Source organism: Symphalangus syndactylus, chromosome 14, assembly GCF_028878055.3.
Source record: "Symphalangus syndactylus isolate Jambi chromosome 14, NHGRI_mSymSyn1-v2.1_pri, whole genome shotgun sequence".
NCBI lineage: Eukaryota > Metazoa > Chordata > Mammalia > Primates > Hylobatidae > Symphalangus > Symphalangus syndactylus.
The window spans coordinates 25,948,113-26,020,201 of record NC_072436.2 but is presented as its reverse complement, the minus strand read 5'-3'; the positions used below and the strand labels follow the sequence as shown (position 1 = coordinate 26,020,201).

At 43.1% G+C, this 72,089-nt stretch overlaps 2 protein-coding genes across 16 annotated transcripts in view; one reads left to right on the top strand and one right to left on the bottom strand.

Moving 5' to 3' along the window:
• Nucleotides 1-23,255: 23,255 nt before the first annotated feature.
• On the bottom strand, nucleotides 23,256-53,224 carry SEMA4F (ssemaphorin 4F). Of its 6 annotated transcripts, none has more exons than XM_055240636.1 (14): nucleotides 52,946-53,220; nucleotides 50,757-50,908; nucleotides 49,814-49,873; nucleotides 49,486-49,584; nucleotides 44,612-44,705; nucleotides 31,736-31,855; nucleotides 31,484-31,635; nucleotides 30,642-30,820; nucleotides 30,283-30,430; nucleotides 29,934-30,156; nucleotides 29,676-29,785; nucleotides 29,407-29,567; nucleotides 25,966-26,024; nucleotides 23,256-25,701 (listed from the first exon to the last, which is right to left on the bottom strand). In XM_055240636.1, the coding sequence occupies exons 1-14, from the start codon at nucleotides 53,088-53,090 to the stop codon at nucleotides 25,091-25,093; spliced, it is 2,313 nt and encodes a 770-aa protein (XP_055096611.1). In that variant the 5' UTR covers nucleotides 53,091-53,220; the 3' UTR covers nucleotides 23,256-25,090. The 6 variants fall into 6 exon arrangements, with proteins under 6 accessions (XP_055096611.1, XP_055096613.1, XP_055096614.1 ...); XM_055240638.2 differs by having other exon boundaries at nucleotides 31,484-31,629; nucleotides 52,946-53,193; XM_055240639.1 differs by lacking the exon at nucleotides 49,486-49,584.
• Nucleotides 53,225-58,785: 5,561 nt separating this feature from the next.
• Nucleotides 58,786-72,089, top strand: part of M1AP (meiosis 1 associated protein) — a 92,842-nt gene continuing 79,538 nt past the window's right edge. For 3 of the 10 annotated variants that reach the window (XM_063616583.1, XM_055240652.2, XM_055240645.2), the window contains exons 1-2: nucleotides 59,064-59,857; nucleotides 66,906-67,197. In XM_063616583.1, coding sequence (XP_063472653.1) covers nucleotides 66,958-67,197 — 240 coding nt within the window. In that variant the 5' untranslated portion in view covers nucleotides 59,064-59,857; nucleotides 66,906-66,957. The other 7 variants (XM_055240646.2, XM_055240650.1, XM_055240648.2 and 4 more) reach the window with 7 other exon arrangements.

The window sequence follows — 72,089 nt, the reverse complement described above, 5'->3', positions numbered from 1 at the left end:
GGAGGACCCTTATATCGGCAGCTCCTGGTGGTTAACTCAGGGCAATCTGTGGCCCCCTTGGATTTTCATGCTACAAAGATTTGGAAGTAGAAGGTGTTACTGAGTCTGCAGGGGTTGGTTCCTACTGAGTCCAAAACCTGAGCTTGACCTGAAAGACTTGTTCCCTCTCCAGCCAATTTGGCCAGGTCATGTGGGGATCCACTGAAGCTATTGTGATTGTTTTTCTGTGCCTGTTACAGCATCTCCCCATAACAGCCTCTTCCTGGAATAGGCCAAGATTAGTGTTTCATTCTGGCGCATTGCAACACAAGCTGCTTCCCAGCAGCTAACGGGAGGGGAGGAAGGATGGAAGAAAACTTGCTTCACTATTTCCCGGCTAAGTTCCACACCCTTCAGGAGACTTTTCCAGACCACTCATGCCAACAAGTCCTTGGGCTGCATCCCTTCCTGCTCCCCAGCTTCTCTTACCTTTTAGAACATTGCTCGTCTCCATGTACATCATAATGCCTTGTTCTATCACCAAAATTGGCATGTGAATGCTGTCTTATTTCCCTAACCAAAATGTGCATTTCTGGAGGGCTGGGACTATATTTTAAGATTTTTTTGTATCATCCCCCAGCTCAGAAGATGACGTTAGGGTCCCAGATCACTCTACTTAAAAACTCCAAATGAGTCATCTCCTTTCCTCCAACCCGTAGTATTATTTATTTTGTTCAATATATGACCCCCAATAGAAGATTAGCTTCAGAAATGTAGGGATTTTCACCTGTTTTGCTCACTGATTTTTCTTCAGCATTTAGAGCAGTGCCTAACATATAGTAAATGCTCAATAAATACATGCTGAATTAAAGGATTAATTCAGGAAGAATTATGAAGTGAACCACCAGTATCTATGGCAAAATGACCATTTTCCATTTCAACTTTTCAATGAGTATTTTACATGTTTCTCTTTATGCATTTCAGGATAATTTCTTTAGGCTCCCAAATCAATTTCCTTTTTTACTTTATTTCTAGCTCAGAATATCCTAAGATAAAGCACTACTACCAGTAGTTAACTGAGCTTTTACTATGCATCAGTGACTATACATATTCTCATTTAATCAACACCCCCTCCCCTAGGTTGATCTATGAATCTTCTGGAAAGTAAATAACTTTCCTAGTCTCACAAGCAGTAAGTGGCAGAGCTAGGGCATGAACCCAGGCCATTGATCATCAATCTGCTTTCCTGCCTGAATGGAATCCAGGTTTCTAGGATTCCCCTTGATCTTCCTTCCCTTGCAGTCCTCAGGCCCTAATGAGATGAGATCAGCCTTTTGATAAGAGACCAGGTCTGGAGATGCCCAGGAAGAGTTCAAAGTCCACTACTAACCAAAGAACTAACATAGAGTAAGTTTATGGAAGAAAAAGAAAGTAAAACAACAATTTCTGATTGACAAAGTTGCTTCGTTGCTTCATTAGATGCTGATGAGCAATTTTAGCTGTACCATAAACATGAACTGAATGGAGATGACTGCAGATAGAACAGGTTTCAGGGCAGAGGAAGGAGTTAAGTTTTGGTCGTCTTGAATTTGAGATGTCACTTCAACACTCAAGAGCAGATGTTCAGTAAACAGTTGTCAATAGTCTGAAGTTCAAGCAAGAAGGCTAGAGATATAAATTGGGAGTAGACATCATCATGGGAGCTTGTTAAAAGCAAATGCCTCAGGGCTGCCAAACTTATCTCTTGGCTGTCATATCCCTAATCCTGATGATTGTGTTAAATGTTTTTGAGAGGCTCGGAAGAGCCATGGAGAGATTTCAGTGTTCCCCAAATTGCTGCAGCTGAGGCATTATGAAGCTCAAGTTTACCACAATGCCCTTCTCATCGGGGTCCCACTGGAACTCCATGAGTGTATGTGTGATCAATTGCAATTGCTCAATGGCTGGAATGGTTGACCTCTGGGATTACCTTTTTCCTGGGCTTCCAGGCTGCCCAAGACACTTGTAAATGGACACATTCTTTTTAGATAGGTTAAAGCCATACTCCAGGCCTGGGATCCAGCTTGCTTCTTTTCAGTGACTTTGCATATCTCTGAACTGAAACAAGTGACACAGATTTCATAGTGTGATGTGAGGATCCTCCAATTTCACTTCTTTTCATACTCTAGGCACAGCATGTACCACTTCACCAACTACTCAGTCAATGTGCATCTCACCCCTGCCCCCAGCTGTGAAGATAGAAGCTACAAACGAGAGGTGCTGAGGTTGGGGGAGGGACTCATGGAGCATGGCGAGAGCTCAGAGCAACTGACATGGGGTATCTGAAAAGTACTGACTGAATGAAAAGATTTTTTTAGCAGCATTGCAAACACAGCTGAAGTTGGAAACCATAAATTTGTTCTGGAACCAGTCAACCTGGCTATGGAATTTTCTATAGCTGAGTTCAACTATAGAAACTGAGTTCAACTACAGAAAATAAATGGTAGGGCTGATTCAGGACTGGGAGATGGCCTGACACTGACAGGTGTGCAGGGAGAGCAAGGTGGGATTCATTGATGAGAATATAGCTGAAATAGCTAGTGGGTCCCAGGCTGGGTAAGGAAGGAAGGGAAACCCAGAAGGAACCGATAAACAGTGTCCCATCTCTGCCGGTGAACCAGCGATCACCTCAATAGGATGGAGTGTGGGGGAATCCAGGAAAGGCAAGGCCAGAACAATGGAGACCCCCATGCCCGGTCCAGCTCAGTAACCTCAACAGCCCCATCCTCTCCCACAAGCAAGGCAGCTGGGGTGCTACACATTCCCCTCTGGCTAAGCCATACCCCACCCATCAGAGATCCCCAAATATCAGGGGCTACTGAAGGCTGAGTGTCCCAGGAATGCATCAGAACCTCCAGCTGAATCTCTCCAATTTCATGTTTTACTAGAATGGCACTGGGGTATCTCACAGCATCAAATGAATAACTGAAGAATTAAGCCTCAAGAAAGCAGGAACCAGGAATTCTCCAGAGACCTCAAGCACAAGAACCAGGAACTGAAACACCATTAGAACTGTCTCTTCACCTTCCTTCTGTCCTTTGTTCTGCATGTTACCTCCTTCACTTTCTTTTACTAAAAAAAGTTAAGAACATGGTCTCTGGAATCAATGCCTGAGATTTGAATCCTAGCTCTGCTCTTCCAACTGAATGACCTTGAGCAAGTTACTTACCCTCTCTGTGCCTCAGTTTTTTTATGGAGATAACACTAGTGCCTACTTTGTATGATTGCTTGAGGAATAAATGATTTAATACTTCTAAAGTGGCCGGGCGCAGTGGCTCACGCTTGTAATCCCAGCACTTTGGGAGGCCGAGGCGGGCAGATCACGAGGTCAGGAGATCAAGACCACAGTGAAACCCCGTCTCTACTAAAAATACAAAAAATTAGCCGGGCGTGGTGGCGGGCGCCTGTAGTCCCAGCTACTCGGAGAGGCTGAGGCAGGAGAATGGCATGAACCTGGGAGGCGGAGCTTGCATTGAGCCGAGACTGCGCCACTGCACTCCAGCCTGGGCGACAGAGCGAGACTCCATCTCAAAAAAAAGAAAAAAAAAAAAAAAAAAAACTTCTAAAGCACTTGGAAGAATCCCTCCCACACCCCCAGGCTCTGCCTTATCTAAGAGAAGAGTTTGGACAACAAGAGTATTAATCAGCAATCTAGCCTGCAAGGCTGAAGATAATAAACTGAGGTCCCATTCAGGCCAATGGTTGGATCCAATGCCATGCACGGGGTAGGGGGCAACAGGAGCCATGGTGCTACTCAGGGTCAGGCAGGAGACGTATCATTTAGTGAGGAGCGGGGGAATCTATTCCAACATGTGGTCTTTATTCTCAGACCCTTACTCTACCATTGCTCCCTTTACTGGCAACAGATGACCTCATCTACTACGTCAAGGCAAAACTAGGCATCTTGCCCTCCACCCTACCCCTACATTCTTTCAGGGATGTCTGCTCTGAAGCCCATCCACATTGCCTTTCCTCCCCCTCTGTGAATAACCTGTTCTCTCTGAAGACTATTTAAGATTATTTAAGAATAATTCCCTCCACTGTCCTTTCATGCCCCCAACGCTCTTCCTCAAGACCACATCAGCTGTGGTGTTCTTCCCACTCACCGCATATCTTCCTCCCACTCTCCGCATATCTTCCACCTCGTCCTCCTCCTGGCTCCTTCCATTAGCATTGAAACAAGCTCAGGTCTCTCCCACCCTAATGACAAGTGGCACTCCTTTGACTCCCCTTCCCAGCTAGCATCTCAAAAAGTTGTCTCACTCCCTGCCTCCACTTCTCCCCTCCCATTCTCTCCTCAGCCCTATGTTCTCTAGTTCTCATTCTCACTTCTCCTGAGAAGCTGACAAATGCCTGGGCCTCTGCTATATTAGACATCACTGATATCCCTATTTTGAACACCCTCCTCCCTGAGTTTCTATGGTAACACTCTCTTGGTCATTCCCCTGCCTCTCCGACCGTTCCTTCTCCATGTCTCTTGTGTGCTCCTCCATCTTCCCCCAGGTTCCATCCTCTCTTAATCTTACAGTTTCCATAGGTGACCTCAACTTCCTTCAACCACCCCTAACATGAGCTAATGATTCTCAAGTCTATACCCATTATCTTAGTCCTCCCTCTGAATATCAGATTATTTATCCAACAGCCTATGTGGCATCTTCACTTGGAGGTCCCCCTGAGGCATTGCAAACTCAGCATGTGGGTGTAGGGGATAGTTCCTGAAGCCATGTCATGTGAAGAATGGCTGAAAACCTAGGAGGTATCTGATCCACAGAGGTGACTCAGATGGATTATAGCAGTAAAGTGGGCCATAGTCTGGGTCTGCTGGGAAAGGTGCTGGAGATATTCTGTGTGTACCCCAAGGGGTGACATGAGGACCAATGATTGGAAAATTGGAAAAGACAGATTGCAGCTAAACCTCAAGAAGACCCTTTGGAAGTCAGAGTAGCTCAAAGGTAAACTTGGCTACCTTGTAAGTTAACTCAGTTATTGACAGCATTCAAGTACCAGGCTTTAAACTCCCTCAATAAGACAGGGCACAGTGGCTCACACCTGTAGTCCCAACACTTTGGGGAGGCCAAGGCGAGAGGATCACATGAGGCCAGGAGTTTGGGACTAGGCTGGGCAATATGATGAGACACCATCTCTACAAAAAGAAAAAAAAGAAAAAAAAATTCCCTCAAACTTCAGGAGTCTGTGATTCTGTGAGAAAGCAAAATGGAGCTTATGCAGATTTGACCAAATACTGTGAAACCTGGTACTACTGCTGCTTATTAATTGGGCATTGGTTTGCTGGTGGGGGCTCTGACCCTCTGAAGTGGAAATAACAACAGGGATGTTTTAGGATACCTGAGAGAAGAAAAGAAATTGAATACGCTCTCAAGTAGGAACGACTGACAGTCAAAGGAAAACTCACTATGGCATGACTTTCTTGAAGGTATTTGTACTTAGTTATATTTGTAAGGAACCTCTCAGTGGATATGGATTTGGCATGACTCATACTGCAGTAGGGCCTTTGTGCTAAGGTTCTCTTTCAACAAACCTAACCAGACATCCTTTGAGGCAGGGCCCCCTGAATCTGGGTGGAGTAAAATGGCCTGGCAACCAGGCTGGGAAGGACTTTTGTGACTGAGTTTACAGATACCTCTGCCTTCTAAGTAGAGGACAGAAGATAAGAATTGCTGTCTGGAAAAGGATAGCTCCCACTTACAGCCAGCTCCATGCACATCTACAAGACAATGTACCCCAACTCTATGACAGCTCCATCCTATCCCATCCCATAATATGTATCATACTTATATTTTCTTGCTTATGTGGTTCCTACAACCTCTGCTTCCTTTCTCCCCATTTAAAAACTTCTTATGAACAGATTTCTCTGACTTGCATCTAGCTTTTTCATACCTGGATTTTCCAGCTCTGTCTAGTCCATTCAGATTGATGATTTAACTGGATTGTTTCCCATAGCATCACTCTTAGACCTAGGACCTATGTTTTAGAGGGTTCTTCTTTGGGGAAATCTATGGTCTCTAAGGGATGTGCCCATCTGGAGTCCAAACTTCCTTCTGGACCATCTTGCAGGTACCTGGGACCCTGGAATTTCCTGTCCAAACAGTCCTGATCCTGATTCCAGGGCCTGGACAAGCATCTTCTCTGGGTCTGGAGAGGGGACCTTGCTGCCTGTGAGAGAACTCCCAGGCCTGAGGGGTGGCTGAGGCCAGTGCACAGGGCTTTTTGAGATGCAGGATGGAGCCAGGGCCAGGAAGAGAAGGGGGAAGACTGGGGGCTGGGATCCTCTGTTTGTACTCCTGCCCTGGCCCTGCTAATCCTAGAGGTTGCAGGTATGAAGATGAATGAGGTCCAGTCCCTGGCCCAGTGGACCATCAAGAACACAAGTAAACTAGGGATCAAAGTTGAACTAAAGATTGTTTCTTTCTTCTGTCTAAAGCCTGGAGCCTGGAGCGGCCTTCAATGTGCTGCTCTCTACTCCCTCTGAATGACCTGCACCTCCCCAGCAGGAGGCAACCCCACCTCAAAGTGTTGCCCTCTCAAAATGCTCTCCAGTTCATCAAGACCCCAATCTTACAACTGGGGCTCATCTCAGAAGAGAAGACGGCAGTAAGAGGGTGCTATCTCTTCCCTCTGTGCCTCAGCTTCTTCATCTGTCAAGTGAAAGTCATATCTGCCCCCTCACTTCCCCAGGATTACTCTGAGGATAAAATTAGAATTGATCACCTGACTGCCCAACATTCAAGGCTATTCTAAGCAACAGCCTCTCAAAGAGATATGCAAGAAAGAGCTAATCTGGGGTGACAGACACTGATACTCTGGACTATACATTGAGCTCTAGCCATGCCAAGTTCTTGAGTCAATGCTGGTTTTCCATGTCACCCAGCATGACTCAGGTCTAATGCCCCCCAGTATGTACTCAAGAGATGAAAGAATTTAATCTTAGTCCAAGAAGACTATAACCTGGGAAGACAGATCTCCAGCAAGGGCTAACTCTAGCTGTGGGGAGACAGGCACACTTCTACTCTGTTCATGGAAATGCAAAATGGTACAGGCCTTTGGGAAAGTATTTTGGTAATATTCATCAAAAGTACACATGCAATTACTCTTTGACCTTGCAAATCCATTTCTGGGAATCCACAGATATACATTCTTATGAGATGACATATGTACAAAGTTAGTTATGACGCCACAAGTTGTAACAGCAAAAGATTAGAAATAACCCCAGGGTGCATAAATAGAGATTAGTTAAATATACTGTGATTCAGCCTTACAACACAATACCTTAAAACAGAACAAGGACACTTTCTATGCACTTATGTGGAAGGATCTCCTTGATATATTGTTTATGTAAAAAATAATGGAAATAAGAATGCATTTTAACATTTTGATTTTTTTTCTTTTCTAAAAATATTTTTTATTTCCATAGGTTTTTGGGGAACAGGTGGTATTTGATTACATGAGTAAGTTCTTTAGTGGTGATTTGTGAGATTTTGGTGCACCCATCACCTGAGCAGTGTACACTGAACCCAATTTGTAGTTTTTTTTAATCCCTCACCGCCTTCCCACATTTTTATATTTGATTGTATTTTCACAAAGAAACACTATAAGGGTACAGAAGAAATTAATAAGAAAGGCAGAGCCGGGCGCGGTGGCTCATGCCTGTAATCCCGGCACTTTGGGAGGCCGAGGTGGGTGGATCACGTGAGGTCAGGAGTTTGAGACCAGCCTGGCCAACATGATGAAGCCCCGTCTCTACTAAATTTATTTTTTTTATTTTTTTTTTTTTGCACACAAAACAATAAACATTTTCTAAAAGTACATACAAACAAAAAGATGCATATCAAACATATTAGGAAGGTTGCACATGGGAAGATGGGGAATAGAAATGGGGGGGTGGGAATTAAAGAAAATAAATGAGAGAGGGACTTTGTATGGATCAATGATAATAACTCAATCCTCTATTTGACAAAGAAGAAGGAGAAGGAAGAGGAAGAAAAAAGAAGTGGGATAAAGGATCAGAAAGGGAGGAAAATAGAAAAAATTAGAGTATGACTCCAGGGTAGACCTGTTTTGTTGTCACTGGGTTGGTTGGTTGGTTTGTCAGTTGTATTTTTCATATGTTTCGCCATGTTGGCCAGACTGGTCTCAAACTCCTAGCCTCAAGTGATCAACCCAACTCGGCCTCCCAGAGTGCTGGGACTACAGGTGTGAGCCACCACGTCCAGCCCCCACATTGCTTCTGGCCTCTGTGGTAGACCTCCCAGACGGCGGCCGGGTAGAGGCGCTCCCCACATCCCAGACGGGGTGGCCGGGCAGAGGTGCTCCTCACTTCCCAGATGGGGCGGCCGGGCAGAGACACTCCTCACTTCCTAGACGGGGTGGTGGCCAGGCAGAGGGGCTCCTCACTTCCCAGACGGGGTGGCCGGGCAGAGGCGCTCCTCACATCCCAGATGATGGGTGGCTGGGCAGAGGCGCTCCTCACTTCCCAGACGGGGCGGCCGGGCAGAGGCGCTCCTCACTTCCCAGACGGGGCAGCCGCGCAGAGGCACTCCTCACTTCCCAGACGGGGCGGCCAGGCAGAGGCGCTCCTCACTTCCCAGACGGGACGGCCCGGCAGAGGCGCTCCTCACTTCTTCCCAGACGGGGCGGCTGGGCAGAGGCGCTCCTCACTTCCTAGACGGGGTGGCGGCCAGGCAGAGGGGCTCCTTACTTCCCGGACGGGGCGACCGGGCAGAGGCGCTCCTCACATCCCAGACGATGGGTGGCCGGGCAGAGGTGCTCCTCACTTCCCAGACGGGGCGGCCGGGCAGAGGCGCTCCTCACATCCCAGAAGGGGCGGCAGGGCAGAGGCGCTCCTCACTTCCCAGACGGGGCGGCCGCGCGGAGGCGCTCCTCACTTCCCAGACGGGGTGGCCGGGCAGAGGTGCTCCTCACTTCCCAGAACCCCGTCTCTACTAAAAGTGCAAAAAAAATTAGCTGGGCGTGGTGGCAGGCACCTGTAGTCCCAGCTACTTGGGAGACCGAGGCATCAGGATCGCTTGAACCTGGGTGGTGGAGGTTGCAGTAAGCCAAGATCATACCACTGCACTCCAGCCTGGGTGAAAGAGTGAGACTCCGTCTCAACTTAAAAAAAAAAAGGGGGGGGGGGCAGGAGAGATGTTTTTCAGTATACAAACTTTTATATATATATTTTTAAATTGTGAATATTTTAACTTTGCAAAAAAGAAATTAATAAAGATTTTTTCAAAATCACTTCAGAATGCCTTCTAAATGGGCAAAGAGTGCTGAACTAGGTGGCAGAGGTTTAGATTTGATTTTGGGTGGGGCCCTGGCTTCCCTGAATTTGCTCAGCTGTGAGACTAGGGTGGCCCTGTATACTCTCAGTCCCTTACAGCCTTGCTCTTCTATAAATAAGGTATTTTCCTGGATCGCACCGTGTGTTATATTACTGCACCCTTCTGTGCCCTTTCGTTGTACAGACACTATCAAGTTTAATGAGTATGTTTGGCACCAACTTCGGGAGAATTCCCAGCATCTCACAATTCATATCTGGTTACTTCCTGCTCTTGGATTATATTTGTCGATTGTCCACGCCATGTACTTCTCTCTCAGGCTTTATTCAGAGGCTTTTAAATTTGCACTTTAACTTGGATTAGTCCTTTTAGAAAGCAATTTGGTCATATAAAAGGTAACTCATTTACTCTTTTGAAAGAGTTTAATACAGCATCCTGTTTCTTGGGGAATTATCCTCTATATGACAAAGTCCAGTTGTTTTATTCATTGATTTGGAATTACTTCTATTGAGGGTTGTAGGGATGAGGGAGTAGGGCTAACAGAAATCCATGGGTAGAGGATATGGAAGACGAGGTGAGCCAACTGCTCTGCTGCATTTGGAGAGAAAAAGGCAAGGCTGAGGACAACAAAAATCCAGACAGGGGAGTGCTCTGTGCAGAACAGAAGCACTGTTGTGCTCTGAGGTTGTGCAAAGGAGATCATTGTGTGAGAAGCATGGAGACAAAGCCTGAAGGCTCAAGGAGGATAGAGGAGCTCTACGAGTATAAGACACCAGCTCTGCAATTGAGTCTACTCCCAGCTACACGGGAGGCAACTCGACTCACATCTGGCTGGGTGTCTGATGCTGGTGTGGACAGTGTTGGTATAACCTGCTGAGACACGCAGAGATCCCAGCACAACAATTTTCCTCTTTTTATTCCTTAAAAACCATTCTTGTTCAAAAACAAAATTTCAAATAATAAAAAAAATTATCATCCCAGCTATCACAGTCCTCAGTATCTACTGAAAGGAGTTGAAAACATATCCACACAAACACCTGCACATGTATGTTTATAACAGCTTCACTCATAATTGCCAAAACCTGGAAGCAACCAAGATGTCCTTTAGGAGGCGAGTGGATAAACTGCAGCACATCAGACAATAGAATATTATTCAGCACTAAAAAGAAACAGGCTACATTAACCAGTCAATGTACATATTGCTTGGCAAGACTAGGCTTCAGCTTGTCCAGCATGAGTCTTGACTTACACTTCTGTATTCCCTGCAGCAACTAGCCCCATGCTTTCCACCTGAAAGATGTTCCACAAGTGTTTGTGAATTTTACCTGATTGGCATCAAAATGAAGATAGCAACACAGAGCTGTTATTTAAAAGAATAAGCCAGAAGCTGAATGGTATTGTTTTTAACTATTAGGACATGTCACCAAGCATCAGTCTTTCCCAACTCATTGTTAGCTGGGAATGACTGGGAATGGGCAGCCTGGGGGAAAAATCCTGGATGGGTGTGGCTAATAAAGAGGATATGGCTGTGGAGCAGACAGACTTGGCTTCAAACCCTGCATTTACTACTTCCTAGCTGGGGACCTTGAGCAAACTGAGCTCTGGGTTCCTCATTTTGTAAGAAGAGTTCAAAAGAGCTCTTGGTGTGGTTGAAATGAGAGTTTAAAATAACATACTCAGAGCACCTGCCAAGGTGTCTGGCCCCAAGCTGCTCAATGTCTAACAATGATTATCACCTTCCTTGCTTCCATCATGTGCTGGAAAATCTAAGTGCATTAAAAAAAAATGAGAGACTGAAGGATGTGAATCGTTATGAGAAAGCATGAATATCACGAAGGAAGCATAAAAGGTATGAAAGAAGCATGCACACACACATGCACACACACGTGCAACAATTCCAGGCTCAACTGTCTTGGCTGCAGATGTTTTATCAAACATAGGAATATATTATAGCCAAGTTGTCTAAACTCTGTTTACCTGAGTCTATCAGAGTTTATCTGTTAGTAATCTATCTCTAAAAGGCTGAAAGCTTCCCGGTTCATTCTAACACAGCAGTCCCATTTCTGAGAATTTACTTTAAAGTATATCCACACACCTACAAAATAATAGATTTATGGGGTTGCTTACTGCAGCAGAAGACTGGAAACACCTCAAATATCTATCACTAGGGAACTGGTTGAATAAATAAACTATGACACAACCACACAAAGGAACACTGTAGCTATAAAAAAAATATGAGGAAACACCCTATGAACTGATAGAGGACAATTTCCTTGATTTACGGTTAAAAAGAGCAGGTGTAGCACAGGTTATAAAGCATGGTACCTTTTCTGCAATATTTTCAAGAGCAGCAACTTCCCCTTCCTGATCTACAAAACCACTAACACAGGTCTGACCTTAGGAACCAACGCAGCTTCAGCACTAGGACATTCACAGGCTAAAGGAGAAAAACTATACCATCATCTTACTGGCTGCTTAGGAAGATATGTGACATAATTCAACATCCATCCTATCCTCTTAAAAGAAAAATATAAAACCCTGTTAGTGTTAGAGGTAATGCAAAGACTCCCTCTGTATTACAAACCTATTAGAAACCAAGAGGAAGTGTGAAAAACAATGGTGAAATACTAAAGGCACTGCTATAAAATCAGGTTCAAGTCAAGAATGAGTTCTATCTGGGCCAGTTCTGGAAGTTCCAGCCAACATGCTGAAATAAGAAAGAGAAGAAAGAAACAAATGTATTATTTTCAAATGATGTGATGTTAATCAATGGAAGGTTAGTTAAAATAAGAAATATCAAGCAATAGAATCCTATGCAGGATGATGATATAGAATAACATTTTATTGTGGAAAAGTACCCAAGATATAGTATCAAATGGAAGAAGCAATTTACAAAATAGTATCATACTATGTTTATTTAAAATATCTATTTATAACCCTATGTTGAATATATACATAGAGAAAAGTCTGAAGGGAAATCCACCAAAATATATTTAGAGATTGTATCTCTGGCCTATAGGTTTTGAAGTGATTCTTATTTTTATGTACTTTTCAGCATGTCCTAAATGCTTTATTACGAGCATATGTATGTAATTTTTTAGATAAATTTCTTTCACCCACAAATACACTTGTGTGTGCACATGCAAAACTCATTTCAAGGTCAGTGGGATGAGCTGCATTTCTCTTAAAGTGGTTAGTGTTTGTGACCTAAGGCCACTTTCCAACTCACTCCCACCTTTGTGAAAAACCAAGCTGGTCTGCTCTGCCTGGTCCCCACCCCTCTGAATGGAAGCCTCAGATCTGTGGGCTCCAAAAAAGCCTGCTCTGGGCTCGATTTCCCAGGTAACCATGGCCCCTGTCCTCAGTACCCATACCCAGTCCTAGCCCTATCCTAGCTGTTTGCAAAGAACTCCCAGCCCTCTGAAGCCTGCCCACCTTGCCTGAGTGAAGAGGGCTCTTCCTTGCGACACATCCAACAGAAGCCTTTGCCTCCCCAGCGGGTGAATTTGGAGATCCCTGTGGCAGTCTGAAGCCTCCAAATGCCAGGCTTCTCAGCCCCACAATAGGGCTGAAGGTCATAGGCAGAGCATACCAGGTCCTGTCACCTCATCCCAGGTCTCTTGGGACCTTAAATGTCCCTCATATGTGTTTCCTCCCTTGGGAGGAAACCTCGTTTCTGTTGGCCACATTTCATGAACGCTGTCTGCCTTTCCCCATCTCATCTTAGGCACATTGCCTGGCACAAGCTGCTGGTATGTGTGGTGCATCTGATCCTTACTTATTCTCCACCCTGCACCCTGAAGTGGTGAGAAGGCCACTCCCAGGTCTCAATTCCTCTGGGGAGAGGACTGGATTTGTTATCTTCCTGTGTCAACTTGAGTCATAATCCAGCAGTCCGCCCCCAGAGCCTGGTACTTCTTTTGCCAGGTACTTGCCCCACACCCCACCAGCTTCCCTCCTGGCCCAGTGCCCACCACACCATCGGAGGGTGGTCAGGCCCGCTCCGTAAGGCTGGACACTGTCACCCCAGACAGGAGCATTCCGATGGCTGCAGCAATGGAGTGACCAAGCCATATATACGTCCAGCGTGACTCAGTAGACTGAGATCAAAGCTGGCCTTGATCATCTTGGGACTCTGAAAAATATTGGCATAATCATCCCTCATCTATCCAGAACCAGCTTCCTATCAGTCAGTGTCTCCATAATTTAGTTATGAACCAGGAATTAATGCACAAACACAAATGCCTTCAAATAGAGTTGCTTTGAACCTGGGAAAACTTTATGTTATACTCATTTCCACCTAGCTTGGTTATTTGATTTCTAACTCCAAAACGTTTTAGGAAAAGCAAACTAGAAAAAGGAAAAGCAGCAGCTATGTGGCAGGCCTCAGGAAATGATTGCCTGATAATTGATAACATGCAAGGTTTGGAAAAGTATGAGACCTCCAAAAGAGGAAGCAAACAGTCCTTTGCATCTGATATTACCACTTAGCACAAAACCTCATGTTTATAACGTAACCCCAAGTCACACACATGCAAACATGAGTCACCTTCAGCAGGCTCCCTGAGGATGCCTAGGTGTTTCCGAACAACTCCCAGACCTCTGAAAGCTGCACACCTTGTCCAAAGTTGAGAGGGCTCCCCCATGTAATGCATTCCCGGAAGCTTTTGCATAATCACAGTACGCGAGCAGCATGGTCAGTTCTCATAATTTGTACTGCAGTTCTCAGAAACTGATGGGAATGTATTTTTACGGTTGATATATTTACAACAGTAAATATATATTCATATATTTAAAGCACAAATCGTGCTTTATTTGCTGCCTATATCCTTGTTTCTTGAATTAGCTAATGGAGGAGAAAGAAACCTTGACCAATTGATTGTTAATGACCTCAGTTTTCTGATGAACTTCGCCTTCCTCATCTCTAAAATGAAGCCAATAATACCTGCCTGAAGCACTTTGGATGACCATGAAAATCTAACAGGATGGCTATGTGAAAGTTCTACAGAAAGGAATAAAGAAGTGTAGTAATTTCTGTTATCTAGATTGGATACTGGATCTAAATTACAGAAGGAAGGAAAACTACAAGTACACATTACTCAAAGGTTAGAGATTAGGCAAATCTTGAAGACAGATAATTGACAGAATTGGGCACAGCTCAGAGCTGACTTCCACCAGCATTAGCAACAGGCTATTCTTGGGGAAAAAGCGACACCTACTGCATCTAACTATACTGCAACGGACCCAGAAAACCAAAAGTCCTCAAACTTGTGTTCAATGTTAGTTGGGCACGAGATCCCTACTTCACTATTGCAAAAATAAAAAATTATAAATAGTCATATCGTATTTCTCCGGAAAAATCACAATCTCTTTTCATTTAAAAATAACTGTTGTTTTTCATATTCAAATGTAATGCATATTAATTATAGATATTTAAAGAAGAACATAAAGATCCTCTAATAACATCATTATCAAACGTGTCTTAGAGCTGCTGCCACTGCCATCTTCATTTCTCTTCATTCTTCCACTTTTTTCCTTCACTTACTCTCCTTCCCCACCTCTTCATCGTCCACCTCCTTCTATCTCAATTCATGCACATTGTAAAAAATAAAAAAAAATAAGATAGTAAATCAAAAGTAAAACCCCTCATCAGGGGTGACCATTGCTAACAGTTTGTTGTGTGCTATGCCACACAATTTTATAACAGTGGAAATACATTATCTATTACAAATGATTATAAGATAGTACTGGTTATCATTGCTGTCCAGCCAAAGATCACTGGGAACACACCTGTAGTCAAGCAAGTTGGGGTTATTACTCTTTGCTGTGGGGGAGAATGCATGACATGGGGAACTGTGGGGTGTTTCAGTAAGAGGGTGTTAGAAAGAACTTATTATGGGACTCAGGCTTGTGCTAGGGGGTTTCCAGAAGGGTTTAAGGAAGCAAGGTAATTCTGTGCGTGGGTATCTTAATAACTCTCATCCGGAAGGAGGGAAGACTGCTGCAAGGCTAAAGCCAGTGAAGAACTGGTAAAGAAGCAGCAGTCATTCCTATTAGCCAGGACAGGGGGCTGCTCGGTCATTTTGTGGTCTGGACAATGTTCCTGTTTTGCCTGTGTTGAGACATGATTATAGAGTGATCTCATTTTTTTCTTCATCATCGGCACTGAGTGTCCTTGTCTGATGTTGGTGTTCTATGAAATTCTTTATGTTCAATAGGAAAACACCGAGGCCTGGCTATGAGTGCCAGGCCAGCTCCTATCTGTCAGGGACCACTTTTCTCTTATCGTTTCCTCCTTTTTTGCTTAACAATGTGGACATTTTTTCATGTCAATACTGAAGCTTATTTAACCAAATTTCTCTTGTTGAATAATTGATTTTTTCCCAACATTTTAGGCTTATAATTAATATAAAAATAAAAATCTTTAGAAGTATGTCTTTGCACACTTATACTGCTATTTTCTTAAAATAAATTTCTAAAAGTATAATTACTGGATCAAATGATATATACACTTTAAAGTTTTCAACAGATATTACCAGAATGCCCTCCATAGAGTGTGTACTAATTTCACTTCCAACAATAGTATAGAATGCCCACTCTCCACAAATCCTTGTTTGGGGAGCACACAAGGTCACCAACCTTTTTTTCTTGTTTTTTTCTGGTTCCATAGACAGAAAAACATCTTATTTTAAAGTGTTTTATTATGTAAAATTTGATACACACAAAAGACAAAATGAGGCATGTATATGTCTCACTAGACTACACTACATTAGACTATCTCAGTAGCTTCAGGGGAGTCTGGTTAGGTGGTACAAATGCTTTGATTGGCATCCCAAACCTGTTTCTCAAGCTGCTAGTTAAGAAGAGAGGTCAGTAGAATGAGGTATCTTTGGGTTCCTCAGATTTGGAACACACCTTAACAATAGCGCCTTTCAAAGTGTGTTGCTGTCTGCTTACTCATCTGCTTATCCTTGAATTACGAGCTTTAAGGGGACAGGGACTATGTCTTATTCACTTTTGTGTCTCCAGAATCTAGCCTAGAAACTGACCTAAATAGACCTAAATTAATATTTCATGAACACCCCCCAATCTATTTTTTTACAATCAATTGATACATAAGTCGTTGGGGGTGATAAATTAGCTATAGATTTTCTATGTAAGAAACATACTTATACATAAAATTCAATTTGCCCAACTACTCTGTTGGAATAATTCCTACAGATTGGAACTGCCCGGGCAAAGTATATACAAGATCTAAATTTTGAGTAAATTTCCCAAAACTGGAGTAAATTTTCCCAGTGTTTAAGAGTTCCCTATTTCCTAAAATTCTATACAAATGTTAGATTTCTGTATTTGTGATCACTGATAATGTAATATTACAAAGAAATTGCTTTTTCATCTATTAATATTAAGCTACATCATCTTCATATCACCTTATTAATCATTTGTGTTATTTCATTTTCCTGTTTCTTTTATTTTCATTTCCCTTGTAATGTTAGTCTCTTTGTTACTGATTTCTAAGAGCTCATTTACAATTAAGAATGTTAACATTTTTTCAAGTATTGCAAATGAAATACCATGTTTTTCTCATTTATTTCACTGTGGTGTTTTCATTTTTGGTTGTACAGAAGTTACGTATTGAAATATGATCATGTTCTGTTTTACATATATGAAATGAACAATGAGTGAAGGAGGAAACACCACTCCACTCTAGGAAGGCAAGACCCAGTTCTTGGAAGTTGATCTCTAATGGGCACTATTTGGGTACTTGGTACACTGCAGGGGTTCCGAGCACAAGCTTTGGAATCCAAGAGACCTAGGTTTTAGTCACAACTCAGCTACAAACTAACTGTATGACCCTGAGCAAGTTATTTCTTCTTCGAGCCTCAGTTTCACTGGCCGACAATGTGGCTAACACCACCAGTCTTTCTGAGATTGAGTTTGATGTAAAAAATGTTTAGCTCAATGCCCACATCATATCTAGCACATGATTATATTTTAGGGCATTATTATTATTATTAAGGGCAACTATGATTAGGGAATTTATGCTTGCAAAGTGGTGTTGTGCCTCCCAGGGATACTTTGATTCTTTCACTCTGAAAGAAAGAGCAGAGAGGACCTACCTGTGGACAACCAGACACAAATTAGGGCCCAAAGCAAAGAAGGGTCCAGGATCGAGTTCGGAACACAGACAGAGAGAGGTCGTTTGAGGTCTAGGAGAAGGACACCCTAAAGCTATCCCTTGAAAACCGTGAGCCTATGAGCAGAGGATCCCAGGGGCTGCCACTTGGTACTGCAGAACCACAGGAGCTGGGAGCTACGTGGCCTCCTATAGGAGTACTGACAAGTGGATGGTGTTGGCCTCTCAGCAGGACCTGCGTTCTTTCCATTACCCAGTGGGTCAGCTCGGCAATGGCCATATTCATTCACTCAATAAATATTGAGCATCTACTATGTGTCAGGCACTGTTCACTGTTCTAAGCACTGGGGATACAACAGTGAACAAAAAAGCCATAGTCCAGGCTTTCATGGAGTTTGCAATCTAACAAGAAGGAAAATAATTAAAATAAGCAAACAAGAAAATACAAACTGATGATATGCTATGCTGAGAATTAAAATAGGAGGATGTGACAGGAAGTAACTGGGAGCTACTTTATACAGAGTAATCAGGGTGGGCCTCTTTATGGAGGCAATGTTTAAGATAAAGCCTGACTGACCAGAAGGACTTGCAAAGATCAGGGGAAACAACTAGTTCCCCCTGTTGGGAACAAGCTTGGTGTATCTAGAAAGCTGAATGAAGGTTGGTGTGGCTGTTGCTCCTGAATGAGGGGAAAGTAAAAATAGTTTAGATAGATGGACATAGGTCCTAACATGTAAGGCTCTGTAAATCAGAACAGAGGATTTGGATTTTATTCTAATTGTAACGGGAAGTGATAGGAAGGTTTTCATTTGGAAGGAACATTATCTTATTTAGTTTTCTTTTCTTCTTCTTTTTTTAAATTATACTTTAAGTTCTAGGGTACATGTTGGTTTGCTACACCCATCAACTAGTCATTTTTACATTAGGTATTTCTCCTAATGTTATTCCACCCTCAGCCCCCCACCCCCCAACAGGCCCCAGTGTGTGATGTTCCCCGCCCTGTGTCCAAGTGTTCTCATTGTTCAATTCCCACCTATGAGTGAGAACATGCAGTGTTTGGTTTTCTGTCCTTGTGATAGTTTGCTCAGAATGATGGTTTCCAGCTTCATCCATGTCTCTGCAAAGGACATTAACTCATCCTTTTTATGGCTGCATAGTATTCCATGGTGTATATGTGCCACATTTTCTTAATCCAGTCTATCACTGATGGACATTTTGGTTGGTTCCAAGTCTTTGCTATTGTGAATAGTGCCACAATAAACATACGTCTGCATGTGTCTTTATAGCAGCATGATTTATAATCCTTTGGGTATATACCCAGTAATGGGATGGCTGGGTCAAATGGTGTTTCTACTTCTAGATCCTTGAGGAATCCCCACACTGTCTTCCACAATGGTTGAACTAATTTACACTCCCACTAACAGTGTAAAAGTGTTCCTATTTCTCGGCCGGGCATGGTGGCTCACGCCTGTAATCCCAGCACTTTGGGAGGCCGAGGCGGGCAGATCACGAGATCAGGAGATCGAGACCATCCTGACTAACACAGTGAAACCCCATCTCTACTAAAAATACAAAAAATTAGCCAGGCGTGGTGATGGGCACCTGTAGTCCCAGCTACTCAGGAGGCTAGGCCAGGAGAATAGTGTGAACCCAGAAGGCAGAGTTTGCAGTGAGCTGAGATCACGCCACTGCACTTCTGCCTGGGTGACAGAGCAAGACTCTGTCTCAAAAAGAAAAAAAAAAAAGCATTCCTATTTCTCCACATCCTCTCCAGCATCTGTTGTTTCCTGACTTTTTAATGATCGCCATTCTAACTGGTGTGAGATGGTATCTCATTGTGGTTTTGATTTGCATTTCTCTGATGACCAGTAATGATGAGCATTTTTTCATGTGTCTGTTGGCTGCATAAATGTCTTCTTTTGAGAAGTGTCTGTTCATATCCTTTGCTCACTTTTTGATGGGGTTATTTTTTTCTTGTAAATTTGTTTAAGTTCTTTGTAGATCCTGGATATTCGCCCTTTGTCAGATGGATAGGTTGCAAAAATTTTCTCTGATCTTATTTAGTTTTCAAAGGTCACTGTCTATATCTAACTCTAAGACAGCTATAGTAAATTATAGTAATTGTGGTTTTTATTTGCCCGGCCAACTTAACCATGTCCCTCGTTCTGACAATTTAATCCTGTCCTCCCTGGGCACGCACTTGACTCAGGCCTGACCAATCATAGTATCCCATTGCCTTGGACACAGTCATTGGTTCAGTGTGGGCATGTGATCTAAGCTGAGCCAATCAGAGTCCTTCCCTGGGATTCCTGGATTGGAGCCAAAGAAGAAGTCTCGTCTCTACCCTACAGAGCTGAGAGAATGTGAAGGAAAGATGGCAACCATCTTTCCTAGTTCTAGGAATATGGCCATTTCCAACAAGCAGAACATGCAGAGATGACAGACTAATGGAAGAAAAATAATCCTGGTGGCATTAACACTGATTCCAGTGGCTAAGGCCTCAGTTCCTGAGGCCCTTCTTGCAATCCTGGGGAATAACTACTCCTTATCTTTTCTACTAAGTGAGACACTAAGTTTCTCTTTTTACTGAACCTTGTCACCATGAGTCCTCTCTAATTCAACAGCCCTTCTTACCCAGGTATTTTTTAAAATATCCAGTCACCATTTCTCTAAGAGGAAACTCACTATACTCCATGGAGACGGAAGAAAGGAGAGGAAGTAGCAGGTGCTCAATAGGAGGGGTGAGTGAGATTATGAGTGCAAAGATTTAGTATATGTTTCCCTTCAATAAAGAAACAAAGAGGATATCAGCAGCTCTTGGTCCTAGCAAAAGGGTCTGAGGCCATAATTTTTGCTTTTGTTTTTCTTTGAGACAAGGTCTCGCTCTATCACCCATGCTGGAGTGCAGTAGCATGATCATGGCTCACTTCACCTTCCACCTCCCAGGCTCACAGGCTTAATCCATCCTCTCGCCTCAGACTCCTAAAGTAGCTGGGACTACAGGCATGCGCCACCATCCCGAGCTAACTTTTCTATTTTTTGAGAGACGGGATTCCGTCATTTTGCCCTGGCTGCTCTGGAACTCCTGGGCTCAAGTGATCTGCCTGCCTTGGCCTCCCAAAGTGCTGAGATTACAAATGTGAGCCACCACGCTGACCCTGTGGCCATACTTTAGGCACAAATGCTTAGTACTGTGGTCTGAGCACAAGGCTATCATAGCCCTTCTCCACCTGCTTGAACTTGCATAGTCACGTGGCTTGCTTTGATCATTCAAACGTGATCATGCATGTTACTTCTAGACAAAAACTTTAGATGCCTACCTATGGTTAGCCAAGTTCCCTTTTCCTTTATCTACAATCATGGAAGCTTGTGTCAAGATGGAGCCTCCCTGAGCCTTGGTTCCTGAGTGACTACCAAGGATAGACATACAGCATGAGTAACAAATGTTTTAAGCCACTAAGAGTGTGGGGTTGTTACTGCATCATGGCAAAGCCTGCCCTGGCTAGTAACACAATAAATACCCAAAGTAGAATAAGAACTTATCTAGCAAAGATCTTAATGACAGCTGTATTACAAACCTTTGTAGAGGTAGCATGTGGACACCTTATTTTGTTGACTGGAATCCTGTAGGTTCATATTCCCTTTTTTCCAAGGACGTTTACCTAGGAATTTACAAGGCAATCTCAATCTATGATGACCTATATTATTATGATGAAACCATAGGCTTTGTCTGGTAAAAAAAAAAAAAAAAAAAAAAAAAGTTAATTTGGTGGATATGTGTGGGGAGAAGTTGCATTAGGGGGATGACTCCTGCAAAAGGTTGAAGGGAGGTCCTCTTTCTTCATTTTGGGCACTTGGTGCTCACTCAACTCCGTCCCATTTACAGCTATTCTGCTCTATCTATAGGTAGGTTCACCACGCATATGCTCCAGACAGATCATTTTAGAAATGCTGATATTGGTATAGTGGGCATGAATTTTTCTCCACAAACTCATAGGTACAAAAACTATCTATTTCTACTTATTTATTTAATCAAGTTAACCCGATTCTAAGCGTCCAGTGATCTGATGGGATATTTGATCTCAGCCATCTTGAGGGTGGTCATCCCTCTCCCAAGAATTCCACATGAATCCAGGGGGCCCATGTGGCTCCCAGCAAAGGGCAGAAAATCCTCTGGTTCTTACGACTGCCGCTGAGAAGCTCCTCATCCAAGCCCATACAGAGGGTGAGCAGCTCCCTCCTTCCACACCAAGCATGGGGACCCTTTCTCAAAATCCTCTATGCCACAGCTGTTTCCAGCAAACACACATTCCATCCCAGAAGAGGTCTGTCACATCTGAGGAAGTGGCATGGAAGCAGGGCATAGGTCTACATCAAAGAAAAAACTCCCATTCCTGTCCTCACCTCGGGGAAGGCCACTTCTGCCTTCTCACTTATGGAGGAAGGAATTGGAGCTTACGTATCAAACACACTTAAGTGTCTCTTGAGAGTGCTGAGGATGGGTGGCACGTCCTCGTGTTTTGGGCTGGCAGGGTTCAGATGAACCCATGTGAGGTGATTAGTGGCCCTTACTTGACAGACATGCAACGTGCCTAATGAAAGCCTGAGGCCTCAGCCTCCCTGATTAGACAGATCCAATCATCCTTCTCAATCATTAATCTTCAGAGAATCCCTGCTGTCTTAAAAATGTACCCAGGTTTGTTTTAATAAGGTATAATAAGACACACAGACACAGAAATGACTGTCATCGAGGAAGTTTATACTCACAGGTCCCTAGAAACAGGAGGCAAAGCACACTATACAGGGGCCACATGGGGAAGCACCAGGGTCAGTCGGGATGCAGAGGGAGCAGGGAAAACGTGGGCAAGAGTGCTTACTGTGGTTTCCATTGGAAGGAATGAGTGAGGCAGGGTAGGTAGACTTAGGATTGGCTAGTTTGAGTAATTTCAGCAGGCTTTGGGGTAAAGAGGCCATCCCTAGTTGTCTGGTGCCTGGCCCTAGGTGATTAGGGCAGGCAGATAGTGGCTCAGAGTATAAGAGCCCTGGTCTCTCTCCTCCTTGAAAAATTCTTCTCTCCCATTCCCCACAGGAAGCCCAGTCCCCTTTGACATCTCCCCACCTTCCTTCCTCCCCCAAAGAGGAACTAGGCCATAACCTCAAGTGAGTGGGGTTGAAAGATAGGCTGAGGGTAAACCAAAGAACACACAGCCTTCCTCCATTCTATACAAAGGGATCTCAGGCCACTAAGGTCAGACAGGTCTGAAGATTATAAAAATCATAGATCTGCCTCCCAAAACCTAGAAACCAGCAGCTAGGAGCTGTCCAGAGGTGACCCAGAACAGGACATCTGTGAAGCAATGACTGTCCTTTACTGAGTGAGGCTTAATATGATTGCGAGTGTCATGGTTTTTTTTTTTTTTTTTTTTTTTTTTTTTGAGACGGAGTCTCGAGTCTCGCTCTGTCGCCCAGGCTGGAGTGCAGTGGCGTGATCTTGGCTCACTGCAAACTCCGCCTCCTGGGTTCACACCATTCTCCTGCCTCAGTCTCCCGAGTAGCTGGGACTACAGGCCCCCGCCACCGCGCCTGGCTAATTTTTTGTATTTTTAGTAGAGACGGGGTTTCACCGTGTTAGCCAGGATGGTCTCGATCTCCTGACCTTGTGAGCCGCCCGCCTTGGCCTCCCAAAGTGCTGGGATTACAGGCATGAGCCACCACGCCCGGCCTACGAATGTCATAGTTATCATATAGTTAAGCTATATGGTTATGGATAGTAAGCCCATTTTTGCAATAACAACATCTATTGGTACAGACAGGTCTTTATTGTTGACATATTTTCTCATTTAATCCTTGCAGCAACCCTGAGGTAGGTTTTATCATCCCCACTTCACAGATGAGTAAACTGATGTCCCTAGGTTAGGTTACTTGCCGAAGATCACGCATTTATTAGTGGCAAAGCCACTGATAATTCCAAACCCAAGGGGACTCTTTTGAGTAGTTTACAGGCTGCTGCCAAGGAAAGTAGAGCAGAAAACTTCAAAGGGGAAGGACTGGATCATTGGAGCTTGAGGGGCTCAAGCACCAGGGATGAACGAGGCACATTCACAGGCCAAGACCGGGACTCAGCAGGAGAAGCCTAGAGCCATGTGCGAGTAGTCAAGCAGGAAGAGGTCTTGACATTTGGTAAGAGTTGACAATGTCATTAAATACACATAGAGCTCAGCTTCCAGGGACTGGAGAAACAAGAAGGCCTCCAGCAGCTACCAGTCCAGGGACTGGCCACAGTCAGTCAGACTCAAAGAGAACTGAGAGGCCACAACAGTCTTCCAGACCCAGCAACCTCTGGCATCTCAGTGGTAACTCCGTTCCAACAAATCACTGTGTTCCAGGCAGGGTAAGGCCAGGGAGAGCTGCCACAGAGTGATGCCATCCTAGCTTGGCCTCAGTGCAGTAACCTCAGGGCAGTGGTCTTTTAACTTTGTTAAGGCCTTGAAAATCTGACAAAAGCCATAAAACCTCCCCACAGAGACATACAGACACACATGTACAAACAACATTTTGCATACAATTTCAGGTAGTCCATGGACCACAGGTAGGGGCGACTCCTGCTTTAGGGCAAGGATGTCACCCTGAGTAGTCACTGATTGCAAGCGTATCTTTATACTGCTCGTATATCCTATGACTGTTCCCCTTCTGTTGTTCCCTAATCATTAGAATGTTGTTAATTTTTAATGAGAGCCAAGGAAATGGGGTACAGCCTACAGTTTAGCCAGAGAAAGCAGCTGTGACATGGCAGTGGTGGCAGCCAGAGGGTAAAAACAAACAAAAGGATGGGGTCATGTGTACTGCTGCCCTTCCCAAGCGGAAGGTCACTTTAGGAGCTTTTCTCTAATCAAATTTAGAGTAAGGTTGTGGGGTAATGGGGAGAGGGGCAGCGTTTCAGTTCCTTTTAGAAAGGAAAGCCATTCCCTCTATGGCTACAGGGTCTAAAGTTCTGCAGGCAATGCCCCCATTCCAATCTTCTTCCTCCCCATCCCTCATAAATATTCCTAAGCATCGGCCCAGTCATTCATGCACATGAGGCCAGGTCTCCTATGAATATCAAGTATTTACAAGTACTCTTTCATGGAAGGAAAACTGAGATGGGGAAGATCTCAGGGCAGAGACTCCATGTTGCAACATGGGGATCATGCACTCCCCACAGATTCAGATAAACTTGAAGAATAAGCAGAACTACCCCAAGGACTCAGTGCACATTTGCCCCCAACCACCTCCAGGGCTCTTCCTTCCGGCCAGGCTCCAACCAGAAAGCAAAGTTATAGCTATGCCCTGTGCCCCATCCCCAAAACTAATGGGCCCAAGATAGGGGGCCAGGGATGAAGGGTTACAGGAGTTCAGATGTTAGGGGGAAGCCCTGATTTGCTGCAGAAAGCAGTTCTGATTTCTCATGGGAATCAGGAATCTGGCCCCAAGCCCATCCAGGCTCAGAGAGAACAGACACTAAAGTCCAATTAATCACTCATACTCAAAGAGAACTCAGAGGCTGGGATGGTCTTCCAGGCCCAGTGTCCCCCAGCATCTCAGTGGTCACTCCGTTCCAGTGATCACTTATACACTGGTGGTCATTTGCCCAGCTCTAGATGGATGTTTCATCACATGTGGCTAGAGGAGCCCCAGTTAGCCGAATGTGGGCTGGGCTTGGGCAAGGATCAAGCAGGAAGGGTGGTGAGAATCCACCAAAGCCACTGCCCCTCTTGGCCAGGGCCAGTGGCATCCGCTCATCTTCAGGAGAGGGGGAGGGAGGGTCTTGGCTGTAACTTGTGGTCCCAGAAGGTGGAGCCCCCAGGTCCAAGCCCACCTTGTCTCTAGCCAGAAGTTCCCTCTGTCGCCGTCGCTGCTGACGCCGACCAATCAGAATAAGAGTCAGGGATGCTGTGAGAACCCCCAAGAAGAAGCCAGCCAGTCCTGCCCCCACTGTGTGGGCCCGGCTTGGAGCATCTTGCTGGCTGCCCCATACCAAGCTGTAAGCTGCTACCACACGGGCTGCCCCACCCTCCTGACATTCACAGGCATAAGCGCCCATGGCCCCTGGAGTCACCACCACCTCCAGTCCATCCCGCCGGGGGGTGAGTGCAGTCACTCCACTGGGCTGGTGCCACACACAGGATGCCCATGCTGAGCTTGGAGAACATGGCAAGACCACATGCGCAGCTGTAGCCACGGGAACTTCAAATACTACTGGACGTTCTGCGAGAGACAGCAAAGGCACAAAAGGAGGTGAGGCTAAAGGCTGGAGGTGTGATGAAGAAAAGTGTGGGGTGACGTCAGATATGAAAAGGGGCTATGGAGACTAAGCTAAAAAGGGGATTCCTAAAGAGGCTACGGCCCGAGGTTCCTGGCTGCCACATCTTCCAGGATCCAAGGTTTAGAATGGTTCCAAAATGAACAACTCTCTAGCCCCTTTCCATCCACTCCACCCACATTTCCCTAATCCATACAGACTATACAGACCTCCAGGCTCTTTAGGACACAAAGAGGAGACATCTGCTGACTCTATGTCTTGGACCAACCTATAAAGAAGAGAATGCTTGGTAAATCCAGTGTCAACATTCCCTTCAACCCTCCTCAGTATTACTGAAGACTCCCTCATTCAATATATCTCCCATCATCCCAGAAATCACTCCAGAAATTATCAGTCAAGTTTCTCCTCATCACCAAATTTTTCCCCAATACCTTTTAATATTACTCATGACATTTCATTTGCCATATCAAATTCCATGCATCTTTCTAGCAGACCATGGATAGCTAAATTTGCACTAGGTCTGTTGTAAAGATGTTTAGTGGGGGTGCTTTAAAAGAAACAGAATCTTCTAAGAAATGAACCTGGTTCTCCACAACCACAAGATTTCTCTAGGAAAAAAAAGGATAAAAACTATAGGGATTTTTCTTTTCTCTTATTTAAGAGAAAGAGCAAACTCCTTTTCTGTAGAAGCTAATCAAAATTCCTTTAGGGTCAGTGAGGTGACTTCTTGTTTCCTAAAAGCTGCTTGTCTCTACAAAGGAACTCTTCAATAGTGGTTGATATATACTGGCCTATGTGTTATTTCAAAGGATCTGGGGTCATCCAGCTGGAAGCTCCAGGCACAGTCCTGGTACTTCCAGGATTTGGGTGGACTATATCTGATGGAGGATAGCAAGATGGACTGCTCACTGCTAAAGTCTCTGGCACCACTCCCAGAGGCAGGGAAGTCAATGAGACCCCTACTACGGTTGTCAGTGAAAAGGTCTGAACCTTTTCAGGTAAAAGGTCTGAACACACAAAGCCTCAATCAAACACAGACTCATCTGAGTATGAACTCCTTCAATATGAATTGAGGTCCCTGAAATGAGCTCCCAAGACTGGTATGAATAGATGGAAGTTTCTTGGGTAAAACCAAGGTTGATTAGTCTAGCTGAGAGTGGGGAACACAGGAAGACCACATGTACAGCTGTTGCCACAGGAACTTCACAGTCTATGTTCTTCTCCCTTGGATGAACTGAGGTATGGGCAATTTACACAAGAACAACCCAGAACACTGGCATAAACACACACCCCACACTCCCCACCACCCCCCTCCACTCATGTATACCTTAAGGGAATCCTTGAGGCTCAAGTATAGAGGATATCTAAGATCAGTGAATTCTTATTTTAATGGAAATTAAAACAATAAAGGACAGAATAAAGCCCTTGCTTTTGTCTTAGATGTTTAAAAGTTCTCCCCCAAAAAACTAAAAGACCAGGTTAAAGTTCTTAACCAAAAATGCAAAGCTGGCCAAGCCTGTCATCCAAGAGTTACTTTATATCCCCAGTTGGCAAAAAGTCAAGAATCTGATCAAGAGATGGCATAAGATTTTACACTTATAATTCAAGACAAATATCAGAAAAACAAAATTAAATGTTATGACTATTCTAATCATATATCTTTCATATAATTTTTCTTTCATATCTAGCCCTACAGATCAGTTACCATTTTAAACATTTCACTCTGTTTTGACATGTGTGAATTAATCTGTTTTATTCCAAAGACACGTACTTTTATCTCTACAGAATTTGTAGCCATGAGGTTTTGTAATATTCTGGGTTCTGTATATACTTGAGGTTCTGTAGTACACAAATATGCTATAAATTAACTGGACTTCAAAATAGGAAATCTCAAGGTCAGTTTGCAAAAACACTTCAGAATCAAGTGATTAAAAATACTCTACTGGAAGATCTCAACAATTAAAAGACACTTAGAAACATATTAGCCAATTACAATTAATAAGCATTATTTGGATACTGACATAAGCTTTTTAAAATATATGCAATTGAAGAAATCAGAACACTGACTGGATATCTGATGACATTAAGAAAGTAAGTTTTTGGTATGATAATGGTAATACGGTTTTTTTTTAAAGCCCTTGTATGTTAGAGATACGGACAGAAAGATTTATGGATGAAGTGAAATGATGTTCAGGATTTGCTTCAAAATAGTTGGGAATGAGTAAACGTACTGATGAGGCAAGATTGACCAGGAGCTGATGGTTGTTGAAGCTGAGGGATGGATGCATGGAAATTCATTATACAATTCTCTCTACCTTTGGATATGATTGAACTTTCCCATAATAAAATGTTTTTAAGAGCCCTGGGCTGGGCGCAGTGGCTCACACCTGTAATACCAGCACTTTGGGAGGCCAAGGCAAGTGGATTGCTTGAGGTCAGGAGTTCCAGACCAGCCTGGCCAACGTAGTGAAACCCCGTCTCTGCTAAAAATAAAAAAATTAGCCGGGCATGGTGGTGGGCACCTGTAATCCCAGCTATTCAGGAGGCTGAGGCAGGAGAATCACTTGAATAAGGGAGGCAGAGGTTGCAGTGAGCCGAGATGGCGTCACTGTACCCCAGCCTGGGCAACAGAGTGAGACTCCATCTCAAAAAAAAAAACAAAAACAAAAAACCCCTTATCTAGTAGAGATATATATTGAAATATTTAAGATGAATATGATATGATGCCAGGGATTTGCTTCAATGTGACATATGCTTTTGAGCTGCTAAATGGAAAATGGCTGGTAGGAGCCCAAAATGGTCAAAAGAAGACCAATTAGGTTATTAGAGTAGTCCAGTTAAGAAGCAATGATGGCTTGGACTAGAGTGGTAGCAGTAGATGTGGACAGAAGATGGTGGACTAAGGACATTTGGGTGCTAGAATCAGTACAAATCATAATACAATGTGGGCAATTTCTGGCTTGAGCAACTAGATGCATGGAGTTCCCTTTACTGGAATGAGGAAAACCAGAGGAGCATGTGGGATAAAGAGGAAACAACAGTGTGTACTTTGACTTGCTAAGTTTGAGTTGCTTATGAAGCATCCAAGGGAATATCAAGTAGACAGCCAGATGGGGAGTTCCACAGCTCAACTAGATATATTTGTGGTTGTCTTAGCACTCAGATGGTATTGAAAGTAAGGAGAATGAAACTGCCTAGAGAGAGCATGAAAGTGTAAAGAGAATGGGTCCAGGACTGAATCCTGAGGAATATCAACATTCAGTAGTTGGATGGGAAAGTAAAGGAGACCAAAGAATGCAGTCATAGAGAGCAAGAGGAAAGCATTTCAAGGAAAGAAGGAGTGGACAACTGTGAAAACACTTCCAAGAGCTCTTGTAAGTTGAAAACTAAGAAGCATCCACTAGAGATGGCACACTGTCAGGTCAAGGCAGGTCCAGCAGAGAGGCAAGGACATTGATGAGGTAGCACTAGATGGACAAACAGATGAGCTAGTATGGACTGACAGAAGGACACACGAGTGATGTAGACACTAACAGACAGAAAAAGAAAACAGCCTCCAGCAGGGCAGCATTAACAGATGAGAAACATAGACATATGGATGGGACAGAGCCCTGGCACAGTAAGCAAGAAATCCAGGCAGCTACACTCACCCTCGGTGCTCCCCAGCATGGGCCACACACTCATCCAGCCGGAAGCTCCAGGCACAGACTGGGTCCTGGGCCAGGATGCACTCTGAGCAGCTCTGGAGACGGCCACAGTTGGTTGTATTCACTTGTGTCACCTCAGTACCGGAGCCAACCAGGAGCCAGCTCTACAAAAAGGGAGTGGGGGATACACTGGATCTCCCAGACCTCAGGGTCACAAACTGGCTTTGGACTCAGATGTCTCCCCAATAGACTCTCCAAAATCTACAACTCACGTGGTACAATTTCATGTTCTCAACTGGCTGTGGCTCTGGGAATAAGGCCAGATCTTCAAGAACACTGAGCTGAGCTCTGATCCGCACTGCTCGGTGGAGGTGTCCATCCTCTAGGGGACAGCAAAGCAGCAAAGGAACAAGTATAATGACATAATTGCCCCTGTGCCTGGGACTCAGACCTATATATATTACAGTACCCTCTCTGTGATGAGAATGTGTATGCACTAGGTAGGCAACCTGCTTGACCACTAAATATACCTGTCCCCAGGTAGAGCACATCATACTCTTTCCCTGAGAGGCTGGTCACTCTGTGGGCCACGACCCTGAGATAGGCTGTATCCGTAGTGACCAGCAGGGGGTGGCCATCAGCTGGAAACACTGGCCTGTCCATGAGTGGGTGGTCCCGGATGAAGGTGAGTACGCGGTCAGGCAGGGAGAGAGATGAGCCAAAGTGCCGGAGCTTCATGTTGTTGGTGATGCACTAGAGGAAATACAGGGCTGGTGACAAAGTTTCCCAGGAACAGGACATGCCAGTGATGCTTAGTGGGGCTCTTGCCTTAATAGCAGCTCTTTACTTCAGGCCTAGAATGAAGATCTGCCCCCTCACCTCTCCAGGTCTGGGCTGGGGCACATCATTGTCCACTACAGGCAGTCCTCTGTTGCAGTCATGTTTTATTTCTCTGAAGGGACCATTCAGCACTGTCCGAATGTCTTGTGGTCGGAAGGCACAGACAGCAGAGATGGTAGCCCCTTCCCTGGAATTCACAGGTTGGAGCTGGATATCTGGAGGGGTCTGGGGGATAGCAACTCATCCCTTGTCAAATGAGATGACCCCCGAGAAACGCACAGGGAGGCATGCAGCCAAAGGCGGGAGAGCCTGACCCCTCTGGAAGAGACAACACTAACATTGGGCCAACCCCACATATCTCCCACCCTGTAACTCTCCTCCACACCAAGACCCCTCACCACTGGGAAGAAAAGATGCCATAAAAGATGGGAGTCCCTGCCCCAAGCTCAGATCGAAGCACAGCAACATCCTGCAGGACACTGGAGGCCCGGCCATGCTCAGGTCCTGGACAGAGCAGGTCAGCTTTCAAAAACGTCGTCCATCTCTGCTGGAGGGTCTTCCGGCCCCCGAGGTCCCCCTGGGGTGACAAACACATGGGAGGTTCTCTTTAGATGATCATCACTGGGCAAGGAGCAAGGAGACCAATTTAAGTTTCCCCCCTGACTTCAGGGCAGACAGACAGATGGGGAGACAGATGCACACAAATGCAAGGACAGAGAGCCACACAGAGTAGCTGCAGGGATAATAAGATACAAGGGTGAAGGGGTCACAATAACAATGACAGTGACTAAGTTAACTGTGCCCTTATAAAGTGCTGTATTATGTGTTTTACGTAAGTTACCTCATTTAATCCTCAAACAGCCCTCACGGACAGGCATCATTATTATCCTCTTTTTATAGACAAGTTTCAAAGACACTAAAGAACCTGGACAGAGTTGCAAAGGCAGTTAAATGGTGAGTAGGGCAGGGAGTTGAACCCTGGTCTATCTGTCACCAGTTCCTCCCTTTAACCTCTACACTAGTCCACCTCCTGTAGACAGTGTGTCACACGGGTAATTATGGGTGTCAAAGAGGCCAGAGCCTCTCTCTCACATTCCTCAAACTCCCAGAAGAGAAGTCAAGGCAGAGAAAATAGGAGACACAGGAGATATTCAAAGACAGAGACCCAAAGAGGAAAAGATAAGACAGGGGGACAGACAGAGCAGGAGACGACAGACAGACAGCTGGGATGGGGTCTCACCGCACACACACGGGCCACCCGCGGGACTTTAATGCGCTCGTATGAGTCAAATGCTCGGGAAGTCTCCGTAAAGAAGAAGTAGATTTCGTCGTCTCCATCTTCATCCCCCCATTCGGCTGGGCTCAAGGCCACGGCTGCGACAAAGGCTGGGGCTGGGAATATCAGTGGCCTCAGATCCTCACAGACACAACCTAGGCCTTCCCAGATTCCACCCCATCGGTCCCCCCAGAGGACCCCTCTCCCTCTCCCCACCGTTCAGCCAGGACGGCAAGGTGTCTGTCCGAATCCAGTCCTCGGCACGACCCACTGCTCGGGTGATAATTGGCTCCGTCCCCAGGTAGTTTTTCACAGTGGCAGCATAGAGGACCCCCCCTGCAGGGCGACAGGGAGGAGATGGGCTATCAGGGACCCACTGAGGGAAGCAACAGAGGTCACAGGCAGAGTAGGGCACAAAGCAGGGCAGCGACTCTCAGGGACTAAGCACCCATGAGTGCAAGATACTGCTGAGCACATCACAGGCATTATCGCAGTTAAGGAAATCTAGACATAAACTGCTCCAGGGCAGTCAGGGAAACCAGGATTAAGAAAATACTGTGCAGAAATGTCCATATGTATGAGAATAAAGGCCCGCCTCATAAAAATCAAGCTTGTTTCTCTGGGGCTTTTTTGTTGCTGTTTCAGTAATCCTGTAATGTGCTGATTGTACTGTGACTCTCCAAAAGGGGCATTTGCTTTATAACAGGTCCCAATCTTATTTAAGTTGTCCCACTATGGTAAATGTATCAGGGAATGAATGTTCTTTCTGAACATTAGTGGGCGTACACTGCTTTGGAACAAGTCACAATTTTAGAGAATACTAGACTCACTTGGGGAAGTGATTTAAATGCAGATCCCTGGGCCAGCAATTCTCATTCAGTAGAGCTGGGCTTGGCTCAAGAACCTGCATTTTGAAGAAGCAATCGGAGTAATCGGATGCAGGTGATTCAGGACCTCACTTTGAGAGATACTAGCCTAGGAGATGAGTGGAGATTTCACAGGCAGCCAGGAGAAGCAACAAGGAATCAGGTCCTCCCTCCTAGTACAGTGGAGGGGTAGAGGTGCTCCAGGGATAGTGGAGATTGAGTAAGAGACAAATCACAGACACTCTGGGAAGGAAGGGGGGTTCAGCTCTGTGGGTTGAATGAGAGAGAACTGTAGCCACTCTGAGTACCACCACCAAGGGCTCTGACATGAGTAAGAGGAAAATGAATCAGAGAGTAAGTACCAAGTCATGAACACCCTGGAGGTGTGTTGAATATCACAGGCACTCTGGAGAGGACAAGGTGGCATGCCTTCACCAGCTACTATGTACAAGGAACTGTGCTGGGTGCTAAGTATATCTCTGGCCCCAAGAACCCCCATGTGAGTCAGGAAGAAAAGTGTGTAATCAGATTTCGGGAGGCACAGACTAACAGCTATGGGGGACCCAGCTATATCTACCTGAGGGAACAGTATCTCAGAGGCAACATGTGAGCTGGGTATGGGAATGAGAAATTTGCCAGACGGAAGGAGGACTTCAGGGAGGAAGACAAGCAAGCAGTGAAGAGGGTAGCCATGCTCAGCCATGTGGGGGCAGAGAGGCTGCTGGGCAGGGCCAGTGAGCAGAGAGGAAGCTGGAGGTGTGGGGATGGGCACTCAATTGTGGTTAGTCTCCTCTGCCATGCCAGCAGATATGCACTTTACCCTGCAGGTAAGAATAAAACTGCAGAGATTTCTTTTTTTAGGAGGAAAGTGATATAAACAGTTTTGTTTTTTAAAAAGATAATGCTACTTAAAAGGCTATTCATACAGTCCAGGCAAGAGTGAAAGGCCCAAAGTAAGGCAGAGGCAGAGGAAATAAAGGGGCTGGATTTGGAAGGTATTTCTGAGGTAGAATCCATTAACAGGATTTGAAATTCATCAACTGAATATGAGATGAGACAGAATGAAGTAAACCAATGTCTCTCAAGGTTTCTAGCTTCTAAGACTGATGATAGTCGGTGGTGACATTATTAACCAAGCCAGCAAATGATAGAATAAGGCCCATAAAAGAGGCAGCTGGAGAGGAAATGAGTCCACTTGTTGCACATTCTAAGGCTGAAGTGTCTTCAGGAGATCGGTCAGAGATCCTGGAAAGCAATTAAGGGAGGCGCCTGGGAACAGAGCCAGAGTCAGCAACTTGGGAGACATCACACTTCATGCTTAAGTCATGACATGAAAGTCATAGCCAGGGAAAAAGGTAAAGCCAGAGAAGAGAGCACTCTCATTTAAGGGGAGAGCTACCAAAGGCAACTGAGAAGATCAAGTCAGAGGCTAGAGAAGCAAGACAGGCTGACGTGCTGGAAGCGGGTGCATGAAACCTCAGCCAGAACCACAGGGCTCATGCACACTGGGGGAAGCAGCAGAGAGTGGGGGGCCACTTGGAGGGAAGCATGATCATCCTGGGGTCACAGATGCTCCAGAGAAGCGGCATGTCTCAGGTACCAGAAAGGTAACCAGCACTGAAGAAACACTCTACGCAGAGAACAAGAGGGCCAGAGCCCTACAAGGGCAGCAGTGCAGGGTTGAAAGCCTTCTTTTGGGGTGGGGAAGTGAGACTATTCCATTATTTGCAATTATAAAAAGAATCCAAGTGTTTGGGAGCCAGGAAGACTTGGGTTTGAACCCAAGTACTAGTACTTGTATTAATACTAGTACCTAAGTATTAGTACTATGATCTTGGGCAAAGTAACTTTCCTAAGTCTCAGGTTCCTCAAATGCAGAATAAAGATAATGCCATCTTCCACTCAGAATAGTGCTAACAGTTAAATAAGATAAATAGAGACCTAGCTAAGGCCTGGCACATAGTTGACATTCATTCATGTTAGTTATAGCTCCTTATGAAACTTCAAAGGGCCATATGCTTGATCTGCCACCAGAAGAGGGGGAAGCTATACAAAGATATTCCATTCCTTTCTAGAAAATTTCAGGAAAGAAAAACCAAGTATTGGTCAAAGGTCCTGGCAGAAAATGGAGCAGCAAATGAGCCAACCCTCTGTATTTCCAAGGGGGGGAAAGTTGACACAGAGGCCAGAGTTTGAAAATGTTCCCTAAGAGCATGCCACATTAAATGCTCTAAAACCAAAACCCTGGCAGAAGCCATGTCATGGATACCCTAAGAATAGGAGATGTGGTAAAGCAGACGCTGGGAGCATGACTTCGTACGTAGGGTTAGAGAAAAACAATCATAAATATTCTGAAACAGTAAAGGACCACAGATAACCATGGAAAGACTCAGCAGTAGATGGAGGTCACAAAACTTCCTAAGTGACCAATGTGGGAGTCAGCAACACTGGAGCCCAGAAATACTGAGAAGTGCGCAGTCACTCAGAGTGGAACAGCCAAGAATCACTGACACTATGAAACAGCAGGAGGGATCAGACACTTTGGGAGCAAGTAGCAGGGCTCCAGGTGCCCTAAGAGTACGAAGGGGCTTGCAGCACATCTTACAGACAGACAGACAGACAGATATACACGTACACACCCCTACACAGCAGAAGGAATAGCAACCATTACAATATTGAGCATAGGAGTCCACAAGATCACCACATGTCCTGGACTCTTCAGGACACTCTCAATTCCAAATATTGTGATTGTGATACATTGCTTATATAATAACACTGACCATACAACTGTTTGGCAAATTATTGCTGAATGGATCAAGGCCACATCTGCCATTGGCAAAAGATGATGTGCAAAAGCAAGTAATTCCCACAGTGATGAGTTTGCTCAACAAGCAGGTTAGAAAACACCACCAGGAATAATTCAACCCTATTTTTACTTTTTTAAAACTACGTATATATGCCTGCAAGCATAGGAAAGATTATTCATTGAATAATCCTTGTTTTTTGTAGTTAGCATCTTTTACTTTTATATTGCAAAAAAACTAAGATATTTCCATTTTGAAAATACAAAAAAAAAGACATAGAAAGCCACAAAAGATGAAGAAACACAGCCAAAGAAAAATCGTAATTATGTGTAAAAAGAGATCCCAACTTGCCCAGATGGAAAGCCTGTAAACATGTGTCATGGCAGTGAATATTTCTCTACAGCCTGGGGGTTTAAAATTTCTATTCTGGCATCAAAATGCTTCCTTTTAAAGGAGAGTTACAATAGGAATTATCGGTTCATTAGTTTTTTGTTTGTTACCTTTTGTTTTTTTGTTGTTGTTGTTGTTTGAGATGGAGTCTAGCTCCATTGCCCAGGCTGGAGTGCAGTGGCGCTATCTCGGCTCACTGCAATCTCCGCCACCCAGGTTCAAGCGATTCTCCTGCCTCAGCCTCCCAAGTAGCTGGGATTACAGGCACCCACCACCACGCCCAGCTAATTTTTGTATTTTTATTAGAGATAGGGTTTCACTGTGTTGGCCAGGCTGGTCTCAAACTCCTGACCTCATGATTTGCCCACCTCGGCCTCCCAAAGTACTGGGATTACAGGCGTGAGCCACCATGCCCAGCCTACTTTTTGTTTTTAAGACAGGGTCTCACTTTGTCACCCAGGCTGGAGTGAAGTGGCATGATCAGCTTCAATCTCCTGGGCTCAAGCAATTCTCCCACCTCTACCTCCCAGGTAGCTGGGACCACAGGCATGCACCACAATGCCTGGCTAATTTTTTTTAAAGACAGGGTCATTTTTAAAGACGGGGCCTTTAAAGACCCCATCTTTAATTTTTAACGACAAGGTCTCAGTATGTTGCCGCAGCTGGTCTTGAACTCCTGGGCTAAAGCAATCTTCCCATCTTGGCATCCCAAATTGCTGGGATTACAGGTGTGAGCTACCACACCTAGCCTTGTACATTAGTTTTAAAAAGCTAATTTTTTTTTTTTTTTTTTTTTGGCCACGCGCGGTGGCTCATGCCTGTAATCCCAGGACTTTGGGAGGCTGGGGCGGGTGGATAACCTGAGGTCAGGAGTTCAAGACCAGCCTGGCCAACATGGCAAAACCCCGTCTCTGCTAAAAGTATAAAAATTAGCTGGGCGTGGCAGCGCATGCCTGTAATCCCAGCTAGTTGGGAGGCTGAGACAGGAGAATCATTTGAACCCAGGAGGCGGAGGTTGCAGTGAGCCGAGATCACGCCACTGCATTCCAGCCTGGGCAACAGAGCAAGACTCTGTCTCCAAAAAAAAAACACACACACAACCGGTTTTTACATGCCTTGGCCTTTCTTCTTCCGCTCCCTTTTCTTCCCATGATCAGACATTTTTCTGGATAGATAGCTCCTACTCAAAAAGTCTTTTCCTTATTTAAGGATTGAGCCAGCTCGATATTTTTTTAAAAAAAAAATTTTTAAGCCTATTATTGGGCACAATTAGATGATTGGAGATGCAGTGTTGACTCTACCTTTCCCTCTGTTGGCCATGTAGGATTTCTGTAACTGTCTTGTTTTCATGTGTGAATCCTAGTCTTGGAGATTTAAGAGGTAGACTTGGCCTCAAAATGCTGGCAGGATGCAGTGCATCTAGAACATTTGCAGAGCTCCTTGGCAGACGCATTCATCACAAGATGCAGTGACACCAAAACCATATGATAAAAACACAGAATGGGTTCCCAAAAAGAAAGAGCAAAGTCTTCTGCTCTTCTTGATAGAAACCCTATCTATTATAGGATGTGATAGGGAGGCCCAAAGACAACTGACTGCTGTCTCTAGCTTGGGTACCTGAGTGACTATGGCACTATACACTCAGAGGAGGGAAGACTGGTGGAGAAGCAGGTTTGGGGGAGGTGAGTAAAGATGAGCTCACTTTGGGACATGATGATTTTCAGATTCCTGTGGGACATCCAACTGAAGATGTGTGGAAGGCAGTTGGATGTGTGGTCTGTACCTCCAGGTAATGTCCAGGAGGCAGATGCAGATTTGGGAGCCATCAGAATGCAGTGGAAACAGAAGCCATGGGGCTTACTGAGATCACAACTACATAGAGTGAGAAGAGAAGAGGCTCTTAGGTAAAAGCCTAAGGAACTCCAACATTTAAGAATGAGAAGACAAAAGGCCTATCAAGGAGACTGAGAAGGAATCACTGATGTTCTTAGGCTAATGTGAATGTCAAAATATTCATATTTTTCCAAATTATAATAGCGCAAATAAAGACAATGAGATCATTTTCTTAATTGTATCTAAGTATAGTACAGATAAACTTTGTATTTGAAAATAAGACTTCAGAGGCTTTCCCAAAAGAAATAGAAGTACCAATAAACACATGAAAAATTGTTCAACCTCACTAAAAGAAATGCCAATCAAAATATATATATATCATACTGGACTTTGTAGGAGGTCACTGTTTGTTTGTACATATTACTTGGGACTGGCAATGGGACAGGCCCTTTAGCCACTGCTGGTAGCCATTGCTGGTAGGACTAACTGGAGAGCAATTAATTTGTCCAAATCCATCAAGCACCATCAAAATCTACACTCTTTTTTTTTTTTTTTGAGACGGAGTCTCGCTCTGTGGCCCAGGCTGGAGTGCACTGGCACAATCTTGGCTCACTGTAAGCTCCGCCTCCCGGGTTCACGCCATTCTCCTGCCTCAGCCTCTCCGAGTAGCTGGGACTACAGGCACCCGCCACCATGCCTGGCTAACTTTTTGTATTTTTTAGTAGAGATGGGGTTTCACCGTGGTCTCGATCTCCTGACCTCGTGATCCGCCCGCCTCGGCCTCCCAAAGTGCTGGGATTACAGGCGTGAGCCACCGCGCCTGGCCAAAATCTACACTCTTACAACTAGCAATTCCACTTTTTGGATTGATTCATACGCAATTAAGTAGATTAATGCAAAGAATTATGTAAAAGGATTCCTGCTGCAGCATGATTTATAAAAGCAATAATTTTAAAAATTGAATGTATAATTACATAGAAATAATTAAATCATGCTACATCCATCTACCTATGCAGTACAAATTATGTAATTGTATGCAACTGCTAAAAATCATGTTTTGAAGAAAAAATTTCTATGATGAGAAAATGCTCAGTATACAATAGTAAATGAAATATACATAATTCCAAGTTATTATAAATATGCAGACACACAGACACAGTAGAAGAAAACACTCAAAATACTCCAAAATAATAATAGTGGTTGCTTGGTAATGATAGAATTACAAATAACATTTTTACTTTCTTTTTTATGTATTTCTACATTTTCTCAATTTTCTACAATGCACATTGTAATTTTTACAATTTTAAGTAAATACTATTATATTCTAATCATATTTTCATAATTAAAAGCTCTTTTCATTTCAAATACTGCTATTATCTTTAAGGACATTTTTACAGAACCTAATTGGGAATTTTGGTTCTAATTCTTATATAATGTTACCACTATTTCTATACTGCTATTTTCAAAACAGAGGCAAAGCAAGGCATAATGAATCATTCTTGAAAGCCTCAAGTAAATGCTAGCACTTATGTCAGACCAGGAAAAACTTTTAAATTATAACCCTGTAAAGTAATAACTTCAGATGAAAATGTATAATATTAGTATTGACTATGATTTGGATCTGAGATAGCTAGAGACATAGTTTCCACATTAACTGAAGCTAACCATTCTAAACTATTAGGAAGTGAGTTCTGATGGCCTCCAGCAATTATCAACTGAAAGGCAACCCTGAATTTTCTTTAAAAAAAGAAAAGACTTAAAACCTTTTTGAAAATGTTCCTCCCACTTTGTTTTATAATGATCTTTATGAAATTTGTATTCTTGTGTTCGCTTCAGCAGCACATTTACTAAAACTGGAAATTTGTATTCTTAAACCACATTCTAATACGAATTCACTTGCTGACCTAATAAAGAGAAATTACTCACAGAGGGCTAAACATGCTTAAAGATTACTGCTTGAGGCCAGGTGCGGTGGCTCACGCCTGTAATCCCAGCACTTTGAGAGGCCGAGGCAGGCAGATCATGAGGTCAGGAGTTTGAGACCAGCCTGACCAACATGGTGAAACCCCATCTCTACTAAAAATACAAAAATTAGCCGGGAGTGGTGGTGGACGCCTGTAACCTCAGCTACTCAGGAGGCTGAGGCAGGACAATCACTTGAACCTGTGAGATGGAGGTTGCAGTGAGCCAAGATGGCGCCACTGCATTCCAGCCTGGGAGACAGAGCAAGAATCCGTCTCAAAAAAACAAAAAAACAAAACAAAACGAAACAGAAATTACTGCTTGAAACAAAAGTACGATAAATGATTATCTTAGATTGTTGCAAGTAAGAAGTCATTTTGCTGATAAACAATTTTAAAGACTCAAGAGATATCACGACCATGAAAACTCAGAAATCTCTGACAGACAAACAGAGAGCCAAATCATGCGTGAACTCCATTCACAATTGCTTCAAAGAGAATAAAATACCTAGGAATCCAACTTACAAGGGATGTGAAGGAGCTCTTCAAGGAGAACTACAAACCACTGCTTAATGAAATAAAAGAGGATACAAACAAATGGAAGAACATTCCATGCTCATGGGTTGGAAGAATCAATATCGTGAAAATGGCCATACTGCCCAAGGTAATTTATAGATTCAATGCCATCCCCATCAAGCTACCAATGACTTTCTTCACAGAATTGGAAAAAACTACTTTAAAGTTCATATGGAACCAAAAAAGAGCCCGCATTGCCAAGTCAATCCTAAACCAAAAGAACAAACCTGGAGGCATCATGCTACCTGACTTCAAACTATACTACAAGGCTACAGTAACCAAAACAGCATGGTACTGGTACCATAACAGAGACATAGATCAATGGAACAGAAGAGAGCCCTCAGAAATAATGCCGCATATCTATAACTATCTGATCTTTGACAAACCTGACAAAAACAAGCAATGGGGAAAGGATTCCCTATTTAATAAATGGTGCTGGGAAAACTGGCTAGCCATATGTAGAAAGCTGAAACTGGATCCCTTCCTTACGCCTTATACAAAAATTAATTCAAGATGGATTAAAGACTTACGTGTTAGACCTAAAACCATAAAAACCCTAGAAGAAAGCCTAGGCAATACCATTCAGGACATAGGCGTGGGCAAGGACTTCATGTCTAAAACACCAAAACCAATGGCAACAAAAGCCAAAATTGACAAATGGGATCTAATTAAACTAAAGAGCTTCTGCACAGCAAAAGAAACTACCATCAGAGTGAACAGGCAACCTACAGAATGGGAGAAAATTTTTGCAACCTACTCATCTGACAAAGGGCTAATACCCAGAATCTACAATGAACTCAAACAAATTTACAAGAAAAAAACAAATGACCCCATCAAAAAGTGGGCAAAGGACATGAACAGACACTTCTCAAAAGAAGACATTTATGCAGCCAAAAAACACATGAAAAAATGCTCATCATCACTGGCTATCAGAGAAATGCAAATCAAAACCACAATGAGATACCATCTCACACCAGTTAGAATGGCCATCATTAAAAAGTCAGGAAACAACAGGTGCTGGAGAGGATGTGGAGAAATAGGAACACTTTTACACTGCTGGTGGGACTGTAAACTAGTTCAACCATTGTGGAAGTCAGTGTGGCGATTCCTCAGGGATCTAGAACTAGAAATACCATTTGACCCAGCCATCCCATTACTGGGTGTATACCCAAAGGACTATAAATCATGCTGCTATAAAGACACATGCACACGTATGTTTATTGCGGCACTATTCACAATAGCAAAGACTTGGAACTAACCCAAATGTCCAACAACGATAGACTGGATTAAGAAAATGTGGCACATATACACCATGGAATATACTATGCAGCCATAAAAAGTGATGAGTTCATGTCCTTTGTAGGGACATGGATGAAACTGGAAAACATCATTCTCAGTAAACTATCGCAAGCACAAAAAACCAAACACCACATGTTCTCACTCATAGGTGGGAATTGAACAACGAGAACTCATGGACACAGGAAGGGGAACATCACACTCCGGGGACTGTTGTGGGTTGGGGGGAGGGGGGAGAGACAGCATTAGGAGATATACCTAATGCTAAATGACGAGTTAATGGGTGCAGCAAACCAACACGGCACATGGATACATATGTAACAAACCTGCACATTGTGCACATGTACCCTAAAACCTAAAGTATAATAATAAAATAAAATAAAATAAAAAGAAAACTCAGAAATCTTCCTTAATGACTCTGAGTGTCACCAAAGATGTTGACTAAAAACCTAGAAAAATAAACTATCGACTAAATTGTTTTATTCAAACATGTATGTGTATAAGGAAGGTCTCATCAATTTCAACAATAGATAATGATAATCATGACAACTCAAAATATTGTATTTAGTCAATATATACTCTATGCTCATTTTCAAAAACTTTTTTTTATTTTTCAGAAAAAGATAAGTCATTAACTATAACACTAAAGAGTGATTTAATGGCTGGGCGCGGTGGCTCACGCCTGTAATCCCAGCACCTTGTGATGCCGAGGTGGGTGGATCACGAGGTCAGGAGATTGAGACCATCCTGACTAACACAGTGAAACCCCGTCTCTAATAAAAATACAAAAAATTAGCCGGATATGGTGACACGTGCCTGTAGTCCCAGCTACTCGGGAGCCTGAGGCAGGAGAATGGTGTGAACCCAGGAGGCGCAGCTTGCAGTGAGTGGAGATTGCGCCGCTGCACTCCAGACTGGGCGAGAGAGCAAGACTCTGTCTCAAAAAAAAAAAAAAAAAAAAAAAAAAAAAGAGTGACTTAATTTGTATAGCTTTTAAAAGTTTCCCTAAAAAATAAAGTCATGCATAGGAAAAAATTTTCATTGTTAGAATCTTGTGTCCCAATTTTTGTTTTACATAAAATATTTCCCAAAAATATAGGCAAAAATTAATTTTATGATAAAATTGGCAAAAAAAAAAGTCAGCAAGGAAAGAAAAAAACAGTATGATGAATGATGCTGAGTCAACTGATTAGCTAGCTGCGAAAAATTAATTTAGATCCCCCTCTTATGCGGTTCATCAAAATAACGCCAAATATTAACAGATCAAAGAGTTATATGTTTGGAAAAAATTTTTAAGAAAAAATGTTATCTGCTCTTTAAGTAAAGGATAGAGCTTAAAAATTATATACAATCACAAAGGAAAAGATATGTAATTGAAACACTAATATCCTACATGTTAACTGGTCCAAGAACATGAGCAGAGGATTTACCAAAGAAGAAATAAAAATAAGTACTAAAACATGAAAAACATTCAACTTCACTAATATTCAAAGAAATACAAATAAAAACAAGGTGCCATTTTTAGTCTCAAAATAGCAAAGTTTTTTTAAATGACAACAATACATTCTGGTGAAATTTATGTGAGAGAAAAGCCACTCTCATTCACTGCTGATTTAGGGTGTAAATTGGTATACCCTTTCTAGAAACTCAATTAGCAACAGATAATGAGCCATTAAATGTTCACACCCTTTGATACAGTAATCCATTTCTAGGAATCTTAAGAGGACAACCTAAAATGTGAGCAAAAATTTATGCACAAATATGTTCATTACAGTAATATGGATAATAGCAAAATCTTTGAACTAATTAAATTTATATAAATAATTTGGAATTCTTTAATTCATGGTATGTTAGCAGAATGAACAACATGTCATTAAACATTATCTTTACAATGAATTTTTAAATTATATAGAAATGCCTGTGATATAAAATTACATGACAAAATTCAAAATTACATCCATGTAGCATGACATTTAAAAGTTTTATAATGTGCACATGCTCATAAAATTTCCATTAACCTGCTTTACACTACCACAAGAAAATGGCTTTTCACTGAATTTGGAGGGTGTATGTTGGGTGGTCTGACCTAAAATTCAGGCTATGTGGCACAAAAACAATTTGCTGTGTGGCTGCTAATAGACAGTCACTCTCAAGAAGAAGTTTAGGTTTGTGATAGAATCATTTCACACTTGAGCAATCATAGGCAGCTTGTTCAAAAGAAGTACTAGCAGGAATTTATTTAATAGTCATTACTGACTCCCCTGAGCAACAAAGGACTGGCAGTAAATGTATGTGCATGAATGTACATGGGTGTGCACACACATTAATATCCATTTAGGATAAGATATGGCTTGGATATTTTGTCCCCTCTAAAACTCACATTGATACGTGACCTCCAATGTTGGAAGTGGACCTAGTGTGAGGTGTTTGGTCATGCAGGAAGATGTTTCATGAATGGCTTGGTGCTGTCCTAGCAGTAATGAGTGAGCTCTCACTCTGAGTTCACAAAAGATTTGTTTAAAAAAGCACCTCCTCCCTCTCTCTCTCTTGCCCCCTCTCTCACTATGTGACACACTGGCTCCCCTTCACTCTCTGCCATGACTGTGTGCTTCCTAAGGCCCTCACCAGAGGCAGATACTAGCACTATGCTTCATGTCCAGCATCCAAAACCATGAGCCAAATAAACTTCTTTTCTTTATAAATTACCCTGTCTCAGGTATTTCTTTATAGCAACATAAATAGACTAATACAGGATATTAGGAAATATCCTAAAATATTAGCAATAATTTTCTAAGTAGAGATATTTTAGAATTACACTAATATGGTACCACTAGACATACAGGGCTAATTACATAAAATAAATATTATTTAAAATTCCTTCCTTCAGTCACACTAGTCACATTTCAAGGGCTCTATAGCCACAACAGCTAGTGGCTACTGTATTGGACAGTGCAGATGTAGAACATTTCCATCGTTACATAAAGTTCTTTTGGAAAGTGCTGTTCTAGAAGTTTTTTTCATGTTCTTCTTTATACTTTTTCCAAATTTATTACAATATGCATTGTAGTATATTCCACTTATTAACAGGAAAAAAAACACTATGAGAAAAGAAAATGAGGTTAAGAGAGGACACATTACACTAGAGGTGCAGAGGATACATTCTGTGGAGAGAATCCTGGGGATATCATACTAGGTGAGGAAAAGCAGGTGGTCACACAGGCACTCAGGGAAGAACAGGAAAGGCTAAAAAGAGATATGAGAATAATAGACATTCCAAGGTAAGAAAGAACACAGAAATTCTAACAGCAAGGGTGGGGAAGGAGGAAATTAGGAAGAAGTTACAGGTTCTTGTCTCTTCCCACTCACCAGCCATTACAGCTGCTGACCGCTGAGCTGGCTCAAAAGGACATTTCCCCCGGCCACTCTCAAGTCTTTCAACCTGCTGGAACCTGGACACGTCCTATAGACCAGAAGGGGGCAATTGGTTTAGGGGTCATAGGGAAGGTTCATGGTGAGAATTACAAAGATGGTCAGATGAAGGAAAAGGTCAATTCCCATTCCTCTCCCCTTCCACTCCCCACCCCCAACTATCATCCCCATATTACCAGTCAGCTATTCCTGATGCCCCCATCTACTCCTGCATGTCTCATCTCTGCTATCCTTTGTTCATCAGTTTATTCCTCCTCCCTCAATTCCCCCAGCAGCCAACACCCACATGCCCTGATGAAGAAATTCCTAGGACAGCCCAAGAAGCACCTAAGAGGCTGAAGGTAGGTCTTTCCTCTGAAACACTGCTGAACTATAGGGTTTGTAACTGGCTGGAGAATATGCTACATGACAAGAAGGATCAGGAAGAAAGCAGGCCTCCTGAGGACTGGAAACCTTAGAAAGGACAAAGAAAAGTGCAGGCTGATAAAGGACCATCTGAAACCCAGAGGCCTAGAGAGACAAGGGCCATTCTCCTCCTATTCCCCACCCCAAGGATGAAAGACATACGACCAAGGGCAGAGGACAGGGGAGCCAGCAAAATCAGTAAAGAATGACCTGAAGCTCAGGTCAGAATGTGAGAGTTTGGTAGGTAAGTACCTTCCTTACCCAGGGACTCCAGAGGGACTGACATGGGCAAGGAACAAGAGGTGTAAGAGCTTCATCAGGGCCAGCCAGAAGTTACCTTGGTCTAGCATTTGGCACTAAGAGAGGCTTCAAGATAACATCTAAAAACAAGGATGATTTCAACCCAGGACTGAGAGGGAAGTTAAAAGTGGCTGGTTGAGAGTCAAAGTCATGGCATGGAAATGCCAGGTATGATATCTTTAGTTCACAAACTGGGGTGGGCATATGGTGTCATTGGAACCTAATTACTTTCATGGTAGCTGTTGCAGAAATATCAATATATATCCCCTGAACATAAGTGTACTACTGGCCCACTCCGATTACTCATCTCTTGTTCTAGATGGCAAACAAGGTTCTATTTTACTGAGAGTCTTGAAGAAGGCCTGTTAAAACTTTTGAAGTCCCCAAAAAGGGAATGCTGGGTCAGAAGAGTCTACTGGAATGGAGGACTCTGCAGAGGCACAGGACTCCAGCTGTGTGACAGTGGGAGCATCCTCATCTGAGAAGAAAGATGGGTTTGGTGAGAGATTGACAAGATGGTTGGGCACTCTAGAGATGTGGTACTTACCTGCTGCTGCTTCCCTTCTTACCTCTCACCTAAACCATGGCAGTAAACTCCTTTCTCCACATCATCTAGCCACCCCCACCAACCAAGTTATTCTAATACCCACCCAAGATTAATCTGAAGTATTGGTCACTGACTTAATAATAAATTTTTGTGCAAGAGAATGAGAAAATAGCCCACCATTGCCTGGAGTACAACCTCATTAGCCAGACCTACTTATTTTCAACTACTTCTCAAAATGACCTTTGTTCTATCCAAACCAGATCACCTGTTATTCCTGGAAAACAAATAATGTTTTCTATGCCTATAACTGCTGCCTTACATTTCTCCAAGGACTAAAGGGATGAACTTTTTCTCAGTTCTCATTCTCTTTAAACTTTATGCACCATTTGATACTTGTGACTCACTCCCTTCCTTGAAATATTCTATTCCTTGACTCTCCTGAAACTCTGCCCTTCTGGAATCCCTCCTATCTGTTATTTCTCTATTTCCTTCTTCTTCTTTCTAGCTCCCACGTGTATCCTAAGAATCTACCCTTAGTCGCTTTCACATATGCTTCAAAGATCTCATTCATTCTTTCCAGCCAGATATTCTTTGCAAATCATTCCCCAAACTCTCCAAATCTGATATCTTCTAAACTCTAGCCCATATTTTTATTTGACTGCTGGACTTCCTCACAGAGATTTCCTATCTGCCCCTTAAAACTCAATATGTTGAAACTAGTTCTTTTTCAGTTTTCCCCAGCAGCATCATCATATCATCCAGGTTTCTAACCTTTGAGGAAGTGAGCCTCCTATTAACTAGATAGGTTATGATTATTGCATGGTCAAAATGACATTTAACTCAGGTCTGAAAGCGACATGACCACTCCACTATATTATCTATCTGAATGTTGAGATTCTTCATTGTATCGTCATTGTGTTAATCAGTAGCATAGTCTCTGGAAATCAGCTGTGGTAAAGCAAAGTCCCTGAAGCTGAAAGCCGGAGCTGGACAGGAAGGCTCTCTCTGAGCTATGGGTTGGAACTGGTCCTTTGGCCTCGGCCAAGAGGAGTTTAAGGCATAGAAAGGACCTTTCCCAGGTGGCTAAGAAAAAAAGGAAAGAAAAGAAAGATGGTTCCTAGTACATGAAACACATCAAATGCCACAAGAAATTGAAGACAGATAAGGTCTTCCGGGCTGCAGGCTAGACAAAGGGACAGGATAGTGGAACAGAGCCAGAGACAAACACAGGTTTAAATTTTGGTTCTGCCTCTGCTAGCTATTCAATCTTAGACACAATACTTAATTTCTCTGAACTTCAGTTTCATTATTTGTAAAATGGAAATAATACCTAAATATCATGATGTGGTGATAAGAATTAAACTTAATCCTTAATGTAAAATACCTAATATCAAGTCTTCATCAGAGCAGACACTCAATTGAATGGCTGTCACTGTTGTTGTTTGTTGTTGTTGTTGTTGTTAGAAGTCTGACATTTTTCTCTGTTAACTGCTGGAGGTCCCTCAACAAAACAAATTATGATATTTTCCTCCAATGTCCAATGAGCTATCACTGAAGGACAGCACTTCACAGTGGGAGCCCTTAGGTCCAATGCTTGAACTTCCTTTTTGTAAGAACCTTCATTTCTCCACAATCAACTTTGAGCAAGTTGCTATGTCTGGAACAAAGCTCTCAGATAATTGTTTATATACGGTCTCAAAGTCATCAGTCTAGGACACGAGAGGTTCAGCAGTGAGGATAAAGGAAGAACTTGGTCAAGCAGACTGGGGCTGCTGGGTAGTAGGATAAGACAGGTTAAGGCAGAAGAGAACTTTCAAAACGTCTACAGAGCAGACAGGATGTGGCTCAAAGGGTTACCAGAGCTGACCTCTTGCGGCTAGTCTCTATATTCTCCTTCAAACAAGCCTTGACCAAAGGATGGGCCCTCATTTCATAAGCCTGCTAGACAGGAGGTTTCAGGAAAAGAGCTGAATTCTTGGGAGATCAGGACACAGACCCCTGGCTTCACTCTTCATTGCTGATGTTCCTCAAGAAGAGATACGTATCCAAGTCACACCAATCCTGACAGGTATGTCCAGAAAGAACATTTTCTGTCTAGATACCTTATGTAACAACCACTAGAGTCCCACCTCAGAGAAACAATGAAGAATTAAAGGCCCTAGGAGACTAACTTAGAACAATCACACTGTCTATAAGCCATGGCTCTGGTATTCATACCCATGGGATCCCCAAGCCTGGCAGAATGGAAAAGGACAAATATGGCAATGGCAGTACCACTGCTACCTTATAAACTTAAGGAGAACTGTAGGGAAATTAGACCTCAATGTTACCTGAGAGAATACAGAGATTTTCATCAACACCCTGAACTGGGAACCTTTCCAGAATGAAGGAGCTATCCAGATGCTGGTAGGGAGCCTGTATCACCTGCATTATGAAAAGGACTCAACATAAGTCCAACCCACCCCAAGGGAGCCCAGGGGGACTAACTGGAGCAATCATGCATATGATTATGATTAGCATCCTAAGCCAGAGATATGAGGGTGGTATGTAACAAAGAGGGGTTTAGAGATACACACTGACTTGATCCAGGTGGCAAGGATTACTGAGAAGAGTCAAGACTGCAGAAGAGTCAAGACAAGATCTACAGTTAAGGATTAGGTCAAAAAAAAGGGAGCGATTATACTACCTCCTATTGCTCTACAGAGCAGAAAGAGAAGCCACTGGATATAAAGCATATGTGAGGCTTTTGATTCACCCCAGGGGCTTGTCACAAATGTGAGCTGCCAAAAGACCAATGCTGACTACTGTGTAACAGATGGGAAAAGCTGAGAGTTCAGAAACAGTCATCAGTCCCAAAGATTATGACTAGCCTAGATGTGATTACGGATACACATGTCCCAAGCCTGCCTGTGTTTGAGGCTGGTGATGTCCAGGCCTTCAGCAGCAATAAACAGGATCTATAAGAAAACATGACTGACAGAGTGTCCACCCTGAAGGCAAGATCCAGAATATGGGGCCAGCAGATATTACATTAATGGAAGTGACATCAGAAGCCATGAGAGGAGACAGTCACAGCCCATACACAATGAGGTTGGCAGTGGAAGTAGGAGAAGGTGGTAAGAGACAGTCACATGCTATGAAAGGAAGAAACAGGCAATGGGCTGCACTAATTAAGAAATGGACCCAGGCTGCCTGGACAAAGCATACACAGGGCAAGGGAAACATGAGTTTCTGGTTTCTGAAGTCTCTCCCTGGATTTCTTGTTTCCCCAGCCCAATCAGCATCCCTAACTTCCTTAACTATCCCACTACGTCTCTCTTTACACTTTGTATACCTTACCCTCTCCAGACAACCTCCCTTTCCCTCCCTCAGTGGCTTACACATACCCTCATCCCATGAGGACAGCCCCTACACCCAATGCTTATCATGCACAATGGTTGCCTTGACCATGGCCCCATCATGGTCGCTCACAGAAAACCCTTCCCATCCTCCCACCACCACCCCAAGTAACTCACACTGGTGCAGGCACCCTCTCCCTCTCCTCCCACCCATCACTCACAATAACCCCGCACTTCGGATCAAAAGCGAAGGTGCCACAAGTGAGGAGGTGAGAGGCATTGGCAATGGCGAGAATCTGGACAAAATTGTGACATTCGTCCTGGGGGTCAGAGATGGTTAGAAAGAATCAGAAGCAGCAGGTACGAGGAAGGGTAAGGTAACGTCAGGACAGTCAGATGAAGCTTTGGGATCAGAGATGATGGGTGATGGCATGGTGTTAGAGTCTCTGCCTGGGCCCACTGGGATGGGAACATTACAGGGGGACTGAGAGTCAGGGCTGGGCCAAGGTCTCAACTGACACTCAAGACAGGGCTCAGATTTACACTTACCTCTTTCTTGCCTTTCTTCCTACAGTTCTGTCTGTGAGCCTCAGGAACCATCCAGTCAATCTGAGAAAGGAGAAGTGATCATTTCACCCAGATTCCCCTAACATCAAACTTCCTCAATGTTAGAGGATATTAAACTGTTCTATAACCTCCATCAATTTGGGAACTTCAAAAGTCCCCCTAGAGCATTGTTTTTCAAATGGAGGTCCCCACCCATTAATGAGTAATAAAATCAATTCTGAAATCATGACCAACATCATTTTTAATGAGATAGAATATATCAAAATGTATCACATATAAGAGGTAGATATTGTTTCAAGAAAGGTTTCTTTCAGTACATAATTGTGTACTGGGCCACAATACACAGTATACATTGAGTATCCCTTATCTGAATTGCTTGTGATCAGAAGTGTTTTACATTTCAGATTTTTTCAGATTTGGGGATATTCGCAGAATACATACTGGTTGAGCATCCCTAATTTGAAAATCCAAAACCCAAAATGCTCCAATGAGCATTTCCTTTGAGTGCCATGTTGGCACACAAAAAGTTTCAGATTTGGGAGTATTTTGAATTTCAGATTTTTAGATTAGGGATGCTCAAACTGTATATAATAATGGTCAAAAAAAGTTTGAAAGGTGTTTCCCTAGAGTATTGTAATTTTTATGATCCCTCTGCCCATTGTCACCTGAAACCTGGTCACTATAGTCTCCTCCCCATCATCATGAACCTCCTTCATATCCTCCCCAGTCACCTTGACCCGCCATACTCTTAGCTAAGAAAACAAAGCGGATGATCTCCCCCCATGTCTCCCAACTCACCCCCTCCTACTACCCCTGCTGTTACATCTTTAGTTATTATGAAATCCCCCACACACACACACTCATAAAATCATAGATTTAATCACATGCTACGGGGTCAGGGGCCCTTCCCTCTCTTGTCTCTCACCCTGCGGGGTCTCTCCCCTGAGAAGGGCAGGGATAAAGCGAAGATGGTGTCCCGGGCGCCAACATAAAGTGTGTGGGAGGCAGGATCCACAAGGAGAACAGAGTAATTGTATGTGTGAGGGACAGCGAACCGGGTGAGATAGGAGTCAGCCTCTGGCAGGAAGAGAGGAGAGTGATGTTAGCCATCGCTTCCTAAGGGTCGAGTCCACAAGAGCAAAACCAAAGGGGCCAATTTTTGTTTTCTTCCAAGTACCATTTATTTAGCAGCCATGGGGGAGAAACAGAGCCTTGACAAGTGAACCAGAGATAGATGAGGCCAGAATATTTAGCACACAATCCAGTGGGTAAGTATGCTTTTTCTATAAAAATAGAGCACTAGCTGGACACGGTTGCTCACGCCTGTAATCCCAGCACTTTGGGAGGCTGAGGTGGGTGGATCACTTGAGGTCAAGAGTTTGAGACCAGCCCGGCCAACACGGTGAAATCCCGTCTCTACTAAAAATACAAAAAATTAGCCAGGCATGGTGGCGCATGCCTGTAATCCCAGCTATTTGGGAGGCTGAGGCAGGAGAATTGCTTGAACCCAGGAGGTAGAGGTTGCAGTGAGCCAAGATCACGCCACTGCACACCAGCCTGGGTGACAGAGCAAGACTCCGTTTCAAAAAAAAAAAAAAAAATCTAAACCTCATATCAGCATTCAAAATATTTATTTAAAGATTGGAATAAGTTGGCATGAATTTATCTTCCTAGCTCAATCTGTAGTTCTGAGGACCCTACCCTTGTACCAATACAGCTCTGCTCTACCTGTTTCCTCTGCTCAGTACCCTCAAGACGGCAGAATGGACACCAACCCATTCATTCCTAGATGTGCTGATGTGAGTCCCGCCCACTCCATCCTCCCACACCCATACTTACCTCTGTGCTGTATCTTGCCCACTCTCTCATGCTTAGCATAAGCCCTGGATCACCTAACTTCCCCTCATATCCTCAACTCTGCTTCACCTTGCTTGCCATCTAGACATCTCTGGATGCCTGGACATCAACCCAGCCTGGCAATCTCAACTTACTTTGTGGCTATTGCTCGGGTGCAAACTGAAACCCCAGGCTCTGGCCACAACTTCGCCTTCTGGAATCACAGCATCTCTATATGGCACTAGTCTGAGTTTAAACTCTAAACTACTATTAACCAGTCCAGAGTTGTTGCCAACAGGTTGTACTCTTGGCTTCACTGGTTCTGTCTGCCCAAGGTGCTAATGACACTCAATGCCCACTGAGAAGACAACAAGGTCCATGGCCATGCTCATACCCACCTCAGCAGTCTAAAAAGTGAATCGCCCCAATGATCACTTTTAACCTTGTGACGTCTCCTAGCTTCTTCCACATCTTTTCAAAGGATCATATCCCCCTCCTCTATTTTTCCTTCTGAAGACTTGAAAAATCATTTAAGCAGAACTTTACATCAACACATTGAATGGTTTACCAATATTCAATGTAGGGAATGGGCAGAGGCAGCAAGGAACACTGAGGAAGTTAGGAGAGTTAACGTGGATCCAATAATGGGAGAATGGGAGCTGCTGTCAGAGATGTCAGGGGAGCGGGAAGAAGGTTAGGAAGATTAGGGCTGTCAGAAGGGCCAAGAGGCTCGGATGATGTGTAGAATTGATAGGGAAATGAATTGGAGAAGATGGAAATGCTGACCTGGGGATCGGAATGGAAAGCTGGAGTAGAATGAAAGACTGATGGGTCTGAAAGCAGAGTAGGCGTCAAGCTGGAATGATGGACCCAGGTGTATGTGCGTGGAAACAGGGGACTAAAGGAGACGGAACTTCGAAATGAACGACCTCGGGCAGCCCCCACCCGAGCTCTGGGCCTCAGTGTCCCAGTCTGCACGGTGAGGACTGGACGCTCCTGCGGCTCTGGGAATAGGGCCCGCTGGGGCAGCCTGGGCGTGTCCTGGGAGCCGAGGCGCGAGGCCCGGGCTGGGGATGAGAGGCTGGAGAGGGGGGCGCGGGAGGGATGCAGAGAGGATGCGGTGAAGCGCGAGGGTCTCGCCCCGGTCCCGGCGGGGCGTGGACGGCGTGGAACGCCATACACCAGGCTAAGAGGCCCGGGTCCGGCCGCGCGGTCTGAGGAGCAGGTGGGTGTGGGTGTGGGCGCGAAGGGCTGAGGGCGTGGGCGCCCGCGCCTTACCAGAGATGGGAAGCGAGGTTCTGGGCACCGAGCGGGGGACGCGGCCGGATACCAGGCCGCTCAGCACCGCCAGCAGCAGCAGCGGGAAGGGCGACGCTGTAGGCTGCCCGGGACCCGGGCGGGGCTGCGCAGCAGAGTCCGGCATCTTTGGCTCCGCCTGGCCGCGAGTGCCGCGCAAGCTACAGCCTCTGCTCAGGGCCCCCGGGCTACCGGCCTCGGCCCCACTCGGGTCCTCTCGGCTCGGTCCGGCTCGGCCTGAGGCTGAGGGATGAAACACCGCCCGGCTCCGCCCCCTCAAAAAGGGGCCAATGGTCGGGCCTTCTTCTTCCTCCAGCCAATCGGGATCGAGTGAAGGCGGGGCTGAGGGGAGGCGAGTCCTAACCCAGGCAGAGGCGGAGCTAGACCCAGGTGAAGGTGGGAGTTCTGCCTCGGAAGTGAGCTGGGGCTGCCACTCAAGGACCTCGAGTGGCGAGTTTGCTCTGGCCACTCCGAAAACTCAAATGCCCATAGCTGTACTAATAAGGAAAACTTACTAATAAGAGAACGTGGATACACGCACCAAGTTTCTCAAAATTAATACTTTGCAAGCATTTAAGGACGGCTGCCTATGTGCTGGGCAGGCACAGTGTAACGCACGCGCACACACACACACACACACACACACACACACACACGATTATACAGAAAATACTAAAAATCAGGGCCCTTGCCCTAGGGAGTTCACACTGTAATGGGGCTTCCAAATGTAAACAAATAACTGCAAATAGATAATTGCAATACAAAGCAATGCACGTTTGCTATAATAACGTGCAATAAGTGTGCAGAAGGGCCAGGTTTTGCCAGAGGAAATCAGGAAGGCCTCACAGAAGAGGTGACATTTGAACTGAGTCTTCTAGGGTTGGTAGGCCTTTGAGGGCGAGGAACAAAGACTGCCTATGGGCATATCCACTTGGATATCCTACGAACAAGGCAAGCATAGGTCCTGAGCATAACTCACTATCTCCTCCATCCCAACCCTAGCTCCTTCTTCAAGCACTTAGTCTGCACTTAGTAGGTAGTCTTTGCTTTCTCCTCTTTCACCCCCATTGTATTAGTTATCTAGGCTGCAAAACAAATGTAACAAATTAACCTCAGAATTTGGTGGCTTAAAACAAAGACATGGTCCCTGAATTCAAATTGCTTAGCCTAGAGGGAAAATCAGACATTTGGAATAAACTTTTATTATCTCTCACAGTCTCTCTGCGTCAGAAATTTAGGAGTAGTTTAGCTAGGTGGTCTGGCTTCCAGTCTCTCACAAGATTACAGTCCAGATATCAAATGGAGCAGCAGTCCACTGAAGGCTTACCTGGGGCTGAGGATCCACTTCCAAGATGGCTGACTTCCATGCCTGCCAAATTGGTAGTGGCTGTCGGAAGTAAGTAGGTTGTTCTCCACATGAATTTCTCCATGGGGTTGCTTGAATGTCTTCACAAAATGGGGTGACTTTCTCAGAGCAAGTGATCCAAAAGAACAAGGCAAAAGAACAAATGATATATTTGTGACCTAGCCTCAGAAGTAACACACAATCACTCGGCCATATTCTACTTGTCACACAGGCCAGCCCTGATGCACTGTGGAAGGGGACTTCACCAGGTGGTATAGGGATTTCACTGGGAATACAAGGATTTCAGCCTCCTTTCTTGGAGACTAGCTACCACATCCATATATAAGAAATCACTATGTCCTTATAAATCTGACTAAAAAATAACTTAAATCCATCCTTTTCTTTCCATTGTCATCATAGTTCAGGACATCATCATCATTCACCTGGACTGTGTGATAATTTCATTTAAAAAACAAAAACCTTGCCTCCAATCCCTCCCCTTCCAGACTGCCATCAGGATAATCTTTCTAAAGTGCAAGTACTAGTTCTAGTTTATTCTTTCAACAGTTATTACGGGCCTACTATGTGCCAGGCATTTTACTAAGTACTAGAGATAAGATTAAGACATGGTCCCTTGGCTGGGCATGGTGGCTCATGCCTGTAATCCTAGCACTTTGGGAGGCCGAGGCAGGAGGATCACTTGAAGACGAGTTCGAGACCAGACAGGTCAACATAGCGAGACCCTGTCTCTGCAAAATAATAATAATAGCAAGGCCTGGTGGCACACATCTGTAGTCCCAGCTACTCGGGAGACTGAGGCAGGAGGATCACTTGAGCCCAGGAGTTCAAGGCTGCAGGGAGCTACAATCACACCATTGCACTCTAGCCTGCCAAAAAAAAAAAAAAAAAAAAAAAAGCCATGGTCCCTGAATTCAAATTGCTTAGCCTGGAGGGAAAATCAGGCATTTGGGATCAGTACTTCAAATATTCTCTCTGAAATCTTCTTTCTAAAACCAACCTCAACACAACAATGGAACCCCTGCCCCCATCTGAGTTTCTTCCTCTAGCACCGCTATATGCCTTTCCTAAGCTGCTTCTCAGCAGTCTAGTCTAGGCCTTAGTCCCTTTTCTGAACATTATTTATTGGTTATTTTGTCTTTTGATTTTTTTAATATTTTTTCAATTTTTTTCACAAAACATACAATAAGAGGTTATTGTGCAACCTAATCGCACTTAAGTAAGTACATGCATTCATGTACCCAATGTACATATTAGTGAGTTAAATTTTTTTAACAAAGTCATACTTACATTATATTTACCTTTACTTCAGGAGCTAAATTCTCATTTTTTTCCTATCATGTTGCATTTTATTCTATTCCATTTTTTTAAACGCTGGTTGCAGCCCACTAAATTGATTTTACTATTCATTAATGAGTTGAGATCCCCACTTTGAAAAAAAAAATCACTGTTCTATGTAGTCTCATTCATACTAGTTAATAATGATTTTCTAAATCTACATTTCCAGGCCATATCTTTCTCTTCAGCTTCTGACACACACATCCAAGTGCCTAGTGGACATTTCCACACGGTGTAACCACAGGCACCTTGATTTCAATATGTCCAAAACTGAACTATCATCCCTATCCTCATAGCATCCTGGTAATTGTGTGGATGCTAAAACCAATGTTCCCCATCTTTATACATAGCACTACTGTCTTTCCAGCTGTCTAAGCCAGAGACTTTGCATTCGTTTATTCAGTAAGTATTCATGGAATGCCTACTATGTTCTAGGCCCTGTCATTTTGGATTCCTCCTAATCAATCAAATCAATCATAAAGGCCTGTTAATTTTAACTCCTAAATATTTCCTCCCACGTCTCTGCATCCCCTTTACCAACACCCTAATTCAAACAACTATCTTCTCTTGCCCGGGCTACTTCCTACTTTAGTCTTGTCCCTATGCCTTGCTGCCACCACCCCAATTTCAGCCCCCAATCCATTCCTTTTAAGGCAGGGAAGGCAGGGAGAACGTTCTCTCCAGTACACAAATCAGATCATGTCACTCTTCTGCTTAAACACTTCAGTTTATCTCCCCATTCCAGCCCACCCCGCCTTTGCTATGAGATAAGATCCGAAATCTTTAATATAGTCCACAGATCGTGTATGTTCTGGCCCTTTGCCTATCTCTCCTGCTTCATCTTTGCCACTCCTCTTCCACATACTATACTCCATACTGGAGTATAGTTCAGCAAGACTGTTGGGGAATCATCAAGCCGATGCTGCCCATTAGAGGAGTGCTGTGTGAGGAGTGCAGTGTTTCCCAGGAATGGGTCTGCTTTAGTATCTCCACCACATTCAGTCGGTGGCTGGGAAGATGGCCTCCACGCAAATGTGGCAGTAGATTTATTTTTATTTATTTATTTTTTTTTTTTTTGAGACGGAGTTTTTGCTCTTGTTGCCCAGGCTGGAGTGCAGTGGCACAATCTCGGCTCACCACAACCTCCGCCTCCCGGGTTCAAGTGATTCTCCTGCCTCAGCCTCCCGAGTAGCTGGGATTACAGGCATGCACCACCATGCCCGGCTAATTTTGTATTTTTAGTAGAGATGGGGTTTCTCCATGTTGGTCAGACTGGTCCCGAACTCCCGACCTCAGGTGATCCACCCGCCTCGGCCTCCCAAAGTGCTGGGATTACAGGCATGAACCACTGCGCCCAGTCATGGCAGTAGATTTCTAAGGCAGCAGCTGATGCCCTTGGTCAGTTACACTCCTTGTAGTTTAAAGTATGCAAGGTACTTTCTCATGACCATTATAGTTTGTTGCCCTCAGAAAACAATTCTTATGTCATAGTCCCCATTTCTGGTACAGTTCTTTGCATATTTTTAATAAATGCTATAGAGGGTACAGAAAGAAATTAATAGTAGGTAGGAGCAATGGGTGGTATGGTTTGGAGTGAGGCTAGTGCTCAAGTTTGAATGTGTCCCCCAGAGGTCATTTGCTGGAAACTTAATACCCAATGGAATAGTGTTCAGAGGTGGGGCCTAATAAAAGGTGATTAGGCAATAAGGGCTCTGCCCCCATAAATGAATTAATGTCATTATCTTGGAAGTGAGTTAGTTATTGAGAGAGTGGGTTTGTTGTAAAAGTGAGTTCACCTCCCTGTTGCTATCTTGCTCTTTTGTACCCCTTGCCCTTCTGCCTTCTGCCATGGGATGACACAGAAAAAATGCCCTCACTAGACGTGGGATTCTTAACCTTGGAATTCCTACCCTCCAGAATTTAAGAATACCTTTCCTTTATTTATAAATTATTTGTTCTGTGGTATTCTGGTATAGCAACACAAAGGGGAGTAAGACAGCTAATTTTGGGCTCAGCCTAGTAAGGTAGGTGGGGTCAGTTATAATGGACCCTCTAACCGAAAAGGAAACATAAGCCATTTTTAAGACAAAGAATGATATGATCAAAACATTTTTACAAGGACAATTCTAACATCAGTGGAAACGATAATCTGGAGATTAGAGACAGGAAGGCTAATTTGGACTATTTGGGGGGAAAGAGCTGTTGAGAAGCTACCCTTTAAACTGAAACACAGGAACTCTATTGTATATCAGATTATAGTGTTTAAAAAAGGACATAGGTTAAATAGTTCTGTTCTTACCTGAGGAACAGTTGATAGGAGCAAAATGGTTTAGTGGGACTAGAATACAAGCAGGCAACTCTTTTCCTGTTGAAACATCTAACCTATCCTGTGCCATTCATTGAAATATTGCCCCACCCCCCCCAACCTGCATCTAGGCAATGAACTGAGAAAATAACAATAATAATAATAAAAAAAAACAAGGAAAACTGCTTGTACATTTCTAGCTTGGAACTAGCATTATCTTTCCCTCTCCTGTGGACTAATTCAGAGAATTCCTTTTTAACCAGACAGAGTTGAAGACCCAGACCAACCAACTGTTAGGGACCAGGACGCTCCTACCTCACCTGGAGTTCGTCAGAGGGACTATCGGAATCAACCTCAAGCAAGCGAGAATGAGTATGAAGACAGGGACAGACCCTCTTGGAATATAGGAGTTTGAAAAGACTTAAAAAAGAACTTTCTGAAGGTAACTATAACTTCCATGAGGGCAGGGACCATTGTCTGTACATCCACTGTACTCCAATCCTAGTACAATGCGTGGCACATAATGTGCCCACCACAGATGTTTAGTGAACAAAATAGCGACTGGCTGAAGGAGAAATGATGCGGAAGGGAAAAGTCAAAACCAAGAACACGGTCGGTGGGGGCGCTACTGGGATGTTTCATGGGAAGGGGTAGAAAAAGAAAAAATGTCAGGTTTAGCACAGTATATCCAACAAATAGACAAAATTCTACCTAAGAGACAAAGAAGGACTGTTGTCAGGGCATCTCGGGACTTGGAGACCGTTTTCCTCAAGCGCCACCCTGAGGCGGCCGGGCCCCGCCTTGCCCGCAGTGAGCCTCCCGCCCAGCCGCGCCGGCCTGAGGGGGGCGCCTCCGAACGCGCGGGCGCACGCCGAGAGCCGGGAGGACCAGGTGAGGGGGCCTCCGTCTTCCGAAGACAGGGACGCTTCTCCACGCCTCGGGGAGGGAGGGCAGCCCGAGAGCAGCCGGCACCACTTCGCAGGCTGGGCGTGGGCCGAGCTCGGGCGGTCTTAAGGCAGGTGTTGGCTGCGCTGGCCGTGACGTGTGCCGGGGCAAGACTGACGCCAAGAGAGAGGCTCCTAAATCGCTGTCGGAGTCATCCCTCCGCATACTGTTCTGGGCGGCCAGGCCTGCGCGGAGTCTGGGCCCGGAGCTTCCTCCGCGGGACCCCCAGGCCCTAGGGCCGGGCTGCTGATCCGCCAGGCACGGTAGGCGCCATGCCGAGGGACCACGAGGCTTCGGGGGGTCACGAGAATTTTTTTTTCTTCTGGTTTTGCTTTGTTTTTGAGACAGAGTTTCACTCTTGTCGCCCAGGCTGGAGTGCAATGGCGTGATCTCGGCTCACTGCAACCTCCACCTCCCGGGTTCAAGTGATTCTCCTGCCTCAGCCTCTCGAATAGCTGGAATTACAGGCTCCTGCCACCACGCCCGACTAATTTTTTAATATTTTTAGTAGAGATGTGGTTTCACTATGTTGGCCAGGCTGGTCGAACTCCTGACCTCGTGATCCGCCTGCCTCGGCCTCCCAAAGTGCTGGGATTACAGGCGTGAGCCACCGCACCCGGCCACGAGAATGTTTTCATTTTGTTTAAAGTGAACCCATGAAGTCAAAGAAAGTGTTTTGATTTTTTCCTCACATCAGGAGGGGAAAATGAGATTTTTAGGGCCTACAAAATCCATTAACTTCTTTTAATCTTTTTTTAATGGAGGAAGGGGCCCACGAAGACGAAAGTGCTTAGGGCCCACGAAATCTTTAATGGGGCCCTGCCAGAGGGAGAACCATTGAAGAAAGTGAATGAGGGCTTGTAAAGGGGCCCTAACCTAGAAAGCTCATCACGGAACAGAACATCCGCAGAGGCAGACACAGCGAGAAGCCGATCTGTGAGAGGTGGATATTCCGGGGTGCGGGCAGGGGAGGGCCTGGTGTGAGGATGGAGAGTTGGGCAGAAGGCACAAGCAGAACTTTAGGGCCAGGGTAAAGAGATTGGATTTTGTTTCCAGTGGTGTAATTGGAAGTCCTTGGAGGGTTTTTAGTTTGGGCATAACTTGGTGGTTTTGGGTGGTTCAAGGCCCAGTTCCAGTTTTAACCAGTTTGCAGGGAGAATTCATTAAGCGAGTGTTCTTGGCAAAAGTGGAGAGTATAGGGTCAAAATAAGGTCAGAGCCTGTTTAGTACTATGCCCAGACACATCAGATGCATGAATTGATGATGTTTGAGGATGAGAGGCTGCCTCTTACCTCATTTAAAATAGTCTTCCAATGCACATTAGTGTGAGATTGAAAAATGACTGCTGGCTGAAACCATTCAAAGAGATCTTAAACACCAATGGGAAAAATTACAGTTGTTCTATAACCTTGAAAAATTGTCAAAACACTAAAACTTTCTTACTAACTATAGGTAAATGTAAAACAGTAAAACTATTTCATACACTAACTTAAAACATTAGAAACATTGAGAGCTAAAGTGTTTTATTTGTTGAAAAAAAAACTTATCAAGAGTAGTTTGAACAGTACTTGTTTGCTTCGTATAGTAAAACTTAATGAGACAGCAAACATTTTTTGTGTGTCTTGGCAAACTGTCATACTTCTTTCTAAGTTTGGGTCAGTTTCCTACATTTTATCCTTTGTACCTTCAATTTTGTAAAATATCTCTGAAAGTTTTTTTAATAATGAAGCTTTTTGCCAGTGGCCTTTTCTGTAGGATGTCTTCATCCTTTTCATCACAATGACTTTCCTCAAGTATGTTGATAAGTTTGCCTTCACTAAATTCCTCTGGCTGCTTCTCTAGAGTCTATCAAGTGGAGGCAGTGTCAACACTCTCATAGTCAGCTGTTTCTCCTTTAACTCCACTTATGTTAGATTCAGATTTCACTCTTGGCATTATCATTTTTTATTTCTTTGCTTCTCCTTTTATTGGCTAGTTTCCTCTTTCAATTTTTGTTTTTATAAAACATCACGTGGGCTTATCACTAGGAGACAAGGAGGCGACACAACTACACACTTCTGTCTGTGCTTTAACTGACTAACGGATCTGCAGTGACCGGTCACCAACAGACTTTGAAAGAAGTGATATAATTAATTACTGATCATGATGCACTGATCACTATATTATATCAGTACACTGTGTCAGTATACTATACTATTGATACTGATAACTATGTAGTAATTTGTGAACTAAAGAGCTAGATACTACTTTATATAATTACAGTTAATTCCATGGTAACTGAAATTTGAACTGTGTTGTTGGAGGACTGGTGTTAATTAAACTGTAGTAACTGAACTCTATATACTGGAACCATGCAAAATGAGGACTGCCTCTACTTTATTTTTTTATTTTTATTTTTTTCAAGGGTGAGCTGGTGGTGTTAAACAGCAACTTTTATTGAAGCAGCAGTGTACAGCAGCAGCAGAGGTACTGCAACTGTGGAGCAGGTCTAGCCCATAGGCAGCGTGCCCAGAATAGCAGCTCAGAAGTAGTTCAGCAGTCATAGTTATACCCACTTTTAATTACATGCAAATTAAGGGGGAGTTGATGCAGAAATTTCTAGGAAAAACATGGTAACTTCCAGGTCATAGAGTCATTGCTATAGAAAGGGATGGTAACTTCTGAGTGTTGCCATGGCAATGGTAAACTGACATGGCACACTGGTGGGCATGTCTTATGGAAAGCTGCTTCCACCCTGGCCCTGTTTAAGCTCGTCCTCAGTTTGGTCTGGTTTAAGCCCTTCCTCCAGAATTGAGTCCCGCCTCCTACCTCACTATCAAAACTAAACTCATATGTGCCTTATGGCCCAGCAATACTGTGTCCAGAATTGGTGGGTTCTTGGTCTTGCTGACTTCAAGAATGAAGCCGTGGACCCTCGCGGTGTTACAGTTCTTAAAGATGGTGTGGCCAGAGTTTGTTCCTTCTGATGTTCGGATGTGTCCGGAGTTTCTTCCTTCTGGTGGGTTCGTGGTCTTGCTGGCTTCAGGAGTGAAGCTGCAGACCTTTGCGATGAGTGTTACAGCTCTCAAGGCGGCGTGTGTGGAGTTGTTCATTCCTCCCGGTGGGTTCGTGGTCTCGCTGGCCTCAGGGGCGAAGCTGCAGACCTTCATAGTGAGTGTTACAGGTCATAAAGGCAGTGCGGACCCAAAAAGTGAGCAGCAGCAAGATTTATTGCAAAGAGCGAAAGAACAAAGCTTCCACAGTGTGGAAGGGGACCTAAGCGGGTTGCCTTGCCTCTACTTTAAAATGGCGTTTCCAGATGTGAGAGATGGAGATGGATAATTAAATTTAATTATACATTAAATAAGGCCTCTGACTACCTGTTTGTGTGAATTTCTCTGTGTCAGCTTCAAGTTCAGCATTCCATGTAGAAATTGGCCCCATGTACTTAAAGTACAGTTTAAAAATATGTTATGTGCTTTCTTGGTAAATACGTTAGTAATTGATTTGGATTTCTGGTTCAAGATGACTTTCAACAGATTAGCATATTCATTCATTTATTTTTCTAGCTGTATCCAGCACATAATTGGAACTCAATTTTTAAAAATGTTGAATGAACAAATGCTGACTTCCACTATTCAAAAAGGGAAGTTTGAAGAGAATAACTTCACTGATTCATTTGGGGAAATACATCTATCTATGTATTTTTTTTTTTTTTTTTTTTTGAGACGGAGTCTCGCGCTGTCACCCAGGCTGGAGTGCAATGGTGCGATCTTGGCTCTCTGCAACCTCCGCCTCCCGGGTTCAAGCGATTCTCCTGTCTCAGCCTCCTGAGTAGCTGGGATTACAAGCACGCACTACCATGCCCAGCTAATTTTTGTATTTTTAGTAGAGACAGGGTTTTACCATGTTGGTCAGGCTGGTCTCCTGACCTTGTGATCCACCCGTCTCGGCTTCTCAAAGTGCTGGGATTACAGGCGTGAGCCACCACGCCTGGCCTATCTATGTATTCTTAGATCATTTTTCAAGATTCTAAATTCCAAAGTGTTTCTGAAAATTATCATAATTATCTTTCTATTGGTCACAGGGGAAATCAAATAAGCTTTAATTTTCCCTACATTCTTTAGCTAAAAACAATTATATAGAATGATTTTAGTTCTCAGAGGTGGGGACATTTTTTAGCTATTTTTTTATCGTATTTCTTTTGTTTTCTTTTGATTGTCCTAATGTTCTTTTTGAAATATTTTTATTATTAAATATAACATATATACAGAAAATGTCATAAAACATGAATGTATAGTTTAATAGTAGAAAGTGAATACCCAATATCCACAATAAAGATCAAGAAATAGAACATTAGGCTGGAAGTGGTGGCTCATCCCTGTAATCCCAGTATTTTGGGAGGCCAAGGTGGGAGGATCGCTTGAGCCCAGGAGTTTGAGACTAGCCTGGGCAACATGGCAAAACCCTGTCTCTACCAAAAAAACACACAAATTAGTGAGGCATTGTGGTGCATGCCTGTAGTGCCAGGTACTTAGGAGGCTGAGGTGGGAGGATCACTTGAGCCTGGGAGGTGGAGGTTGCAGTGAGCTGAGATTGGGCCACTGCTGCACTCCAGCCTGGGCGATGGAGTGAGACCGTCTCAAAAAAAAAAAAAAAAAAAAAAAAAAAAAAGAACATTACCGACACCTCAGGACCCCCTTCTTTTGTCTCTTCTCATCGTAATGCCTTCATTCCTTCCTAGGGAAAATCACTAGCCTCATTTTTTTTTTCTTTTTTTATTATTATTATTATTATTATACTTTAAGTTTTAGTAGCCTCATTTTTGTGATAATCATTTCTTTGCTTTTCTTTATGGTTTTATCACTGTGTATGCATCTCTAAACAATATAACTACTTTTGCTTATTTTTAAAATCTATGTAGATGAAATCATGCTACATGTGTATGTATTCTTTGTGTCTTGCTGCTTTTACTCAATAATATGTTTCTTAAAATCATCCATGTTGCCACATGCAACTGTAGTTCATTCATCTTCATTGCTGTATGTGGAAATATACTATGACTTATCCATTTTAATGTAGATTGACATTTGTGTTTTTTTCAGTTTTGGGTAATTGTGAACAAGATTGTTATTAATAGTCTTTTGGCTGCTATGATCTGACTTTTTTCATGTATCCTGGTATATATGATTATTTAAAGATTATATGATTAAGAACAAAAAAAATCCAAAAAGTTCTATAGATAAATTATTATAATTAGTAAGAGAGTGCAGCAAGTTTGTTAAATATAAAGTCAATATACAAAAATTAATTATAGCTGGGCACAGTGGTTCATGCCTGTAATCCCAGCACTTTGGGTGGCAGAGCCGGTTGGATTGGTTGAGCTCAGAAGTTCAAGACCAACCTGGGCAACATAGCAAGACCCCATCTCTATAAAAGATTTTTTTAATTAACTATATTTCTATACATAAGCAACAAACTAAAAATGAAATTTAAAAAGATGAGAAAGGGAGAGAAACTTTGTCGTCGATAGTTCTTTGAAATGTAAATTAATATTTAAAAATTAACAGATCCCTAAGACTAAAATTTGACAAAAGACAAGGAGATCTTTTGGGAAAAATTATAAAGCTGTAGATTATTTTAGATTTTCTATATACACAATCATTGGCACACAATGACAGTTTTCTTTCTTCCATTGCAATGCCTTTTATTTATTTGTCTTACCTCATTACTACCTTCACTATAAGGCTGAATAGAAGTGATGATAGCATGCTCCTTGTCTTACATGGAAAGCTTTCAACATATCACCATGAAGAATGATGTTTGATCTCTCTTTTTGTAAATATATTTTATCAGATTATTCCCATCATCTGTTCTTGCTCAGTCTTTATCATGCACAAATGCTGGGTTTTAAACAGAGGCTTTTTTGCATCTATTGGGATGATCATATCATTTTTCTCATTTACTTTTTTAATGTGACGAATTACGTGATTGATATTCTAATGTTATATCAACCTTATGTTCTTGGGATAAACTCAACTTGGTCATGCTGTGTTATTCTTTTTTTATATTATTAGTTTCAATTTCTCTATATTTTATTTAGAATTGTTACAAGTTTATGGGTGAGATTATCCTATAATTTTTTTCTTATTACACCTTTATCTGGTTTCACTTTCAAAGGTTGTGCTAACCTCATAAAATTAATTGAGGAGGCCAGGTGCCGTGGCTCATGCTTGTAATCCCAGCACTTTGGGAGGCCGAGGCGGGTGCATCACCTGAGGTCAGGAGTTCGAGACCAGCATGACCAACATGGAGAAACCCTGTCTCTACTAAAAATACAAAATTAGCCAGGCATGGTGGCGCATGCCTGTAATCCCAGCTACTCGGGAGGCTGAAGCAGGAGAATCGTTTGAACCCGGGAGGTGGAGGTTACAGCGAGCCGAGATCATGCCATTGCACTCCAGCCTGGGCAACAAGAGTGAAACTCTACCTTAAAAAAAAGAAAAATTAACTGAGGAGTGTAGCTTCTTCTGTTCTTAAAATAATTTGTTTAAGATTGAAGTTCTTGGCTGGGCACAGTGGCTCACGCCTGTAATCCCAGCACTTCAGGAGGCTGAGGCAGATGGATCACTTGAGCCCAGGAGTTTGAGACCATCTTGGGCAACATGGCAAGACCCCATCTCTACAAAAAAAAAAAAAAAAAGATTGAAATTCTTGGTCTTTGCAAGTTTGATGGAGCTCATCAGTGAAATCATCTGACCCTCTTGTGGGAAGATATTTGATTACCAATTACATTTCCTTTAATGATTATAGACTATTTAGGTTTCTAAAATTTCTTTAGTATTGGTTAGATACATTTTTCTAGGAATTTGCCCACTTTATCAAACTTATTAGCATGAAGCTATTCATTATGTCCTCTTATAACCCTTTTCACGTTTGAGCATTTGTAATGATGTCCCTTTCTCATTCCTTATATTGGTTCTTTGTTCTCATTTTTTCTCACTTCCTAATCTGAGTCCTGGGGATAAGTATAAGTAGCCAGTAGAGAAAGAAGGCAGGAGTATTGGAGGCAGAGAAGCAGCATGAGCAAATGCACTAAAGTGAATATATTTAGTATTGTTTCCATGAAAACCTTGAGGTGAAGAACAGTTCCTAATGAGGCTAACAATCAAGTAATGACAGGTCTTAAAGACGGTTTAAATTTTACCTTATAAGAGATTCAGACAACCAAAGAATTTTAACCAAGGAGAAATGTAGTCATATTTTCATTTTTAAGAATTATTCGTTAGGTACTAAACACACATATGCTAGGCATTGATGAATAAAATCAACAAGACAGGTTCTCTACCCTTGGGAAGCTTACAATATAGTGGGAGAGGCAGTCATAGAAACAAATTGTAATAGAGTGTAATAAATGCTAATAAAGAAACAAAGTTTATGAGGGCAGATAGCTTACTTTGAGACAGAAGCTTGAGTTTTTTGGTGTAACTTTTGATTAGTTCCACCCAGCATCTCTAAGCATTTTCAGGCTTACGTTATAGGCAAACATCTAGATCTCTTGGGAGCTGTTAAAATAGGATGGCCTGGGCCAGGTACGGTGGCTCACGCCTGTAATCCCAGCACTTTGGGAGGCCAAGGCGGGCAGATCATGAGGTCAAGAGATCAAGACCATCCTGGCCAACATGGTGAAACCCCATCTCTAAAAATACAAAAATTAGCTAGGTGTGGTGGTGCGTGCTTGTAATCCAGCTACTCGGGAGGCTGAAGCAGGAGAATCGCCTGAACCTGGGAGACAGAGGTTGCAGTGAGCTGAGATCGCACCACTGCACTCCAGCCTGGTGACAGAGCGAGACTCTGTCTCAAAAAAAAAAAAAAAAAGGATGGCCTGGACAAGCTTTAGTACCCAATCTGACTCCTTTCTGGGTTTGTTTCCCTCAACTTGTATTTTATATTTCAACAGAGCACGCATAATTCAGTTTGAAAACCAGTGGTTTCTCTTTCCTTCCCTGTAGGTGTAAAGAATATCCAGCTGGTGGCTACAGTTCCCCCTCTGGTTTTGCTGCCATGCATCCTGGGCGAACGACTGGTAAAGGGCCCTCCACTCACACTCAGATTGACCAGCAACCTCCACGGCTTCTCATTGTGCACATTGCTCTACCGTCCTGGGCTGACATCTGCACCAACCTCTGTGAGGCTCTGCAGAACTTCTTCTCTCTAGCCTGCAGCTTGATGGGCCCCAGCCGCATGTCCCTGTTCAGTTTATACGTGCTACAAGATCAGCATGAGTGCATCCTCCCTTTTGTGGTAAGTATATCTATATATATTCATTTTACCCTGAAAGCAAATACAGTGGTAAGGTTTCTGGAATAGAGATCACAGTTATTAATACTTACAACAATAACCGCACTACTTCTCTATACACAGTAGCCCCCAAGTAACACCATGAGAGCCAGAGGATATCCTGCATATAGGGGTGTGTACTGTTGAAGAGAAAATCCAAAATTATTAATCAGAGAGTATAAATAGGCTACAAGCTCCACTCCAGAGAGAGGGAGAGAAACCTTGGCATTGACAGATGTTTGAAATGTAAACAACTGACTCCTTTTATGCCCTTTGAAATGTAAACACACAAGGAGGGAAGCCTCTAAATCTCTTCTGAGGTTTCTGACTATTCAGTCATCTTTTAAGTTCCAAGACTTGCCCTTTAACCCAGGTACCAGTTTTCTTTGCTCAGAAAGCCCTAACTATGCAAAAACATGAAAATATTTTTTCTACATTCCACATAGACTCAGGTGAAATTGCCCCCTAGGGTTATGGAAGGCAATGGCTGGGCCAGGGGCAGTGTTTTTACAAAGCTCCTTCATACATAAACAATTATCTATGCTCCTCCTCAAAATTTCAATCCTCCCTTTCTCCCTTGTATAAAATTCAGAATCATAGTGATGAGAAAGACTTCCAGAGGTTCTATGCATCTCCTTCCTTGAGGTAGCCTTGCTGCTAATATATGTTATCAAATGGACATGTCTTATTTGAGATTTCCAAAAGAGGAAATTTCATAAATCCATTGCTGAATTATGAATGTAATATATGACTGAAATCTATTTTTTTATTAATGCCTTAGTTTCCCTCATTGGAAGTGGAAAGATAACATCTCCGTTGATACTATAAAGAATGAAAATAATATATATTACTTCATGCTTCTTGTGTTAGAACATACCCTGGTTGCTTTGACAGAACCTTAGGCTTACAACAACTCATGGTTTATTTCTTGACAAAAGTCACACAGGGAAAGTTTTAAGTGTAAATGTTCCAAGTGCTAAGTGTGGGGATTTTGTCTGTGCATTGTTACTTAGGCTGGGTTGGGGATGGGAAAAGGATAAAATTATTTAAGAAATTCAACTGATCCTTTCTACAGTTTGAACAGAATTTGGTACCTCTATTCATTGTTTATTGCTGTGTAACAAATTATCCCAAAATGTAGTGGTCTAAATTAATAAACATCATCTCATAGTTACTACGAGTTAGGAATTCATAAGTGGCTTAGGTAGATCAGGCTTGGGGTCCCTCATGAGGTTGTAGCCAAGATGTCAGTCATCCGAAAGCTTGATTGAGGCTGGAGGATCCAGTTGCAAGATAGCATATTCACTTAGCTGTTGGTAGAAATTCTTATTTCCTGACCACTTGGATCTCTCCAAAGGGCTGCGTGAATGTCCTTAATTTGTGGCAGCGGGCTTCTCCCAGAACAACTGATCCAAAAGAGAAAGAGCAATGAAGAAGCCAAAATACCTTTTATGTCTTAGTCTCAAAAGTAACATGTTGTCACTTCCTCCACATTCTGTTCATTGGAAGCAAGTCACTGTTCCACCCTAGGTAGAATAACAGCAAGCTGATTTACCCTCTTGCCTAAAACAATAAAAAAAAAACTGGATAAAACCTATGAAAAACACTTTTCAAAACACTGGACATCACGCAACAAAAAACAAAGCCCCCTGGGAGATAGGAAGTCAATGAGGTGAGACTTAGAATTGTTCCAGCTTGCAGATGACCTGAGGTCAGGAGTTCAAGACCAGCCTGGCCAACATGATAAAACCCCACCTCTACAAAAATACAAAAATTAGCCAGGCATGATGGCGGCTGCCTGTAATCCCAGCTACTCAGGAGGCTGAGGTGGGAGAATCGCTTGAACCCAGGAGGCGGAGTTTGTAGTGAGCCGAGGTCATGCCACTGCACTCCAGCCTGGGCGACAGAGCAAGACTCCATCTCAAAAAAAAAAAAAAAAAAAAAGAATTGTCCCAGCTTACTGCCTTGAGAAAGTTTCCAAGCTACAATGCAGAGAGGGAGAACCTAGGGGCGGGTGCCAGTGGTTTCCTTGAGTCAAGGAGATGGATCTGGGACTTCAGAGAGACCAAGGTATTAATAGCTAGAGAAGAAAGAGCTACATAGAGGAAAGGAGAGAGCTACATACAGAACTCTATAAAGAGCTGAAGAGGGTCCCCCTTGAGTATTCAACAGAGTACTGATCAGTACATGCACATGAGGAAACTACCCAAGGCCAAAGGAGCCACCCTAAAGGACTAGAGACAGTGGTACCTGATACTCACAACTGGAATAGTACCTGTTCATATCAACCATGCTGGAAATCCTCATAATTCATGATACATTGGGTAGAGGACTCAAAAAGATGTTGCCTCAGTAGTAGGGCATAAAATAGCCCGACTTAGTACTGCTCAAGACTACCTAACATAAACACAAGATCCTAAGTGTCAAACTGTTTCCAGGTAACTTAACTATCCCAGAACAAAGCTCAAGAATATTCATAGAAATACAAAACTATCTAGCACCCATCAAGGTAAAATTCATACTGTCTGACATTCAATCAAAACTTAAATAGGTGTGCAAAGAAGCAGGAAATTATGACTCATTATGAAGAAATTATTAATTAAAACTGACCCAGAAGTGACATAAATGTTAGAATTAGCAGATGAGGACATTAAGACAATTGTTATAATTGGGTTCCATGTGTTCAAAAAGCTAAGTGGAGATATAGAAGATATTTTAAAAGTTCCAAATCAAACTTTTAGAGAGGAAATCTACAGTTTCTGGCATGGAAAATACACTAGATGGAATTATTGGCAGATTAGACATTACAAAAGAAAAGATTAGTGAGCATGAAGACATAGGAATAGAAACTATCCAACATGAAACACAGAAAGAAAATAATCATTTTTTTAAATGAATAGAACATAATTGAGTTCTGGGGCAACTTCAAGCCATCTAATATATGTGTAATTAAAGTCTCGAAAGGAGAGGAACAAGGGACAGAAAAAATACTTTTAAAAAATGGCCAAAATTTTTCTAATTTTGATAAATACTCCAAACCCACAAATTTAAGAAATCAATGAATGCCATGCACAAGAAACATGAAGAAAGCTACATTAAGGTACATCATATAAAAACTATTGTTAAAGATGAAATCTTGAGGCTAGGCATGGTGACTCACACCTATAATCTTAGCACTTTGGGAGTCTGAGGCAGGAGGATCACTTGAGCCCAGGAGTTTGAGATACATGTAGAGGAAATACCTAAGACAATTATATTATAAACAAAGCAGGGGAAAGTGATATAAAGGGAGGTAATGTTTCTACACTTCATTTGAACTGGTAAAATGTTGACACCAGTTGACTCATAAGTTTCTATGTACAATGTGATAATTAGAGCCACCACTAAAAAACCTATACAAAGAAATACACTCAGAAACACCATAGATAAATCAAAATAGAGTATTTTAAAAATATTCAAATAGCCCATTGGAAGGTATGTAAAAGAAAACAAAGAAACTAAAAACAGAGGGAACAAGCAGAAAACAACAAATAAATTGGCAGGCTAACATATCAATAGTTATATTAAATGTGAGTGGCCTAAAAACGTCAATTAAAAGAAAGGGCTTGGCAGAGTTAATTTTTTAAATGACCCAACTATATCCTGTCTAAAAGAAACTAACTTCAAACACATTAAATGTAGGCTGAAAGTAAAAGAATGGAAAGGGATATATCATAAAAACATTAACCAAAACAAAACAGGAGTGGATTTAATATATCAGATGAAGCAGATTTCAGATCAAAGAATACCAGGTACAGAGAGGGACATTAGACAATGATGAAAAGGTCAATCCACTAAGAAGATACAGAAATCCTAAACGTGTATGCATCAAACAACAGAAGCTATAAAATATGTGGAGCAAAAATTGATTGATCTAAAAGAAGAAATAGATAAATCCACAATTATAGTTAGATTCAGTGTCCCTCTCTCAACAATTGTAGAACATCAATAAGGATATAGAAAAACATCAGCCAACAGGATCTAATTGACATTTATATAATACTCCACCCAACAACAAGCAGAATACACATTCTTTTCAAGCACCCATGGAACATTTGCCAAACTAGACCATATCATGGGCCATGAAGGAAAGAAACTTAAACAGATTTTAAAAATTGAAATCATACATGGTATGTTCTGTGACACAATGAAATCAAGGTAAATATCTATAACAGAAACACAACAGAAAAATTCCCCCAAACGCTTGGAAACTAAACAACACACTTCTAAATAATCCATTGGTCAAAAAGCAAAATGTCAAGGGAAATTGTAAAAGACAATACATTGAACTGAAGGTAAATGAAAATGCAAATATCGAAATTTGTGGGATGCATGTAAAGCACTGCTGAGAAGGAAATTTATGGCACTAAAATGCTTACATTAGAAAAGAGAAAAGTCAAATCAGTAATATAAACTCCCACCTCAAGAAACTAGAAAAGGAAAAGCAAAATGAACTCAAAACAAGCAAAAACAAGGATATAATGAAGAGCAAAAATAAGTGAAATTGAAAACAGAAAATAGAGAAGATCAATGAAAAGAAGTTGATTCTTTGAAAAGATCAATAAAATTAAGAAACCTCTGGCAAGAATGACAAGGAAAATAGAAAAAGAAAATACAGATTACCAATATCAAGAATGAAACAGGGGAGTGTCATTATAGGCCCTTATTATTCCAAAGGATAATAAGAGAATACTACAGATACCTTTACATACGTAAATCTAACAACTTGGATGAAATGGACCAATTCCTTGAAAAGCACAAACTATCACAATCGCCCAATATGAAACAGATAGTTTGAATGGCCCTGTAACCATTAA

Coding starts and splice junctions, on each gene's coding strand:
- SEMA4F (XM_055240636.1), bottom strand. CDS start 53,090: ATGCCGGACTCTGCTGCGCAGCCCCGCCCGGGTCCCGGGCAGCCTACA. Junction 30,157..30,282: donor CCCAGCCCAGACCTGGAGAG/GTGAGGGGGCAG, acceptor TATTTCCTCTAG/TGCATCACCAACAACATGAA. Junction 29,568..29,675: donor AGAACATGAAATTGTACCAC/GTGAGTTGTAGA, acceptor CCCTTTTTGTAG/AGCTGGCTCCTGGTTGGCTC.